The sequence below is a fragment of the Limanda limanda genome, chromosome 5 (genome assembly GCF_963576545.1).
Source record: "Limanda limanda chromosome 5, fLimLim1.1, whole genome shotgun sequence".
Taxonomy (NCBI): domain Eukaryota; kingdom Metazoa; phylum Chordata; class Actinopteri; order Pleuronectiformes; family Pleuronectidae; genus Limanda; species Limanda limanda.
In genome coordinates this window covers 3077648-3141223 of record NC_083640.1, presented here as the reverse complement: position 1 = coordinate 3141223, position 63576 = coordinate 3077648, and the positions used below count along the sequence as shown (strand labels likewise).

General features: G+C 43.5%; 3 protein-coding genes across 3 annotated transcripts; all 3 read right to left on the bottom strand.

The window, feature by feature from the left end:
- Positions 1-4125: 4125 nt before the first annotated feature.
- On the bottom strand, positions 4126-26648 carry prkg2 (protein kinase cGMP-dependent 2). The gene is given in 18 exon segments (XM_061072027.1): positions 4126-4221; positions 4335-4401; positions 4911-4973; positions 5166-5288; positions 5369-5532; positions 5640-5781; positions 5940-6029; positions 6916-7052; positions 7804-7951; positions 8285-8386; positions 9281-9349; positions 9531-9625; positions 11842-11919; positions 16442-16505; positions 17339-17444; positions 18857-18970; positions 21022-21188; positions 26137-26648. Coding segments are annotated over 18 exon segments (2337 nt in total).
- A 4870-nt stretch (positions 26649-31518) lies between these two features.
- On the bottom strand, positions 31519-55087 carry rasgef1ba (RasGEF domain family, member 1Ba). Its single transcript, XM_061071504.1, has 14 exons — positions 54844-55087; positions 47380-47562; positions 47073-47195; positions 46840-46977; positions 41648-41863; positions 41197-41271; positions 40233-40328; positions 39809-39911; positions 37566-37645; positions 36719-36814; positions 35110-35205; positions 34115-34238; positions 33662-33734; positions 31519-32193 (listed from the first exon to the last, which is right to left on the bottom strand). Exons 2-14 carry the CDS (start codon positions 47554-47556, stop codon positions 32169-32171), a joined length of 1422 nt encoding a protein of 473 aa, XP_060927487.1. The 5' UTR covers positions 47557-47562; positions 54844-55087; the 3' UTR covers positions 31519-32168.
- Positions 55088-58775: 3688 nt separating this feature from the next.
- LOC133002340 (proline-, glutamic acid- and leucine-rich protein 1-like) lies at positions 58776-61500 on the bottom strand. The gene is made up of 2 exons (XM_061072133.1): positions 61218-61500; positions 58776-59684 (listed from the first exon to the last, which is right to left on the bottom strand). Exons 1-2 carry the CDS (start codon positions 61492-61494, stop codon positions 59185-59187), a joined length of 777 nt encoding a protein of 258 aa, XP_060928116.1. The 5' UTR covers positions 61495-61500; the 3' UTR covers positions 58776-59184.
- Between the last annotated feature and the right edge of the window lie 2076 nt (positions 61501-63576).

Below are 63576 nucleotides of genomic sequence, written 5' to 3'. Positions count from 1 at the left end.
CTTAGCAAACCTCGAGGATTCAACCAACGAGCCTGACTTCCTTTATTCTTCTATTTTTTGGGGGCATCGTTTAAATGTTTAAAACTAGGTGTCATCTTTACAGCATCGAATGGCTATTGTAAACTCCCAGAATGCATCTGGAAACATGTTTATGTCTAATCTGGTCTCAAGAAACCTCAGCACCACAGCAATATTCAGCGCTGGTCTGGAATCAGTTTGGTTTTAACTATTTACATTTGAAAGTGCCTGGATTTTATTTTGAAAAGGTTAATGTTGGATTGAAAAAAGCTTCAAGTTTCCACAAAGTTCTCCCCAAACTCATTTGTTATGAGTCAAAAACCAAATGCAACAAACCTGACATGTGATATGATGAATGATCAGTGAGAGCTGGGTCACATGAGCCTTTACTGTTATTGTATAATGTGGATTTTATATACATTTTACAGGGGGGTGGGGGGTCGGGGGTGTTACATTTTCTTTCATCAACTTGGAACAACCAGCATCAGTGTTCAAGGAACCAAATATTTATTCAGAGCTAATTAAAAGTAAAAAAATATAGCAGCATCATGTTTTCTATACACTTGTACATTGTTTTTGTATATAGCTCTCTCTCTACGTGGATGACGCTCTGTTGTACCTCCGAGGTGGACGCTGAGGATTTTTTATTCACGGTACAGAACACGTCGTCTACGGCTCAGATCTCATTCTCGATGGTCGTCGGTGGAAATTTATTCTAAAATGTATTTCAAATAATTCACTATTTTGGTATTTTCAGAGACATTTATTCTGTGTCGATAGCTGAGGGCAGATTGTTTAACTTTATATATTTTGTACTGACACTTTCTTTGTGCTTCCTCACCTTCGTGCCGATGCAGGTTTTAGCTAAGCGTGGCTGTTGAAAGAGGCGTCCCCCCCCCCCCCCCGGTCGTGACAGTCATGACCAGAGGGGGGGAGGGAGGGCTGAACCCATGTAGTGCAGGTTTCAGACACACGCAAGTACACCAGCAGTTCATGAGAGGTTTTCTATTCCCTGTTCATTCCCTAACTTGTAAATGTTTTACTGTAGGTTAGAAAAAATGCTTGTACAATAAGCTTCATAAAATATATTTGTATATGGAAATGACCTTTAACATGCATCTATTTATTTTCTGTATGTTGCATATCATGTGGAGGTGTGGTCTGGGAAAACGGAGACTGGAGCCCTGACATGTTGATGCTCTTTATATCTGTGATGGACGTTAGTCGCTGCTGATGTGAAGGTGTGGTGAACTGTCCCCCCCCCCCTGCCCCCCCCCGAGCTCCGACCCTCAAAGCATTCAAAGAAATGAATAAAAGTATGCAATAGTAAACACAGTATTTTGTGTGTTTCACGGGAAATAGCCAATAATTCTGAGGTGACTTTCTGCTGCTACAACTGGAAACAAGATCAGTTTCTTCTATTTCTACATAACATCCTTTCAAAGACAAAAATAACTGAGCAACGTCAAACATATTAAATAAATAAACTATATATCAGACGAGACAAAAACGTGTCTTGTGTGCAAAAGACCTCAAACCGGAAAGTGGCACAAAACAAAAAACACAGAAACAAAGCAAAATATTCAAAGTTTATTTCTCTCTCCCTTGGTTTTCATTCTCCATATGTTACAAAATCAATATTTCTGAAATTTAATAGCAAAACGTGGACGCATTCGTCTATGTACATAACTGTTGGTCTGTAACTTTTGCTTACGCTCAAAAAGTCAACATTTACATCATGTATCTCGACAAACGCAGCATTTGTGTGGTAACAGCCTCAGATTTGATCATGAAATTATATAAACTAATGAATTTGACCATTTACTCTTTTAAAATAATTATTTGAACATCTGAACATCTTCAAGGGCTAAAAATATTCAGCACACAAGATTCTAAACACACGATGAGGCTTTAAACAGGTTGGCTACATGTCTGTGTTTGTAAAACTTTATTTAAAGTCAAAGGTTAACAGACACATTAAGCATGTGTGTGTGAATCTGACGCCAACGTTTTGACTAAACTGAAATGACATTGATGACGTTTTTTTTAATGAAAAACAGAAACACAGCTGTATCCAGAAATCTTTTGTCATTATAAGGCCACAGCGTGTCCACAGATTTCACACTGTACACACACACACACACACACACACACGCACACACACACACACACCAGTCGGTATATATAAATAAGCTATGTGTGATATTTACAGAATTCCCTCACCCAGTTCTGAAGGTTTACAGTAAGGAACACGTAGCCTGGATTGTATAAATTGTGTATTTTTGAAGATTGTGCTTTACAGTTTATTTACATATAGACACATGGGGACATTCCACTCAGTGTTTAAAAATGAAAAATACATTAATGTCCACCCCGGCTCCTGAGAATCTCCTCTTAGGAAACGCTGAACATGAGAACTTCTGGATGACGCTAACACTCTAACTGAGGAGGAGAAGGTGTTTGTGCTCTTTTGTGTGTGTGTGTGTGTGTGTGTGTGTGTGTGTGTGTGTGTGTGTGTGTGGAGGAGCTGTGAGGAAAACACTGTCCAAGCTTCTGAGACCAAATAAAAATCCTGTTTGTGTTGCAGTGTTTTGTGGTTTTGAAGCCGCCGTTTGTTCTCCAGCCGTTTTTTATCTGCTGCCCACACACCTCCAGTCCTCTGCAGCCGTAAACAACCTGCAAACATCTAATCACCAGCCCCCCCCCCCCCCCACCCCACCCCTCCTGCTCCTCAGCTGGGAGAAATAAAAGACTCTGCAGCTGCTTCCCAAGTTTCCCCCGGCAGCCACATCTGGAGCCGTCGTGAGGAGCCGGAGAACAATAAACAGCTCCAGGTTTCTCCGAGAGATTATTAAATGGGTGCAGATTGATTAAGGAATGTAAAAACATAATAGTGTGAAATGAGACACGGATCTGCTTCAAGAGTTTCTCCCTCCGCGGCGGCGATGAGATGAAGCTCACGCACACTTACACTCTCTGGCCTGGAGGCGGATTCACAAAGCTGAATCTGCGACTCGTGACTCCTCCCACTTGGAAACGACTGTTTCTGCGACGAGAAAAAAACGCTTCGACAAGTCGATGATGTTTGTTCATGTGTCGTTCACAACGTTGACATTAAACTTCAAATCTGTCCAAATTCCTTTTCAAGCTCACAGTGTAATAAGATGCTCGTTTCTGCTCGTTAACAATAAGATTTATAGAATATCGTTGGATTTTTATCTCCTAGATTGTTGAAAAACAACATTACATCAACAAAAGTATCTTTGCAAAGGACGGGACTCCGGATTGTTATCATCATAAATCTCGGTAGTTAGCCTGAGGCCTTGGTTAGGACTAGGCCTAACAAAGGATATTCAACCCAACCCATAGAGGGCGCCACAAATACCACATATATCCGGACCTGCTCTGGAGACCAGTGTGAACCAAAAACTAAAGTCCCATAATTTCTGCAACATGTTGTTTTCTGCAACCTCTCATAACTCAAGATGCCTTTGAGCAAAGCTGATTTAACCCACTGGCGACCTCTTGTGGCCTCTCCTGAACATACACGGCAAGTTTCCTTCATATCTGATAAACGGGAGACACATGATGGAACCATGAACCAAAGGCTCCATGATGAAATAAGTCTGCGATTAATCAAACTCAGACTTTAAACAGAACTTAACGAGCTGAAGAGACTTTGTTCATTTTAAGCCTGAAATCTGCTTATTGTTGGTCACAGATTGAATTAATGTTCGTTGAGCTGCTTCCTTCTGCTGAGCCTGCATCCCTCTCATGATTTTCAAGTTATAATAATTTCATCATTTTGGCAATAACCTGGGAATTAAGGTTTTAATTAAAGTAAAGTAGGTAAAGTTATTTTTAGACCAATTCTACGTTGATATAAATTATGAACCGGTTACGATGCAGAGTCTCGTTTCACACACATGTTCCTCAAACCCTCCACATCATTAATGATCGAAGGGATTTGAACCCTCAGTAGCTTCCACACACACACACACACACACCGGCTGTTAGACGAGTGTTCATCCAGTTCAAAGTGGACGTGAGGTCATTTCTAACTCCACTTCTCCCATCGAGGGTGAGACCTGAAGGACAAGACGGGTTCTAGAAGTCCATGTCCCAACCGGACAGCTCCTCGGGGGGGCTGTCCTCATCCGCAGGGTAACTGTCGAAGTAGCTGTGATCTGTCGGCCCGCTGACCTTCAGAGGACGAGGAGACAAGGAGGGAATTAGGCTGGAAAACCACTTGAATCTGGAATGATTTTAAATTCTTGTGTCTTCTTCTACAAGTTTGGACGGTTATCTCCACTCACCTCTCTCTTCAGTGGAGACAACAGAGTCCTCGCCTTCAGTCCTTCCCAGTTGAAACCATTAAACCACCTTCAGACACATTGAAGGTGGAAGAGCGAATCAAAACATCTGAATCTCTTTCTCTGCTCTTACCCAAACCAACAAGCCCCTGAGATTTTATACTTGGACTTATTCTGGGACAAGGAACATTTTACTGGATCTGCACATTAAAAAACAACAAATTATTTATTCCTCTATCACTCTATGAGTCTTCATCAAAGAAAATAATCACCTTACCCCCAAAAAACATGCAAATTAAGGTTATCAACTGCATCATTATAATATTAACTTTGATTTCATTAAACTAAATGCATTATATTTCCCAAAAGTCCTGTTTTAAGTTGCTCCAACACTGTTTTTTATTTAGTGTAAGACTGAAGCACTAATGTAATAAGTCTTCTGAACATGTCTCGCGGCCCACTGCTCATCTAATTGCCGAAGTCATAAACCAGTGGCCCACGTTCATAATGTTCACTTAGAGCTAATGAGTGAAGCTCGTCTCTCCACGGAGATGACAGACATCACGAGTCACTTCCTACCTGTGTTTCTTGATGTCTGTTATTCCATTCTTCAGGTTGCCCAGTCGCTCGGAGGGATTTCGCCTGTGAAGGTCACCAGAGTGGGAAATGAGGAAGTTAATGGTTTGGCCCGGAGACACTTTTTTAAAGAGTGCTTTAAGACATTTGATGACTTTGCCTCGTGTTGATTTAGTTCCACATCCTTATCAATCAACCATGTGTCGTAAACCTGGTTGATTTGAGGATGGACTTGTTACTTCCTGTGTGGTGTCGTACCTGCACAACTTGCGTATGAGGTCCTCAGGTCTCTTGCTGACCTTCTTGGGGAAGTCCATTTTCTCGATGCCTTTCAGGATGAACGTGTACGTCATCATCTGGTCGCTCCCGGAGAACGGAGGACTGTGGGAAGGTGAATAACAAACCTGCTTTAATTTCCTTCAGCAAAGTGAACAACATGGAGTCTGGCTGCAGACGCTCACCTGCCGGTCAGGAGCTCGAACACCAGGATGCCCAGAGACCAGAAGTCCACGCTAAAGTTGTGGCCCTTGTTGAGGATGATCTCCGGGGCCACGTACTCCGGGGTCCCACAGAACGTCCAGGTCTTCTGGCCACATCGGATCTTCTTGGCAAACCCAAAGTCAACCTGGAAACACAGAGTCGATCAGCACATTCTGAAAAGGTCCAACATGGAACCTTTAAAACCTCGGAGGTAGCTTGAAACCAGAACCAGGTGTTCTCTGTGAAACTCACCAGTTTGATGTATCCCTCCGTGTCCAGCATGAGGTTCTCTGGCTTCAGGTCTCGGTAGAGGACTCCTTTGCGGTGGAGGTAGTCGAAAGCCTCCGTGACGCAACCCACACAGAACTTGGCGATCGGCTCGTCAAAGCTCCCCCTGCAGGTGAGAGGTAAAAGTGTCAGAAGCAGCTGCTTGGTGAAAGAAGAGAAGTCCTCATACGAATCCACCTGAACCCTGAGCTCTAGATTTATGACATCAGGACCTGAGAGTCCTAAATTAGATAACAGAACACTAAGATGATCAGTGTCTCCCACCTGTCTCTGAGCAGACTCCAGATCTCTCCTCCCAGACAGGCCTCCAGCAGCATGTACACGTATCTGTTATCCTTGAACGTACGATACAATCTGAGAAGAGAAGCACAGGCGAGTTCAGTCAACGTGAAAAGTTATGATTCATTCAATAGAACAACATCAACGCTGCTCTATTGTTAATAATAGTTTTATATTTGTTCCAGAGCTTGACCGATTTATAGTTTGGTTTATAAACATCAGCAGATCTGCTTTTCCGGAAAATATTAATTTAACGTAAAAATTTGTTTGATAGCGATATTTTAGGGATCATTAGGGTTATATACGCTGATATATTGTTATCAGAAATGTTTTTATTCTCTAATATAAGTATCTGCATCAGCCTCCAAAAGATCCATAACTTTCAGGCTGTCATTTGTAAGATTTTTAAATATTCAGGCTTTAATCAAAACCCAAACCTGTACTTTCTGGTCTAGAATCTAAATATTTTCCTGATCGTAAAAGTATCCAGGATGTTTTCTCTGTTCTCTCTCTGTTTGATTTAAATATCAATAATAACTTTCCTCTCTAGAGCAATAGGATAAATATTCAGAAGCATATTCAGTATCAGTGTTTGACACTTGAGATAGTGGAGGTGATGTTAACACCACCACCCCCCCCCCCACCACCACCCACGACAATGTCCCATATGATAAATGTACAGTAAATACATTGCGGGTGTGAGGAGGAGGTCAGAGAGTGAAGAACGACTTTAATATCTGAGTCTATTCTGCTGCATCTGGTGAAACTGGATCAGCAGCAAAGAAAATCCTCGGCTGCAATACTTCAAAAAACAAATAACCACATCTTCATAGCCGACGTCTCAATATTTGCAGGAGACGTGATCTCATCAAAATCTTATAAGCTAAGCTTTAATAAACTAATGGAGCCGAGCTTGGTGGTCGTGTGGGACCAGGAAGGGAAACGTGTTCTGGGGACTGACTTGACGACGAAGGGCGAGCGCGCCTCGGCCAGGATCTTCCTCTCCGAGTGGATGTGCTCTTCCTGTCTGTTGTCCACCACGTGCTTCTTCTTGATGACCTTCAGGGCGAAGGTGATGTCTTTGCCCTTCACCTTCACCTGCAGATGGAAACAACAGGAGTTAGTTAGTTGGTTTATTGGTTAGTTAGTTGAATGGGTGAGGGTTATAGAATCTATGATGTATCCTCACTAAGGGTTGCAAAATTCCGGGAATATTCAAAGTTGGAAACTTTCCATGGGAATTAACAGGAATTAACAGGAATTAACGGGAATTAACGGGAAATGTTGTGGGTAATTTATACTAACTGTATTTACCTTGTCATTTACAGACATAAATATAAACATTAAGTATTATCATAGGCTGATTTGAGCCCTGAGGAAACTTTGGGCACTTGACTATATGCTTCTGCATCTTTTTCATTCTTAACATAGGTCTTTGCACAGTATTTGCAAATGTACACAGCCTTTCCTTCTACATTGGATGGGGTGAAATGTCTCCACACATGAGATAGTGCACGTGGCATTGTTCTGTAGAATAAGATGAGAAAAAAGTTTGTAAAAAAACACTAATGCAATGCCAGAGATATAAATAGTTAGCCAAACAATTGGAATCGTCTGTAAACATATTTTACAATTGATGGATAAATGGGCTAGATGAACAGATGAACAATCCTCAATAAGCATGCTAATATGTTTTCCCAAATAATATCAGCGAAATTTACCTGACTAGTATTTTATTTTATTTTTTAAAAATTCCCAAAATTCCCACTCAACTTCCCATGGAAAGTTTCCGGAAAGTTTCCGGAAATTTACCGGAGACTTTCTGCCCCTTTGCAACCCTAATCCCCACCAGTTCTACTCGTCCGAAGCCACCGACGCCGAGCGTGGCGATGGCGTCCAGGTGGTCGAAGGGCCTGGACGGAGGGAACAGCGACACCATGTCCCTCAGCTGGACGACATCAGGAGGCAGCGGCTGACTCTGGTGGCGTGACAGCGACCTGTTGGACGGACACGGACACGGAGAGAGGAGATTAATCCCTCGAATTCCAAACATGACGAAGCCAGGTGGGCTCTGTTTCTGTTTTTCACTTTTCACGCTCTCTCCTCCTCTGACCCGTTAATCCATCGGTTCTACGACGACATCCCTTTGTCCCACGTCTTCAAAAACCCTTAATAACCTGAATACTCGGTTGAAAGAAACGCTGGAAGTGCTTCACTGATGCAGAGTTTAAAGTTTTCTGTGCACTTCATTCTGCCAGCGAGTCTCACAGTAGCAGCTTTATGCTCAGACAGTTAACACAGCCTTCTCTTCATGTCCCTGGCAGCGCGGCTACCTGGCATGTCTCTTCTTGTCGTCGCGATCCAGCGTTGCCACGTAGCCTTGGAGGTACTTCTGCAGCTCGTTGAAGGTGCCCACCGTCTGATCAAATGTCCTGGAAAAACAAAAACAAAGTGTCAACGGCAAAACCGCTGGAACGGACGGATTTCACAAGCTCAACGTGACATAAACCCACTGGCCTTGTTTCCTGTGGACGATCACATTCTACAGACGTGGTAACTATTTCTACTAATCTTTATTATTTAGCAGAATTACACACAAAGCAACTATACGACTGATTTCAAATGACAGGTGGAGGAAGGATGTGGGAAGAACCCGTTAAAGATCCAGATCAGGGGTCGGATCTTTATTCTCTTTCTTTAAATTTGTGATTTAAGTTGTTGTTGAACATTTGAAAAATCACACATATTTAGAAAACTGATATTTATGATTTTGTGCAAGTTTGGACATTTGGGCCTTGGTGGAGGTTTGTGACATTCTTGTGTTTCATTGCTGTTTGTCTGTTAGCTTGTTTGTTAGCTTGTCTGTTAGCATGATAACACAAAACAGATGTTTGTAAAACTCGGTGGAAGAATCAGGATCAGTGGATCAGGACAAACAGGCGGATCCAGAATTAATAACATAATTAGTAAACTGATAGTTATTATTTTGTGCAAGTTTGGACATTTGGGCCTTGGTGGAGGTTTGTAACATTCTTGTGTTTCATTGCTATGTGTCTGTTAGCTTGTCTGTTAGCATGATAACACAAAACAGATGTTTGTAAAACTCGGTGGAAGAATGAGACACGAGAGAAGAAAGGAATCATTCAATAGTGGATCAGGACAAACGGGCGGATCCAGAATAACTAACGTAAATAGTAAACTGATATCTATACGTATCCTCCCCCTAAAAAACATCTGGATCTATCAGGTTTCCACATGGTCTCGGGGGGGGGGGGGGGGGGATGTTGTGTTGCAGGTAAACACACTGGGAACAAAGCTGCTCTCACTCTCTGTCGATGACGAGACATTCCACTCCGTTCTCTTCAGCCACGATATTCGCCGACCGGACGTCATCACTGAAACAGAGACACACACACACACACACGTGCACAAAAATAAACACATTTCCGACCCCCTGATTGTTTAGATAATGCTTTCGAGGGTTCAGTTTCTTTTAAAATGCACGTGAATGATATTAACTTAACATGCGATGGCTGTTATAACATTTCTCTCCCGGGTCAGGATCTGTTATTCTACCTGATGAGTGCTTTCTCTCCGAAGTACTCGCCCTTGTGCAGCGTGTTGATGGTCTGCGGCAGCTTGTGGGCCTCGGTGGTCTGGGTCACCTTCACCTGCACAACAACAACACACACACCCTGGCAATAAGACTTTGAAACTCCTCTGAACTGCAATAACTCCACCAAACCAGCACCCTGGCATATTTGCATAGTTGCACCAGCACCGTAATAAGCATATTTGAATATTTGCACTACTGCACAAATTGAACTATTGTTGTTTTATTTTTCTCTTCATCTTTCTGCCCACCCCCCCTGCACATAATTTATAATTTATAATTTATATATTATTGGCACTATCACCAACTCTGCACCTTAGCACAGCACTTGCCCATAACTCTGCTACTGTATATATTTTATTCTATTTTATTCTATTTTATTCTATTTTGTGATATATTGTTGTTTTTATATTGTTGTTTTATGTTCAGTGCACCAATGACACCAAGGCAATTTCCTGTATGTGCAAACATACCTGGCAAATAAAATAATTCTGATTCTGATTCTGATTTTTAAAGATATATATTTATATATATATATATATTTTTTTTTTTTTTTTCTATTTTAAATTTTTGATATTCTATTTTATGGATATTCTATTTTATTCTATTTTATACTATTTCTATTTTTTTTTTTTTTTTTTGGTTGAAATTATTCATTGCCAGCGACTGCTTCATGTTATCTCTGTGCATTTGACAATAAAAATCTTGAATCTTGAATCTTGAATCTTGAATCTTGAATCTTGAATCTTGAATCTTGAATCTTGGCTTCACGCTCCTGGTTCCAGTTCACCTCCTCCAGCTTTCACAGGTGCTCTCAATTTGCTCCCCGTGTTTTCACAGTGCGTCGGTAAAAGAGAACGAAGGGGATTCAAAAACAATCAACACATTGAGTTAGAGTAATTGGAACATGATGGGTTGTGATCAGGTGGCATCTCGCACACGGGAGGTTTCAACACAACCATAACAGCGACCTTGATGTTGGGAAACCGCGTCTGTAATTTGTGAGGCTTTTAAAACCAGTGGCCTCACCCCAGTCCGAGGTCAGGCCAGCGTGGCGTCCTCCATGACATCACAGCCGCGATGGTGTGTTTTAACTAAGTGTCCCATTTGACCTCGGTGACCTTCACTTCCCTTGTTTTTTCTGGTGGCAGGCGCTCTCAGAGTTTACTCCCTCACAGGGGTACACGGGTGGGGGGGGGGGGGTGTAGCGGAGCCATTTCCTGTATTAGCCCCCTTCCTCCCAAACAACATGTGTGTCTCTCTGGTTGTGGTTGAAGGAGCTGCTGTCTCACGTTGGCTCGTAATGGCGTTTCTGAGTCCCCGGTGGACGACCAGGGCCTCTCTCTCTCTCTCTCTCTCTCTCTCTCTCTCTCTTTCTCTCTCTCTCCAGGTCCCTCAGCTACAGAGTGTCAGGTTGCTGGGGGGGTTATGAGTACCACACCCCACACACTCACATGGAGTTTGACCTGACCTGCTGTTTAAACCTGGTTGGTTACTGGAAGGAAAACTCGTATTTTTTACTTGCTTTGGCGACAAATGGGATCTGAAATTAGTGTCAGATCAGAATCAGAATCAGAATCAGAAGGTATTTATTTCCAAGTAGGTTTACACCTACCTGGAATTTGCTCTGGTTATTGGTGCATACAGTAAACATAGAAACATTAAAAACACAATAAATACACCACACATAAGAAAAACAAATTAAAAAACAATATGTATTTACTCACCATTTACTCCTTATTTACTCACTTTTACTAATATTTATACAAAGTAACATTTATTTAGACATAAATATATCTATATAAAAGTATATAAAAAATGAAAGATATAAAAAGTGAAGTAAAAAGTGAAATGCAAAGAGCAGAATGCAAAACAGTGAACAGTGTCAAATTGCAAATTGCAAAATGCAATGTAATGCAGTATAATATAATATGCATGTATCCAAATGATCCAAAGTGAATTCACCTCCATTTTTTCCATTATTTACTTTTAACACTTTGACTTCAGACTGAAGCAACGTCCACACCAGTGCGTTAAAGACGTGTTGCATTATATTGTCTGACTCGGCACTGGAGGATTGTTGTGTTGTTGCTGTTGTTGAGACTTAAAATGTCTCAGAAACGTGCTACAGCTGCTACTATTCATTTATAATTAACAATAACTGATTTAATGCTTCTATTAAATAGGTGCTGAAGGTCACGTCCCTTTTTAAGAGTTGCTAACATGAGGACACAACAGGACTTTGTGGTGTTTGTGTGTTTTTGAGCAGGTTACCTTCCCCTGGGCGATGATGTAGAAGGTGCTTCCCTCCTCTCCCTCCCGGATCACGTACTCCCCCTTGTCATAGTACTCCTAATGTGCAGGGGGAGAAAGAGGGGAGAGGGGGGGGGGTGGTCAGAACTGAAGCGACACATTGATTTTAACCATCGAGCGGCTCGGGTTGATTCCTGGTAGCCGCCCCCCCGCCCCAGCGGGATCAGAGCTGCCGTCGATGACGTTCGTCACGAGGACTTTGGGGCTCGTGGAATGAAATGACACATAAAAAAAATATAGATCAGAACTATAATATTATTATACATATTAAAATGGACTGAGGTTATTCATTTCTTTATCATTTCATCGTTTTCTATAATTTTCTATCACTTTATTTCATTTAATCTAGAAAAAAACAAGTCGAAAATAATTCATTGAATGTTGTTCAACTAATCGATTATAAACTCATCAATTTATTATGAGTCAAGTCAGTTTTATTGACTTTCATCACACGTCCGGTTATTCTGTCCATTATTTGAAATTAATGTCGATGAAATGTCTGTTACCATGGTGACAAATGACACATCCAGATGTGACGAGCAAAGTGGAGCTGGAACTACATTAGAGGAGTTTATCTTCCTGCTCGTATCAGAACCACTTACAGCAGCGTCCTAATCTTTGAGGTTTAATACGATAATAATTCACTTTTACTAGACTGTCCCACAGGCTCCTTCAAATTCGACAGAAAATACCGATCCTGAGCAACGAAGGATCCAATGGGCTGGTCCCTCTGAGGCCGACCTATCCCAGGATGCATTGCAAACCAGTGACGGAGCTAACAAGCTAGCTTATAGTGCAGCTGCTATAAGGAGCTAATGATTAATCCTCTGTAGTCTAGACCATAGGTCTTCAACAGGGGGTCCGCGACCTCTAGGGGGTCCGCGGAGGTACTGCAGGGAGGTCGCAAGATCTTTGGTTGATTAGACAGTTTTTTATTTTTTTGTATTTATTTCGAACCAATTTTTTTCCACAAATTTAAATGTCTTAAAATACACATTAACATGCATCCAACATATTGTGAGGCTGATTTGAACCTCTGCCTGACAACCTCCATCCGTCCAAGATGAGATAAGTTGTGTGCTACCCATCAGGGTCCAACATTTCACTAATGTGGGAGCATTTATAGCTTAGTATTGAATGCACAATAACAGGGTAGCTATGTTTATACATGGCACTAGTTTAATATAAAACACAATTTTATACAATTTATTTAGAAGGGTTTGGGGGTCCTTGGCCTGAAAAACGTTGAAGACCCCTGGTCTCATATTCCGCCCCTGAGTCGAGAGGTTGCTTCAGTTTCATCTGAAAGAATCGGTTCACTGTGACTGCAGGTGGAATATACAGGACCGAGTTTTGAGCATGGATAATTAATCATAAACAACCGGTTCCTCTGGTACAAACCGACTCTCGGACGTGTGAAGGAGAGGAACCGATTGTGTCTGATTCCTGATCCCTGTCCAGCTGCTGCAGGAGGAAGCTCTCACTCGACTGAGACAGAGATCGTTTCAGGTGTTTAGCTCAAAGTTTACGAGCTCCATAAAAACCGAGCGACACTTTGTAATATTCCTGAATTAGACACAGAGGAACAGTTTGTTCCCTCCGTCTGTTCGCAGCTCTGCACTCTGTCCGTTTAAACCACCGACACGCCGGCCAGACTGCTGAGTCAGCGAGTCGAGCTAAAGCGTTTCGCGGGGGGGGGGGGGAGTGCAGAGAGTGAAGGTGACCCGGGCCGAGGCATTCCCTGGAACTAGGGTTTCCTGCAGCTGAGACAACCGCTCACGGCTGTGATCCGTTCGGCTGCAGAGGAAACAAATCAGAGCGACCACGCGTAAACATTCCCCGATGTGTTTACTGTCAGAACCCTCCACACGAGTGGCGTTTTCCTCGAGCGCCCGAAGCTTGTTTACGTCCCGTTTACGCTTCGGGAGAGACGCCAGTTTAACGCCCGTCCACGACAGCGGAGACAACACGCCACGGTTCTGTTTATAAAGACTGTCCCGGTGATAAAGAGATCGGACCTGGGGTCACAACGTTTCTCTTTTCAGGGAAAGACAGATGACGCTATTCGCTAAAAAAGCTTGAGAGAGAATCGCCTCTAAAAATATTTCAAGAGCCCTTACCCCCCCGACAACCACACACATCCCCTTCTTCTTATCTGAAGCATCAACCTGCTCTGAATTGGTTTGTGTGTGTGTGTGTGAGTGTGTGTGTGTGTCTGTCAGTTTCATTAAATCAAGAGGAAGGCCCGGACCTGTTTTTTACGACCAACTCAGTCTTCAGCTGCTCCTTGAAAGCATCGTGCTGCTTTCAAGGAGCAGTTTGGAAAATCACTTTGGACCTGAGCACGCGTGAGTGATTTTTTAAACAAGGTGTAAAATGTAGAAGTAACAGTTGGTGATTTCTCACTTTCTCACTTTACTGAGAATTTATATATTTATGGATCCAAGAAAGAGCAAAGAATCAAATATATGGTTTTAGGAGTTATCATATATATTGTTATATATAATTAGCACATTTCCAAACCAGAGATCAGACATAGTTCTCAGGGTTTTCTAATATTGCAGTAATCTTCCCCAAGTTGAACCTTTTAGTCTAAAACAAAGTGGTGACACGTTGAAAACACTTGGATCTCATTCAGCAAACTGACACAGGATCTGTCTTGTTTGTCAGTGTCTCATTTAAAGTGTCTAGTGTCAGAAAAGGTAAAAGTGTGAGTCTGCAGTTTGTTTCTCCAGCAGCGAGTCAGGTGCTGTTATCCTTCCTCCTGTTCTCCTGCTCATTAACAGATCTCTCTCTAAAGTGCCTCCGATGTTAGTTTAGGACGAAATCCACAGTCGTCTGTGAAAAACTACATTCCAACGTTAATCTGAGGTTCGTGTGAGGCTTCGGAACCTTCTACAGATTACAGCCTTTTACTATTAAGCTCCGTCTTTGTGTTGATGTCCGGTCACGACAGACAGAAACCAAACCGACTCACGAAGGTGCTTCTGTGACTTGATTCACTCGGACTCAGATGTTTTCTGCTTGGAACGAGGAAACACGTGGATTTCTCTCTCCCTTCTCGTCCGTGTGGAGCCACATTTGAAGAAGATCTTGTCTGACAGATTTAAAAATAAGTTTCTCTGAGGCGGCAGCACGAAGACAGAGGCTACTGCTCGTGAAGATTTAGATTCTTGGATTATACGACTCTTTACCAGCAGAGAACAAACACAAATCGTGCAACATTAATTGTGTGGAACCACTTTGTCGTTTCTAAGAATTAACTGGTTCCATTTGGCTTCATGGTGCGATTACAGTCGATGAATAAACATTAACACGGTCGCACAACACAAACCACTCATTGTCTAAAAAGACATTTAATGTCATTATTCAGGTTTGTCGTCTGTCAGAGTCACATTCTGCTCTCACAGACTGTGTGTGTCTGTTCTATCGTGCAGCGTCTTATACTCACAACACAACAAGTCCGAATACTCACATCCAAATACTCTGAACAAATCCAAATACTCCCAACCCAATCAAATACCCTGAACGGCAGCATTGTGTGAGTATTTCATTGTGTTGTGAGTATTTGCAGCATGTTTTCTATTCCTCACACAAGACTCTCACCTCCACCGTTCATCTTTCTAGTGTCAGTGACTTGTGTACTTGCAGTATGCGTGTGTTTCTTTTCCAGGGGATAACACAATGAAAATATCATTAACTCTGAGTTATCCCCCCCCCCCTCCAGCTCCTCGGGCTCGACATTTCAAAACGCTTCACGCCAGGATCACGAGTGAATGAAAAGATGAGACGTTATTTTTATCAGTTATTTTGCTTCCAACAGAGCTCGTTGTTTTTGGCTATTGAATCTTTCCAGTTTGAAAATAAAATCTCACACACCGACACAAACACACACATTCCATCCCCCCCACTGTTTGACAAGAAGCTTCAATATGATCTGGCCGGGTCTCAACGAACATCTGCACCACTATTAGGTTACAGCTCCACCCACCCAACCCCCCCCCCAGCTCCATTAGAAATGACTAAATAAGGAGCTGCTCCCCCTAGTGGAGGAAGTGAGCAGGACGAGTTTTCTCTCTCGCTGCTGAAACTCAACGCTCGCGCAGGAGAAGTGAAGCGAGTCCTTTCTCCTCCTGCTGCAGGTTCCAACACATGCACCCCCGCTCACACTCGTATGTTCTCACACCAGAAGCCTGTCACTCGCACATCTTTTACAAATCACTCCCCCCCCCCTCGACCCCCTTCTCCTCCACCATTTGAATAAACACTTTCTGGGGCCTTGGTCAAATAATTATGGTAACAATATACAGCGCCCGGCGATGACAGGAATAACACGGGCTCTGTTCATCAACAAGGTAATTTGTGAGGTCTCCCCCCCGACTGGAGGTGGACAGAATCCGCTGACATGCAGTAATGGTACACGGCCAAATGCTAATGATATTTTGACAGCAGCTATCTGCAGCGCGCGGGCGGCAGCTGCCAGCGAGTTGTGCGATACACAATGAGAAGTCAAATTGTCCCTGCAGGAGAATTAAGAGACAGGTCTGACAGAAGGACTTACCACCTCCAGGCAGTCCACCATTCTGCTGAGCTTGTCCTCCGGTAGATTGGCCAAGAGCGAAACGCTGACGGGAGAAAAAAAACACAGAAGGTGAACTTTCATTTTGGATTCTGTAGAAATGACCACAAATGTTTTACATAGAACTACAGCCGGTGTCCAAGAAGTCCGGTAAGTTTTAGAAAATATACCTGACCAAACTAATTCAATTACAGTGTTATAATCTTGACTTTATCTTATGATCTGGTTAAATGTTTTATAATATTACACATAATAACTAGAGTCTGAACAGTATAGACAGTTCATTTTGGATTCTGTGGAAATTACCACAAATGTTATACATAGAACTACAGCCGGTGTCCAAGAAGTTCGGTAAGTTGTAGAAAATATACCTGAGCAAACTAATTTAATTGAAAATGTTATAATCTTGACTTTATCATATGTTCTGGTTAAATGTTTTATAATATTACACATAATAACTAGAGTCTGAACAATATAGACAAACTGGGCTCCTAATGAAACCCAGTCTGCTCTGATTGGCCAGCTGAACCGCTCTGTTGTGATTGGTCGACATCTGCTCTCGCTTGACGCTGCTTTACAACTTTCCGCTAGGTGAACTGATCCTAATTAATTTGGCCGTTAGCTGGTTGGTTGTGTTTTATTCTGACTAAATGTCTACGAGCCGTATTTCTAACATTTCCTCTGAAAGATAATTGTTCTATATTGGTTGTCGAGTGTTTATAAAAGTCAGCGTACATCAAACAACACAAGTACACGTGTCATTCTCTTGTGTGTCACTTCCTTATATCAGGAAAGTTGTCGTACATCATCAATCAACGAGAATCATATCAGTAATGTGATGCTTTAGCTAAGTGGCGACAGCTAACTTGGCGCTCTGACCTTCGCAGGAAGTTGCGATGTTGCTCCTGTCGCGTCTCCGCCGTCCTCCTCATGATGTTCTGGAACACCTCCCGGTCCAAAGCCCACGTCCGCACTTTGTTCACGGCTGAAAAATAAAATTCACGTTACCAGAGACATTAACAGCAGAACTCGTGGACCGACGACCACGAAGGAGTGAGTCACTTTCTCTTTTCTTCCTCCTCATCTTTCTTCACACGTTCTCGTTTCACTCCATCACCACCGAGGAGGAATGTGTTGTTTTGTTTTATCGAATGAAGGAAATAGGTGAGAAAAGCAACACTGTAATCCGTCCCGTGTCCCGATGAGTCACAGCTACAGAACATGCAGGGGCGTGTCTCCGGCGGCGGCGGCGGCAGGAAGTGGCGGTGAGAACCCGACGGGAACAGGTAGCAGAGACAGAACCGTCCTGTATCCACTTCATCTGTTATCATGTAAAACTCTCAGAGAGACGAGAAGTGTCACCGTGTTTCCAGTTCACCCTGAATCTCAAGGTCAGGACACGGTGACCCTCCCCCCCCCCCAAGGGCCACCAGTCGGTAACTTGGTTAAATATACAAATCCCGGACAAAGAGCGCTCACATGGCGTTGGGCTGAGCGCTCTCCAAAACGCAGAGGAGGTGAGAACCAATCAGGATGCAGAGCTGTGGACATAAACCTTCTGTAAACAAACCACATGCTGATGCTTGTTTGTTTACTTCGGTCTAATGACTGATCGGATTCTCCAGCTCCGACAATCAGGTGAATCCTCGAGAAGTCGCTCCGACGCCATTGATGAAGGTCAGAGAACTTCAAGATTTGAGTCGAGAGAACGTTGAAGGTTTAGAGTAAAAAATACCATCAGCTGCAGTCTGAACTCTCTGGGCCGCTTCTGCTAAAAGAACTCTTTGAACACGGAGATATGAATGTTTCAGTTCACTGATTTGGAAAAAGGAGAACGGAGCCTCTCTCATTCTCACTCCTCACTTATTAACACCTGCTCTCACTTTGGGTGAAAATGTCTGAAAAATTTGACATTTTCCAGAGTTTGACTTTCACATATTCAGCAACAGGCAGGAAATCACATTTTCTGCTGTGGCTCAGTGCTTTTGTTTTACAGCTCGTCCTCATCTCTCCTCTTTCCAAGTCGACATCTTCGTCAGCATCAGGACGCTGCTGCTCAGTAAAATCCACATAGTGTTGCTTTAATTGACTTTTAAACTGAAGTTCAATAAAGGAAACTTCCCCCTCGATACAACATCGATAATCATGACACTTATCATCTTTTCCCACGAGTAAAACAGGGAATAATTCTACCTCTTTAATATATAATTGTGGTTTCTGCCTCTCTCTCTCTCCTCTACTTATGAAATCAACTGCAGCTTTGATTCGTCTTATTTGTACATTTGCATTCACACACACACACAGGAGTAATGTCTGTGAGTCGTGTGAAAGGTCCAGATTTGCAGAACATGTGTGAATCCAGAGAACTTTACGTGTTCACGGTGTTACCGTGGTTACCTCGCACTGAAGCCGTCCGGGTGCAGTTGTACAGGATGGCTAATTCCCCGAAAGTGGTCCACACGGCGATCGATGTGAGCAGCTTGCTGTGCTGAAACACGTCCAGCTTCCCGTCTGCAAACAGCAAACCAAGGACAATCAATAGCTGTTGTTTTTTTAACCTACATTTAGGACACAGACAAAAAACACACAAGAGACAAACAGATGTGTGTCGCAGACAGAATCTAATGATGTTTAAATGTCATTAGGTTCATTTCAGACCGGACGAGTCACTGGTTATTTACTCAACGTCTCAGAATTCCTCCTGTGCTGCTGCTCAATTCGGCGACTCAGCAGAAACTGAGCTGCAGGTTGTATTTCAGTAAATAATGATAATAATTCCTCTGCTACAATATATGTGGCCATTTAAAAAACTGGAAAACACTTGAATCATTTATATGAAAAATATCCTCCTCCTTCCTTCCATCTGTTTCCTCCTACAACACAAACACAACTTGTATTTTTAGGGTCCTGGTCAGAAGTAAAACAAATTAAAGACTTGAGGAAACGAGCGTCTGCATTATTATTTCATATCTGAATAATCCTCCGAGGTTTGTTTGAGCTTCTTTACATTTCTGTCTCTTCTGGTTTTCGTCACTTCTGTCCAGCACCTCCAGCTCATGTACGTTCTTTTGTTTAATTTCAGTTTAGTTTGTTCGCTGTCCAAGAAAACTCTATTAATTTATTCACCTAGATAAACAAGCAAATACATGAATAAAACAGTACAGAGTTAAATAAGAGAGTTATAGTTCCTTCAGTTCCATTTACGTCACGTGTCTGAGTGTATAATCACATCAGGATCCAAAATTTAACTTCTCTCTCTGACCGCATCCGTGATGGTGAACCAGAGGAATTCAAACTGTTTTGCCAACAAGACTCTCAACCGGCCAAAATCACTCAAATCTACTTTTCTGCAAAGAATAACATGAAGCTAGTTAACCTTTCAAAGGTTTACACACAATAACGTGTGTGGAGGAGTAGAACCAATCAAACGCTGGTTCGCTGTGATGTGATTGGCTCGCGGTCAGACCGGCTGCACAATAGGGCAAAGACTGAGAATCCAGAAATAGTCAGTTTGAAACACCACAGGCCGATGTGGCGACTTCCGAGGAGTTTTCTGCCAGTTTCCGATTTTTACCTCTCTAACCTCGCAGTCAGCAAACGCCGGTCACTCCCAGGGGAGACCAGTCGAACGCTGCACAGTTTGGAAAGAACGCTTAGACTGAAAATACAGTCGTCGGGTTAATCAGCAGTTTTTGTCGATATCAGCCAAATGCCTGGTTTCTGAGAATCCACTCGAAATCACAAATGGTCTAAATCTCACACAGGTGCCCGAACAAAGAACAGATGTTTGTCCACTTTGCATTTGCACAAACCTTCTCCACAGTTTCCTGCTCGCTCTGCTTCTGTTGTCAGTAAGCACCAGGAACCAGACATGATGTCAATGTCCTGATTTAATATCAAACTGCTTGAAGCTTGAATGGAATCACAACGTGCATCATGTCGATCATACTGTACAGAGTCCAGGTTCACAAAATGAAGCCAATGCAGAAGTGCCTGAACTGACCAGCAGAGGGCGACTATAGAAGTCCATGAGAAAATAATTCTTCTTCTCTGTTGATTTTTAAAGTCAGTAAACATTTTCCTCAGGTGTTCACGTCTCAATCTTTGGTTTCAATTCGTCTTCATACATCATGATGTTCATTTTTTAATTATGATCCATTTAGAGTCAAATAGACCATAAAGCACAGTATGCATGGGGGGCGTGGCTACTGTGTGATTGACATCTAGTATCATCAAATGGGTGCAGGTGGCAGGTGGAGGTGGGCGGGCTCTCAGTTAGGCTCCACCCACCACTCTTTCAAATATGGATACTTCTTTGTTTGAAAAAACCAAGATGGCAGACAGCAGCTCACAAACCAATGGCTGACGTCACGGTGGGTTGATACCCGCTGTCACTCCACACAAGACTCCGCCCACTAATTCATCCAGCAGGATTTAAATCACCGGCTCCGTCTGTTGGCTTCTCTAGTTCCCTTTAATTGGACATTAGGTGTCATATGATGCTTGACCACAATGTGTGTGTGTGTGTCGTGGTAATTGAATTGAAACCGGCGTGAACCAACCTGCCAGGACAAACAGATGGTTGCCGTGCTCTCCCTGCGTGATGACGGACTCCCCCTGCTGGTAGGTGCGCTCGTACATGCACTCCACCATGTCTTTGAGCTGCTGCAGCTCCAGCCGCTTCAGGTACTGGTTCTTGTTCAGGGCGTCTGTCAGAAGCTTCTTCACACTGTCGACACGGAGCACAAACAGTTAGACCACTTCACCAGAACTTAGAGTATTTTCATCATCTTCTTCTCCATTTATCTGATAGCTGTAAGATTCTTGTCATCTCTGCGTGAAGGAATGAAGTTTTATGTGTTAAGCAGAAATATTTATCGTCAAAACCAAGTATACAACTTTACAGGGCACATATTATGAAAATTCCACTTTTGTAGTGCTTCTATACGTTAATTTGGGTTTGGCATGTCAACTGTCCCAAAAACTCTGGAAAAAAACAACTCCCGCGATTTGTTGTGGTTCCTGTATGTCAGAAACGATACGCTAGATGGGGTCTAATGGGATTAGGACCCGAAAATACGTCATAGTCTCGCTACAGACCGGGTCCACTGGCCTGGTTAGCTCACAAGCTAACGCTAGCCCGGCTCCCCAATGAACCATATCAACTGCGGTAAAATGGGCATAATACGTCTCCTTTAACAGTTGTGTTGCCATCACGTAATCAGAGCTGTTCTCGCAAACATTAGCCTACAAAGTCAAAATGGCTGCGAACCATTAGATTCATTTAAATGTGGACAAACAAGTTAAACTTTGGCTCTTCTCCCTAAACCATCGCTGTGTCGTCTCCATCCGTCTGGCTCCAGCCACATCAGAGATATTTTGTACTTCCCTCAAAATGTTGTTTATTTGGCTCCATGACTCAAAATTGGGTCCTTATTGTTCTGCAACAGGGAAATGATTTGTTTTATAGAATGAATACGTGTCAAATGTGAATTATCTTCATGTGCTGTGTCATCCTGGGAAAGAGAAGCCTGAAGAAACAAACTGATGCTGAGTGAATGAAACCGAGTAAATAAGATGGATCTAAATCATAAAAACACACTATTTCAATGCTTAAATTCAATTATAAAGTAAATAAAGATGATTTCTTCCTTTCCTTTCGTCAATCTAATCCTGAAAACTGGTGAAAGTGAATAATTAATGGCTCTTGATGGAAAAGGCACCTTTATTAGAGGTGATGTCTACGAGTGTGTGTGTGATTTAGTGCAGTTTGATGAGTTTTAAGCGGACTGTGATTACTGATAGATTTCCTCAGGCGTTCCCGAGGACACCCACGTCCACGCCGCTCACCAGCGTTTCACCCTGGGTTAAATATTTCCTCTCCCATGTGAAACCATTGCACCCTCAGGTCTCCTTCCAGCAATGAATCTCCCAAAACAGCCCAAACATAAAATCCTCAGGAGCTGTCAGAGTTCACCGCTGTGCATTTTAACAGCTGCAGCGAGGTAGAAGAAGAAGACATCTCTTTCTTCAGGGAGCAGTAAACCAGAGAAGGTTCAGGACCCGGTTCAACGCTCACTATAGATCATGAGTCCTGGTGCCTGCTGGGAGCGGTGGGAACGTTTTGTTTATCCACCGTATCGTGTGTGATAAAGTGTCACACTAGGCTTCGTAAAAAAAAAACCCAGAGTAGCCGACGTTCGCTTCTTTATTATTCATCTCCACTCTCTCTCTCTCCTCCCACCTCGCCGTGTCATTAACTCGCCCGGCGTCGGCAGCGTTCAAAGGGCCGGTCGGCCGCTTCATCTCCATTCGTTTGGGTTTTGTCGTCCATTCTGTGCTTATTAGCGACATATGTTTAAAACATGAGGATTAGATTGAGTGTGTTCATGTCGTGAAGAACAATCACTGAGACAAAAGTTTGGCTGGAATATAGAACAAGACATATTAAATAACCGTCTGTCTGTCTGGTGCTCAGTAAATTATGTCACATGATGACAAAGATGAATAAAGATCCTCGAGCTGGATTTGATCTTAATGAAACTTTCTACGCTCTCACATCAGCAGAACAAATGTAAAACATGAGTGAGTATTTAAAGGTTGTGGTACGATGATGAATTGGCTCAGTGCTTATTGTGTTTTCTCATTTATCAACAAATGTGTCTGAATGTAGGACAGAGGAATCAGACGAGGACACGATGAGGAAACGATGAGGACAGGATGAGGACAGGATGAGGACAGGATGAGGACAGGATGAGGACAGGATGAGGACACAATGAGGACACAATGAGGACACGATGAGGAAACGATGAGGACACGATGAGGACGCGATGAGGACACAATGAGGACACGATGAGGACACAATGAGGACAGGATGAGGACACGATGAGGACACGATGAGGACACGATGAGGACACGATGAGAACACGATGAGGACACAATGAGGACACGATGAGGAAACGATGAGGACATGATGAGGACGCGATGAAGACGCGATGAGGACACAATGAGGACACAATGAGGACAGGATGAGGACACGATGGGGACACGATGAGGACGCGATGAGGACACAATTAGGAAGCGAGGAGGACACAATGAGGACAGGATGAGGACACGATTAGGACACAATGAGGACAGGATGAGGACATGATGAGGACAGGATGAGGACACGATGAGGACACAATGAGGACACAATGAGGACACAATGAGGACACGATGAGGACACAATGAGGACGCGATGAGGACACAATGAGGACACAATGAGGACACAATGAGGACACGATGAGGAAACGATGAGGACACGATGAGGACGCGATGAGGACACAATGAGGACACGATGAGGACACAATGAGGACAGGATGAGGACACGATGAGGACACGATGAGGACACGATGAGGACACGATGAGGACACGATGAGGACACAATGAGGACACGATGAGGAAACGATGAGGACATGATGAGGACGCGATGAAGACGCGATGAGGACACAATGAGGACACAATGAGGACAGGATGAGGACACGATGGGGACACGATGAGGACGCGATGAGGACACAATTAGGAAGCGAGGAGGACACAATGAGGACAGGATGAGGACACGATTAGGACACAATGAGGACAGGATGAGGACATGATGAGGACAGGATGAGGACACGATGAGGACACAATGAGGACACAATGAGGACACAATGAGGACACGATGAGGACACGATGAGGACACAATGAGGACACAATGAGGACACAATGAGGACACAATGAGGACGCGATGAGGACACAATGAGGACACGATGAGGAAACGATGAGGACACAATGAGGACACAATTAGGACACAATGAGGACACGATAAGGAAACGATGAGGACACAATGAGGACACGATGAGGACACGATGAGGAAACGATGAGGACACAATGAGGACACGATGAGGACACGATGAGGAAACGATGAGGACACAATGAGGACACGATGAGGACACGATGAGGAAACGTGGAGGACACAATGAGGACACAATGAGGACAGGATGAGGACACGATGAGGACACGATGAGGACACGATGAGGACACGATGAGGACACAATGAGGACACGATGAGGACACGATGAGGACACGATGAGGACACGATGAGGACACGATGAGGACACGATGAGGACACAATGAGGACACGATGAGGACACGATGAGGACACGATGAGAACACGATGAGGACACGATGAGAACACGATGAGGACACGATGAGGACGCGATGAGGACGCGATGAGGACGCGATGAGGACACGATGAGGACACGATGAGGACACGATGAGGAAACGATGAGGACACATTGAGGACACAATTAGGACACGATGAGGACACGATGAGGACACGATGAGGACACGATGAGGACACGATGAGGACACGATGAGGAAACGATGAGGACACAATGAGGACACGATGAGGACAGGATGAGGACAGGATGAGGACAGGATGAGGACAGGATGAGGACACGATGAGGACACGATAAGGACACGATAAGGACACGATGAGGACACGATGAGGAAACGATGAGGACTCAATGAGGACACGATGAGGAAACGATGAGGACACAATGAGGACACAATGAGGACACATTGGCAGAGAGTTGAAGGAGCAACGTTGTGTCTCCTTTATCATTTATCATTTATCTCTTATTATTCTCTATATATTATTGTCTTCTCTGTCGTAACCTTGTGAACACGATATCTCAAGAACTCATTTAGGGAATTTCTTCAAATTTGGAACAAACGTTTCAGGTGAACTCACAGATTAACTCAAAACCACAAAACAAAGCCCGAGTGTCCTGATAGATGTGCAGCGGCCTCCTGAGCCGGGGGTCGTGGGATAAAGTCCAATCTGAGCTAACTTCCAGTAGAGTGGTGCAGCAGAACTTAACATAACTTACAGGTTGATGGACCAAAAACCATAATTTAGCCAATTTCCAAGATGCTGAACTGATAAAGGAATATTTCATCTAACATCATTGTCGGGAGATCAACTAATCAGGAGATAAAAAACTTTAAAATGAGACTGAATTACAGAAATGTATGTAGACTGACCTGTACCGGCTGGTGGAGGCATACAACCAGCGGCCGGTTCCTCTAGCTACATCTAAATCTCCGACTTTCCTCAAATTAAAAAACTATCTTTGCATCAATGATAGCCTAATACTAACTCCTTACCTGTGACTATGAATTTTAAAGTCATCTATATTTATAGATTTGAAGCTCAGCTAATCGTGAGTTTTTCCTTAAGTTTAAGCTTATTAGCTACATTTCCAGGGGTCTGCTGTGGTGAAACTGCGACAGTGAGTTGCTTTAAATGTTGTGACTGCATGTAACTGTGTGTGTTTCCTAAAGGATGGTCCAGTGTTTCCTCTGCTAAAGGAGACAAGGTAGGAGACATTGAAGCCCTCAGCGTTTAGAGAATTCAATCAGCCAGGGTCATTTGACTCACTGAGGAACCTTCCATCTGGTTTAATGAACTATTTTCTTCCTAAGTCTTTGCTTCTGTCCCATCTGCTGCCGCTTGCAGCAGATGGGACATTCTCATCCACGAGGTTCTGATGAGCCTGAGGGAATCATGAACCTTTACCATCCTCCTGTCTGGTCTCCTTTCTACTTCTGCTTATCTTTTGAACTTTCCTAATGGAGAGAGAGTATACCCTCACCTTGCATCCTTGGGTACCCGGGCGTTCTCGAAGGAGAACTTGGGCAGGCTGCTGGAGTCGTAGGTCCTGGACGTGGGCTCGGCCGACACCCCGGCTTTGGCCCCTTTCCTCCTGTTGAGGGTCTCCTTGATGCGGACCCCGAGGTTGGGACTGTTCTTGGCGCAGGTTCTGATGGAGGGAGGCCGTGACGCCAGGCTCCCAGAGGGGCCGCCCGGACCCTTCAGCAGGTCCTGGAGCTTGTTGATCTGGAGGCTCTTGCTCTGCAGCTCCTCGCTCAGCTCGGCCAGCGCTCGGCTCTGCTTGGCCAGCTGCTCCTGCTGACCTCTGACCTGCTGCTCCCTGGCACAGAGCTCCTCATCCTTCCTCTTGCCCTCCCGCTCCAGCTCCTCCACCCGGGCCCTCAGGGACTCAAGGGACGAGATGGTGTAGCCGCCGCCGGGATCCTTGTGCGCTCGGCCGTTGGAGGCGTCCGCCTGTTTGTAACGTTTTGACTTCATGGAGCCGTTCCCCATGGTTCCACCTGAGGAGACGAGAGATGTGAGCGTCGGTGTTTGCTGAGAGGATGGAGTCATCAGCCGGGGGGGGGTGAGGTTTCAAACAAAAGAGCTGACGCCGGGAGGAGAGAGAGAGAGAGAGAGAGAGAGAGAGAGAGAGAGAGAGAGAGAGAGAGAGCCGGAGACAGAAAGAGAGAGAGAGCGGATCAGTATATAATGGTCAGAGAGTGTGTGTCCTCCATTTATTATTCAGGAGGCAGGAAGTATTACGTTACATCAACAGTCACTCCCTGTCTGGTGGGGGGGTTAGAGGAAATGAAATCACAATAATCACAGTTCATCGATATCAGAAGATGATGAAGAAACTTCAGCGTTCACACGTGATCGTCCGGAGCTCGACTCTCTGGTGGAGAGAGAGAGAGTGAGTGAGCGTGGGGACAAAATGTCAGAGAACAATCCGCTGTTTGTTGTGTGTGGGACAGTCCCCCCCCCCTCACACACAGACACACACTGTCCACTTCATCCAGGACATTCCTGCTGGGACACAGTCAGAAGGCAGGTCAATGCTGCAGCACTTTATTCTGAAAATCCAAACTCTACTGTCATCAAACACAAACATCTCCGAGCTGCTCCTCTAGTTTTTATTTTTAACTCTGTGACTTTAACCTACATGGATTAAAATATTGTTTTTAAAAAAATCACATTTCTATTCGCAGATATATCTATAAACATAATTTTTTGACTAGTAATATTTCTAACGTGTATTATTTTTATACATTTAAAAAGTCCAGTGACACAACGTGAAGCGTTGCACCTGCTTCGCGTTGAAAGATGAAATGATTCTCTCGGTTCTTACCTGATGTCGCAGTTTCCACCGGAGCTTTAAAGAGAAGAAGACGAAAGAATCAGTTTGAAGATCCGAGCATCAGCAGAGAGACGCTCCTTCCTCCTTCCTCCTCCTCATCCTCTCATCCTCTCCTCCTCTCCTCATCCTCTCCATCTCTCCTCCTCTACCTCCGCGCGCTCCCGCCGCCTCTCCTCCTCCTCCTCCTCCTCGGCTGATGCGCGCGACCGCGGCGACCCGGGGATGATTGACAGGTCAGGAGGTCTGAGCCACGTGTGTGTGTGTGTGTGTGTGTGTGTGTGTGTGTGTGTGTGTGTGTGTGTGTGTGTGTGTGTGTGTGTGTGTGTGTGTGTGTGTGTGTGTGTTTCTGTGTGTGTGTGTGTGTGTGTGTGTGTGTGTGTGTGTGTGTGTGTGTGTGTGTGTGTGTGTGTGTGTGTGTGTGTGTGTGATTGTTTAAAGGTGATGTCACCTCAAAAGACTTTTTAAATAGATAGTTCACCCCAAAACTAAAATTCACTCATCTACTTGCCACTAGTAGATGAGAGTTCTTTTTGAATCCAGTCGAATCCAGTAGAACTAGAGTAACTGATCAATTCTTCAAATGTATAAAAACAACAGAAACAACAACTTATTGCTCCTGTGGTTTCTTCAACGAGTCCAGAAGCACAGACTTTCACATTCGACTGGAAGCTTCTGCATTTACAGCTGGAAAATTATGGAAAATTTGTTGATAAACATTTCACACATTCATGTTGGGACCTCAGCTTTTTTGGGGACGAGTTGAATTCTGGATCTGACGCGTGAGTCCTTCACATCCACAAATGATTAATTGGTTTTCCCAGCGTGTGTCTGAGGCCCGAAGCAGATTCCATCGACTCGGAGCAGAGATGGCAGGTGTCCAGATCTGATTCCACTGCAGAGCAAAACCACTGACGCTCAAAACCACTGACGCTCAAACCACTGACACTCAAACCACTGACACTCAAACCTGAGTCAGAGGCGCTGACGACACGTTTTTTATGAGTAGACGTGGTTCGTACCTCCACCAGGGGGCGGAGTCACAGCCTCAGTCACTTGCTCGAGGGAACTGTGGCAGGAAACGTGTTCAGATTGGAATCATTTAATGTTTCGGTTGAAAAGTGGGTTTAAACCACAGACTGTAAATAAAGATGGACGACATTACAGCTGTTCAAAAGAGAAGCCAAATCATCTTGATCGCCCCCTGGTGGCTGGCTGCAGTTTAGGTCATTAACCTCCTTGTTAGTGGATGGGACACGAACCAAACTAAAGTCAGAACTCTTGTTTACCTGCCAACTTGAGACAGCGTTGTAGACCTGAATCAACACATGGACACAGACATACAGAAAAAAAACATGCATAATACATATATAAATAAATCTAGGAACAAAGACAAAGATAAAGAAATGAATGTAGGAATAAATAAACGTAGAAATACAGAAAAAATATATACACATAGTGTAAATAAATGAATGAACATAGGATTTCTTCAATTAATAAATCAACAAATGTAAAAATACATGAATAAATGGCTCAATGAATGAATATAGAAAATGAAGAAATGAATGCATAAATCAATGTAGAAATACATAAATAGATAGATACAAGTAGAAATGAATGAATGAATGTATGAATACAGAATTTGATAAGTTATCAACAACATAAATATATTGATCCAAATGCAGATATATAAAAACAAATAATTGTAGAAATACAAAAGATGCCTTTTTATAATCACAAACTGTAATAATTTTTTCATACATTTCGTTTATAAATTAGTTTTTGCTTGTGCCATTGTTAACCCTTCATAGTTTATAGGTATGAATTTATGTTTGTACATTTATTCATCTATTCCTAACCCTCAGTTTTCATTACTGCCTCCCACAGTTGTTTTAACTCCATCTGGCCACTAGGTGGAGCCACATATGTATTTTTATTACGTTTCTCCACGTGACCTCTGTCTCCTCTATGCTTCAAATATTAACTGAAGTTTTTGTACCTTATACAAAACTAAATTCATAACCACAAAGAAAGTGTTCAAGAGAAACTTAACTTCTACTGTTAGAGAAGTTTGGTTTAAATATGCAAGTTATACTGAAGTTTATTTTCATTTAGTTTCTGTGTTATTGTTCCACATTAGATTCAGAGTTTTAATCTTCTGTTTTATTATTTCTTTGCAGACACTTCCTGGAAGTTGTAAATTAATTGATCTGTGATGCTTCATGATTCAAAACGACCAACTGAGACAATGAAATGTATTGATGCACATTTTTTTAAGCTTAAACTTTAGGTTTTTAATCGTGGAATAAAAAGGTCTTAACCTTTGAAAACATTTTTCACTTTGCTGAAAAATGTTTTTCAATAACCTGGACGAACATAATGGTTCTATTGACCCACAGGGCACTCCAAATGTGGTAAAAAGTTTTTGGAGGTAAAATTCCCAAGATGAAAACTAAAATCACCTCCTATAAGATGATAAAAGAAACAATTGGATAACCCAACCCACCTCAGGTTAAAATGTCATATTTACATCCAATAATACTCAATTGGAAAGTGCTATTGTTGAAGTTTCTTTACCGTGGCTGTTTAAAAGCCAGATTGGTAAAGCTCCTGTCTTTTGTTCAGGTAACTCCTTGTTATATAAATACCCCAAGATGAAAATAAATTATAATTGAATCAACCATAAATACAAGTAATCATAGTTTTTATTTTAAAGGTTGTTGTTTTCTTGATATGATTTTCAGCTTCTAACAGTTTTATTCTTGACGATCGTCTCAACTCGGCTTCACTTAGGTTTTGTGACTTTCCGCTGAAGAAGTTTGAGAGAAGAAGTCTGAAGCTTGAAAAAGCTACTAAGTGATTCTTTGATGGTAACTTCAAATACAGAGAAGAAACACAAATAGTGACTTTGTAATTTTAAACATTATTTTATTAACTTTCTCTTTTCAACACAACTAATTCATTTATAAACGGTTCCTCTATTCAATTCAAACAGTCCAAATACAAATGGATGAACACATCGGGTGTGGGGGGGGGGGGGGAGTAGAACATTATGTACACAAACACGACAGCACTCTGTGGGAGGAGTAAAGGCGAAGCTCACGTCAGTCAAACACATTCAACTTCATACTCTGAGCTGCTACCTCCAAAAATAAAATCTCATACGAACGTGTAAAAAATACAAATAATGATAATAATAATTAAGCCAATATCTGAAGACTACTTCAGCTGGTTATGTACCTAGTACAAAATTAAATAAGATGATAGTATTGGCACAAGAACATAATGTGACTAAACAGAGTTATAAATAATACAGGTAGGAAACTAGACTCTGATGAAATGAGAAATAAAAACAAAGAAGGAATCCTCGGTTCACATTATTCAACCACACAAGTCCATTCACTGTTCTGACTGAACCACCAGGGGGCAGCACAACCACACTCATTGGCCTCGTTAGGCCCTGGACTCCTGTCCTCAGCAGCTGAGGGACATTTCACACCCACTCGATCAGGATCAGCAGGAAAACGCACAAGACAACGTTTCATTTATGTTCACTGACGAAGACGTCGGTACGTTTCAAACAAGGAGACTTCAATCCCCAGGTTTCCTCTGACCAGGAAGTGAAGGTTCCATCGAGGTTTGACCTAAACGTTTAGCAGGTTTACGCAAAAACTACTAGGATGATTCTCTTGAAACTTGAGGTTAGGAATCCGGGAACGTTTGGCACAGATGTGGATAAAAAGGCGGATCCAGGAATATTCTAATAACTTCCTTTAACATTGCAAGATGATGATTTTTCTGACATTCTCAAGAAATCCTGCAGAAATCCCTGAAGTAGAGACTTAAAATCTATAAACAGCTGAAATTTGGTGGAGAATGATCTCAGACAGATGTTTAATATGAGCAGTTTGTCCATATGCATCTAATTTAGATACATAGACCTGTAAATGCAAGCTAGTGATCAGAGAAACACTTTGTCTGGAACGTACTGAGGCTGAAATGGGTCAAAGACACAAGAAATGCTGCTCATGAATCACACAGTTTTATACAACACACACAAAACAACTCAGTTCTATCTTTTAAAAACGCAGCCAGTGCATTTTTTTTCTCGTACAACATCACATTTAACAAAAATCTTCAAGAACACGACGCGGGAAAGAAGCTCGTACAAAAGGAAAAGAGACGGAACGAGAGGCCGTGGCTTCGTGAGGAACTCGCGTGTTCAGGTTCGATCTCCGATCAGAGTGCTGGCGTGTGGAACCAGAGAGCGTTAGCCAACCAGCGGCTAACGTTCTAGCTTCAGTGGAAAACAACTGGCAGAGGAACGAGTCCGTTGACGCTCGTTTGTCGGCGTCCAAAGTCCCGGACGAGAACAAGCACCTTCCCGTGCTTTTATTCTGACAGTCTGTGGCGTTTCTCTTGTTGTTGTTGTTTTTTAAAAGACTCTACAAAGTCATACAAAGATGAAAAAACGAGCAGGAGCGTAAGGAAAAGCAGAGCTTGGTAGAAATCTGAAGCCGGAGGGAACACAAAACGTCCTCGCCAGCCAGAGTAGAGATTGTCTTTTCCCTTCCGATACGGGAATACTTGGTTTGGACAAGAGCGGCGCCGAGCGAGCGGCGGCGGCTTCCTTGTCGGGGGTTTGTCTTCCAACTGGTTTTCTTCAGCTCGGAGGTTTAGACCCTGCTTAGCAGAGTGGATCTGTGGAGAGGAGAAGGAGAACCGGGGTTAGAGTGATGACAAACTGGATCCTCTGGTGTTTGGAGTTTGTTTGCTGCTCCGTTAAAATGTTTAACACGTGACCTTTAAAACGCAGGATAAAACGCAAAGCTCGGGGGGGCAGAGCTGGCAGACAGTCGGGAAACGTGACATCACACACACACACACCCACACACACACACGACCACACACAGTTCTGAGCCAAAACCTGATTTCATGTGTGTGGGGATCACTTTTTGGCAGCGTTCAACATGTGATCCCCGTCGATGGATACTGGCTCGCATGAATCTGATAATTTTGGCCACTAGGGGGCAGACTTGTACATCAAGTTTACAGACATGTAAGTATCTTATTATGATTTTTTATTGAATAACAAACTGTTCTAAACAAATAAAAACAGAGCGCTTGTATGTTTTTCCCATTTTCATCCTGTTTTAGCTCAGTTTTGGTCTCCACCAACTACCTAGAGGAGAAAATCTAACAATTAACTATTAACTTTTAAAAATATCTTTAAATCACGAATTATTTGACCATGAATTGAAACAGCTACTGGTACAAACCCGAACTAAAGGTTTGTTCTTCTATCATTACAAAAACGTAAATGTAAATCTTAATTTGTGCAGCAAATTAGGTTTTCAGGGAGTCATGAGTCATGAATCAATATTTATTAATCAAATAGCAATTTATCAAATAAGATTAATAGAACATTTAACATTTAGTTAGTGAAAACGTGGGATTATTACTGAGCTTGACTGTTTTCTTGTTTTAATTGTGAACCAATGAAAATGATCTTTACCAATGTTAATACAAATTAAGGTTTGTGTGTTTGCTCGTTTATGAATCTTCATGCATTTTAAAGTTGAATCTTTGTTTAATGGCAGAGATTTGATCGTGATTCACTGAGATCTGCACTCGTGTCTCAGGAGAAACCCGACGACACTGATTCAGTTTGTGTTCATTTAACTTCAGAGTGTGATGCTGCAGCGAGGAAATATCCCTCGGTCAGCTCTCATGGGCTTTCATCAGCCGGGTGGAGTGAACAACACACACACACACACACACACACACACACACACACACACACACACCCAGTGGATGTGGAGGGTGTATGGTGCATTGTGTGTGTGTGTGTGAGCACAGGATATAATTGTGTGAAAATGACTGATGTCCTTTGCATTTGTCTACGCAAGCGATGGTGTGACCAGGAATAATGAGTGTTTGTGTGTGTGTGTGTGTGTGTGTGTTTTTTAATGTATTTATTGAACAGTGTGCAGGTCAGCATCAGTGTGTGACCTACATCCCTCTGGTGGAGCTGGTCAGTGCGGAGGCAGGAAGTGATGGAGGGTGACAGTCCAGACTGAAAGAATCAAAGACCCCTGAGGGTGTGTCTGTGTGTGTCTGTGTGTGTCTGTGTGTGTCTTTGCGTGTCTTTGTGTGTGTTCATACACACCTCAGAGACTTCCATCTGTCCTTCTCCATGTGGTTCTCAGGACCTTCGCTCTCGTATGACGCCAGATACAAAGCTGCCATCGGAAGAAAAGAAAATCAATAAGCATTACTCTAGAAAAAATGATTTATTGAAAATGTGAGAGATTCCTGACATGAGTTATTATGTGATTGTGATTTAGCACAAAGGTTTTCCATCATCATTCATTCATTGTCCTCCACAGATGAGGGTGTGACCTCTGCTGTGGAGGTTAGGTTTCCATCTGCGTTTGTTTGTTTGTTTGTATTTTAGCAAGATCACGTTAAAACTACTGAACAGATCTTCATGAAGATCTGGAGCAGATCAGAAACAACGGGCAGATCCTGGAATCTATTCTCTCTTTCTCTAACATGCTGATGGACCTGTTTCCTCTCTGAACCTGGTCTCTGACACTGATTCTCTGGTGAACCCACTCACCGTCCTCGGGCAGCACCGGAGCCGTCAGCAGGTACTGCAGGATCTTACGGTCCTTCTCAAACGGACACTCCACCTTCTTCCAGGCCATGAACTCACTCACTTGTTTGGCGAGTTCCCAGAATTTCTGAAATGAAACCGGACAAATGGACAAAGGTGAATAAGGAGCCAAAACTTTGCCAGAAGTTTGACTGTGGACTAAAGTGACATCTGATCTGGATGCTGGATCGTGATCCTGCTGCTGACCAGAGACTATGATGCAGCAGGACTGCTTGACATATAGTATTGAAGTTATCCTTCAAAATGTTTCCCCTCATCATTGCTGCTAAAACCTTTCTCCTGATGATGTTCTCCTCTACACATCTGTGTCACTTGTGTCTGTCCTGGGAGACGGATCCTCACATGTGTCTCTCTGAGGTTTCTACGTATCTTCACCTGTTAAAAGGTTTTTAGTAGTTTGTCCTGACTCTTGCTGAGGGTTAAGGACAGAGGATGTCACACCATGTTAAAGCCCTATGAGACGAATTGTGATTTGTGAATATGGGCTATACAAATAAAATTTGATTGATTGATTGATTGAAAAGTTCACTGTCACTACTTGACTCCATGTTCCGAACACAACACCCTGCCGCGCTGCCTTTGAGCAAGGCCTTTAACCTTGTCGGGCTCAGCTGCTCCGAGGTGTTAATCTGTTTGTGTGTTCGAAACGTCATCGACAGAAAAAGACTTCAGCAGAGTTTCCCAGGATAAAATTAAGATTTCAAAAATAGATTCTGAATCAGAGAAGCTGTGAGTGGAAACGCTCGGTGTGTTTCTGCTCCATGGAAACGCAGCTGAACTTTACACACTTTACTTCTTCTTTCTCAACCCTCTTTGGGGAAGTGGAAATAATCGAATCCGTCGCTTGACCTGGTGACGTTTTCTGACCCGAGACGTCGGGGGGGTGTGAACGGTTGCCCGGGGAAACTCCCAGAGGGGATTTCAAAACCTCCGCTCACCTCAAAGTTGATGCGGCCGTTCTGCAGCCGGTTGGCACATCCCTCGTTCAGGAAGTAGATGTCTTTAATGAGCAGGCTGAAGAAAGGGATGACGATCTGCAAGAAACAGAAAGTGAGAGAGAGATTTAATTTCACTGGGAAGACGTGAAGGGGATTTCCACCAAATAAATACTGTATGTGTGAGATCTTTGTAAATATCGATACAAAAGAGGATCCATGACAAAATGAAAATAAACCAGCGAGCAGACGTGTAGCAGCGAGTTTAGAAAGAAATTACCCAAAAAGTTTCCCGAGACAAATTCCTACGATCAACAATAGAGAAGTGAGACGTCAGGTCATTGTGAGTGTGTGTGTGTGTGTGTGTGTGTGTGTGTGTGTGTGTGTGTGTGTGTGTGTGTGTGTGTGTGTTGGGATTTTTACTTCTTTACTGGTAGAAAACTAAACATCGGGACCAGAGCTCTGGTTTTTACTTTGACTTGTTGACTGAAGGCTGAGAGAAGCCCTGGATCCAGAGTCTGGATTCATTAGATTGATTTCATGCTTGTTACTGTTTTTCAGATGTTTTTTGATTATTCTATGATTTCCTATTTTTATTCCTTCTTATTTTGGTAAAGAAATGTCTCAGTTATCATCCAGGTCTGATTGAAACAAACTTTAGGAGCAGAATATGGGATTTTACTGGATATACCATGAATTCTGCTTTAAATCATTCGGATCATTTCCATCTTTGATCAAAACAAACCACGAGCTTTGTCTTTGTTGACAAGTTGAACAGCCGAGTGGACGTCCACCCCCCCGCCTGAGAGCACAGAGGTCACAGGGGTCAAGAACATACCAGACTTCTTGGGAACTTTCCGTCTCACGACCCCGACCTCTTGTCTGTTTGCATTTCTGAGCTCCAGAAAACAAACCTCGGGGGGGGGCCAGACACTTACTGACGGGACGCTGTCTTTCCATAAAAACTCTGATTCAACATGTGATGACGTGAGGGGGGGAGAGCCGCTGACGCCCGGCGGCCCACGAGCTTGGCGCTGGCATGGACTCCGACAGGGCGGGGGGAACGCTATGTGATCTGGCGGGCGGCCATGTTTTCTCTTTCCTTCACAGCGTGTTTTGATGAGGAGGAAAATACTTAAGACCCTCGTCAGATCTTGACCTATTTATAACCGTCCCCTCGGAGCGCTGCACTGTTGCGTAACCTCTGTCCGGCGTCCAGGTCCACTGAGGACGCCGCTGACGTCGGGAACACGGCGTCCCGGCGCTAACGAGACACAACAAGCGGAAGCTCCGTGGTTTGTTTTTCTGCTTTGACTTCAACCAGTTCTCCTTCATGTTTGCTGTTGAACTTCACAGGAAGATAAACATCTCAACTCTTCACATAACTGTAATCAGCTTAAATCGCTCGGCTGCAAAGAACTTTCAAGACTCGTTCTTACAAATCATCCACGATTCTCTAATTTCCAACCTTAAGTGAACAAACTGGTCTTTAAATAGTAAGTTTAATTCTCCCACTTTGGTTCCTTCCAGCAGAGACAGTTCAGATCTGAGCTGAACCACAGATGAACCAGTTTAAAGAGTTGAGATTAGATCAGATCATCTCCGGCCTCACCTTCTCCCGGCTGCTGTTGGCGGTGATGGATCTCTGCGTGGCTCCTCTCAGAGACGTCCTGTAGTTGTAGAAATTGCTGGAAGGATCCATCTGATGCTGAGAGGAGGAAAGAAACCACAGAGTCGGTTTAGATGAAGTGAAGCTTCGGTCAGAACTCGATGAATGAACCCAGATGTGCAGAGCAGCTGAGAGACGAGTGGATGTGGAACAAAGACGTTTCTACAAGTCGTTCAAATTCAAATCAGATGTGATGGGATTGAAACAAATTTTAATACAGTTGATGTATTTCTGTGTTTGTTCTTTTGTAAAAAGATTTCAAGCTGCTTGTCCCACCACTGAGAACATTTCCTACATTTCTTCTTATTTTCCTATGATTGAATTTGACATGATACATGAAAAGCAAATGATGAATTACACTTTAAGTGAAACAAAGTTTAAATATCTAATATCTTAACCACTAAACCAGTAGGAGAAGTACAAGATCAAATAGCCAAAGCAGCAAATTATAAATTAAGTTGAACTTTAATATAAATATAATTATATAAGCTTCGGACTTTGCTTGTCACTATTTACACTTTGGTTTTTAGATTTTAATGCCAGTTTTAGTTTTTCATCTTTTTAGATTTCTATCCTTTTAGTGTTTTATCATTTGAGGGCAGATGCAATATTTTTAACTCACTTTTATTCTGCATTATTATTCTGGGTCTTACACGATGTGTCCTTGTGTTCTGATTTGTGTATTTTTTGTTGTTGTGCATTGTACTGTTGAAGGAGAATTTCCCCATGGACACAATAAAGTATATTTGATATGATTTGATTGATTTGAACCTGCTCGATGGAATCTCACCTCTAAGATGTCGAACTTTGCCGTCTTGACCTTGCTCCAGGTTTTCTTCAGTCGAGACACAGGACTCATGTTCATCCCGGCTGCAGGACACACACACACACACACAACAAACAACAACAATGAGACAGATATCACACATCACAGCCAACACCCAAACACCACAGCATTAACCACATGGCACTTTCCCATTGAGCCAGACAGACAGACACACACACACACACACCTCCCCCCCTTCCACTCTTTCTCCCATGACATGTCAGCCATCCCCCTTTTCTTTCTTTCTCTTGTTGTTTCTTCTGATGCACCGAGGCAAAAGGCTGAAGGAACAATGGAGTTAACACACGCCTCGTTTCCCCTGCCAGCCCTATGCTTCCCATATGGTAATCCCCTGTGTGTGTGTGTGTCTGTGTGTGTGTGTGTGTGTCGCCATCAGAGCAGAACCACAACACAAACCTGCAGTAAACAATGGAGCTCAGTTTTTTGTTCTGCAGACACAAGAAACATAAACCACTAAAACCAGCAGAGCCTCATTCTGTCCCCAGGAGACGCTTCCTTGGTTTCACATGAACCTTGAAACGCCGCCGGGACAAAACGAAAGCGGCGTCCCGACCGAGCTCGTCCTCTCCAGACGCACAAAGACACGAGTGTGTGTGTGTGAGGACAGGTGGGAGCCGTCCTCCTCTTCATAAACACACTGATCACAGTGTTTGTGTTGAAAAGGATCATTTCACCCGGACTACACAAACAGATGTGGAGTGATATCAGATTTCCACAAAAACAAGTTGGAAGACAAGGGACTAAAAAATAATCGTTTAACGTTGTTCAACATTGTGAGATTGTGAGTTTTAATATAGATATAGTAGAGATTTAAATTGTGCTTTCATTGAGCCATGTTTGAAAGCAGGGGGCTATTAATTCACTCAGACAAAATCCCACAGATACAGTCGATCACAACACTGATAAGTGGGTGTTTCCATAAAAAGTAGTTCCTCATTTTGACCATCAGTGCTTTATTCCCCCTGCCTGTACATTCCTTTCAATTTGTACCAATTCTAAATGTGTTCCAATGGGATTAATGTCATAAATGAATAACGCATCCTACATGAAGACGACATTCCGAGCTTAAATTGAAATTCCAGTTATTGTTTTTGTTCTCCTGAGTAGACTTGCACGGTCGCCATCTCACTGTGATGTCCGATTCTCCTTTGAATCAAGCCTTGTTTTAAAAATGTACATTTTAAGACTTTTACTCATTGTGCAAATAGATCCAGTGAAGTTTCTCTTTCTCGAACGTTTTTGCATTCCCCAGATTCTCAGGACACATTTGTCTCTTTTCACAAAACAAAAGCAGCAACTGTCCGCGTCTTTTAGATAATTAAGTCAAATTAGCTTTTCATTATTTTAAGTGAACTAACCCTTTAATCACATCACTACAGCTGGTTCCCTGGAGACGAGTCGGAGGGGGGGGGGGAGAGCTTTGCCTGCGGCTGTTTTCTCTCTCTCTCTCTCTCTCTCTCTCTCTCTCTCTCTCTCTCTCTCTCTCTCTCTCTCTCTCTCTCTCTGTCTCGGGGGAGAAAGACCAAGGACAGCTGGACACTCGAATATCCTCCACTCTCATCATCACTGTCCCACCCCCCCCCCCCCCGGTCTCTGGTCAGTGCTGACCATCTGCCTGGACGAGGTCGTTCTGTGTCCTCTGCCAGCTGCCCCCCCCCCCCGGACACAAGACCCCTCCTTCCCCCCTGAGGCCTGTGAAGATGACCAGATCCCTGACGATGCTCTAGGCCTCTGACATTCGTATCTAACCTGGCTCGAGCTTTAACAAACTTCCCATGATCCTCTGCAGCTTCTGTACAAACGCACAAACGTGGAAAACATAAAGTTCTTCTTTCCCACATCGGAACGAGATTCTATCGAGTCAATTATCTGCATCACCGACGCTCCGTCGCCTCAGCCGACGAGTCTCACTCACATCATGAGGCCGGAGGAAGTTACACAAGCTGGAAATGAACCGAGACCGAAGTCGTGAGAGGTTCGTGCTGCAGGAGGAGAGATTACATCTGCACCGAACTCCCACTGAACAGCCACGTGATTCACTACGCTGATCGGACTCAGTAATGAGTTTAAGAAACTGCAGGACAGTGTGGATCAGAGGGAACCAGGGAGAAATGTGACGCCCATCAGTGTTTATCTCACAAATCAGTGAAATTTTGTTCTTAACTGATATGGAAACACAAACTCACAGATGATGGCCATGAGGGAGTTGAAGTTGCCGATGTTGAAACATTCCCGCGCCACGTCGATGAAGAACTCGATGACTCGAGCTCGGTGCTTCTTCTTCACGGGCTGTTAAAAAAATAAAAAATGTTTGTTAATTACATGACTGATTCCATCAAGTCTGGACTCATTGTGTCTCTTTATTGACAAGAAGAACTTATTTAAAACTATTTAAGAACCAAATTGAGTTTCCAGGCTTTCAAATGTAAGATCTAACAGGTTTTCCTCGTTTTAAACTGAAGATCTTTGAGTTTTAACTGTTGATCACATTGTTAGAATCTTCCTTGACCTTTGTGACCTTTTCCCACCATTTTCTCACATTTCCTAAACTAAACAATCTGCAGTTGGAAACCTCTTCACCTCCAGAAGCAGTGAACCCTCATGACTCACCATGCAGATTTCTGTGGCCACCAGGTAGCTGAGTCTGTTGAACCACTCCACGTACGCCTCCAGGTTGCTGGCCTTCTTGTGATCGCTGAAGCAGCTCTGCAAAAACAACAACAGGATCTTAATGAGACAACAGCAAAACAAGAATAGAGTTGAACTGGAGAATTAACGCAGATCTTTGCAGTCGATGCATCGATAAAGAAATAAACTCCAGGCTTCATGGAGCCAATGGTCAGTGTCCGTCTCATTATTCATGCAGCTCCTTTGTTTGGGTTCTTCTGGATCTAATTCCTCACATTCCTCTGGCCTTACGCCACGCTCCCCCATGTCGTGCCTCCCGCCAGTGGACACGTCGGACACACACACACACACACACACACACACACACACACTCGTCGGGGTAAGCGAGAGGCGAGCCTGAGGCACAAAGGCCGTCTTAACCCCCCCATCACCTGGCTTCCAAAAAATGAGCTGTTGCCTAGCAGCCGAACGCCAGACAAAAGGACCCACTGCCAGACACACACACACACACACACACACACACACACACACACCCCTTCCCAAAACAAACCCTGGGCACCAGCGGTTGCTAGGCGATAAGGTGCATGCATGCCCATCTAATCCAGACATTGGGATGATTTGAGGAAGATTGTCAGTGAGGTGCGGCCGGGTGTATCTTTCTGAATGTGTGTGTCTGCCTGGTGTGTGTGTGTGTGTGTGTGTGTGTGTGTGTGTAGCGGCAGACTAAATACCCGCTACACACACAGTCTGGAGATCACCTGCCCTCCCTGTGACCCGTGCAGCTCGTGTTGTGTAAACCTAACTAGGCCGTCTCGTTTCTAACCCACAGACACAGAAGGATCAAGTCTGCCTCTGGATTCCAGCCAGGAGAAATTGTTGCATAATCACTGTGTGTGTGTGTGTGTGTGTGTGTGTTATTTTTGTGTCTGCGGATGCTAGACGTTACCTTATCATTGTCGAGCGGGTCTTTCTGGACGAAGGCCTGGACGAATTCTTCAGGTCCGATGTAGCTCAGTCGCTCCTGAAAAGGAAAATGAACAGTGAGCAATTGGGTTCGAATCTCTTTAAAGAACAAGAACCTTTGAAGCCTCTGAACTGTTCAGTGACACATAATGAGAACAAAGCTGTGGTCAAACACCACAGTTTAAAATCAATGCTGGGTTGTGTCAGCAGCTTCTAATCCATCACATGTTCTCTCCTCTGCAGATCGATCGGCTCGTTCTCTCCGTAACGAGTTCGACTCCCTGACAGGATTCCACATTGTTCTTCAGAAGAACAACATTTACATCTTAATCCGGTTTGATGCGTCACCACGAATGATGGATACGGTGAAACGGTTTTAAAGCAGATGATCGATGGGAACCGTCCTGGAGTGGAAAGCTGTAAGTGGTTCTCACCAGTTCTATGTGTGTGAGCTGCTGGGCCACGGTGAAGGGGTCGTTGCAGATGGACAGCATGTCTCTCTGGATGGACGCCTGCGGCTTCGCCTTCAGAGCCGTGAGGCGCTCGGCCGCCGTGGCGTTGATCTTCACCAGCGCCTCCTCGTACTGGCTGAGCACCGTCAACCTCCGGATCAGACCCTGGCTCATCTGGCCGACCGCCTTCCGGTACACCTGAGGGAGGGAGGAGAGAAGAGGGTTAGATCAAAACACAAGGTTCAGCAGCTTTTAAGTCGTTTTTGATATAAATGATTCAAATATACCGGCTGCTATGACAACTTAATTTCCCTTCGGAGATGAATAAAGTACTCTATCTATCTATCTATCTATATCTATCTATATCTCAGAATCAACTGGAAACCAAACATAGTTCATTGATGAACTCCTGCTCATATTTCAAAAGAACATCACCAGTTTTGTTCACGACAAAACCTGGACGACCTGGATCATTGAAAACCTCAATGGAAACTACAACAGCCACATTATCCCCGTGTCAGCAGAAATAACTGAAGCCAGAAACTAGAACGAGCCTCAGAATGAGTTTATTCTGCAGAGCAGCTTCCTCTCGGTCACTCGCTGTGTCTCGGCTCAACAGGGGCTGACGAGGCCGGACTCTTGACTTCCTGGCCTCAGGGGTCGAGAGGTCAAGAGGTTGAGAGTTTGGAACATTCCTCCGACTCAGACCAGGCCACGATTAGATAATTGCTCCCTTGCCGACACAGTTTAGCTCAGAAGTTGCATAAGACGGGTCTCCAGAGGCAAGGAGGACAGACATGTGTGTTTGACTCTGTGTACGTGCAGCAGACTGTGTGTTGTTGTGTAACTGCCGAGGATCCAGCGGCTCGGATTCTTTGGAACCGCCGCTACGAGCAATCCAAGAAACCGGGGGGGGAGCCGAGGCCCCCCCCTCTCCTTGTGACCACATCCCTTCTCTCTGGACTTTCTGCCAGTTCAGCCTCCAGAATCTGGGTTTTGAAAAACAGGAATCAGGTTCAACGGGTTGAAAAGAAACACAACCAGCATTGTAATGGAGGTGGAGGCCCCGAGCCGAGGAAATCAGATGTGAGTTCTCGGAGTTCTCATCACTCAGATGGAAACGGCCGGGGCGGCAACTTTTCAGAAATTCACTTCCAGGCGCGTGACTAATGCGTCTGCCTGTCGGTGATGTGGCTGTTACAAGTGTGATGACACACACGCACACAAACACACACACACACACACACACACACATGAAAGTCAGCCAATCAATTGCAGCTCTGTGGATATTGCACTTCTGGGTGAGGGATGATTGCAGGAGCACAGGACAGAGGCAGAGAAAATGAAGTTGTGGAGAGAAATGAGGTTTTCATTTTGCAGTTTCAAGTGGAGACGGACCGACAACAAGGGAGGAAATAATATATTCAAATGATCAATGCTCCTTTAGGAAGGTGGCGACGCTGCTAAAGCCGACAACTAATCATATTTTTCATTATCGGTTATTTTCTGCAGTTTAACAAGTCATTGGTGAAATGTCACAAACAGGCTGGAAATGACGATTAAAAGATGATAAATTAAAAACACTCGTCTGTTGAACCGAAAGTCAAGAGCCCAAAGATATTGAATAAAAAAAAACACCTCACTTCATCATATTGTATTGATATTTGTTGCTTTATAAATAAATTATTAAAATTGTTCATTACTTTTATGGAAATGAACCAGCTCTTGATCCCATGGCTGCTGGACTCAAACATTTTGTAGAGTTGCACGAACACGTATAGAACTTTTCTCCCTTTAAATCTACCTGTCTGTGGTCAAATTACATTATTATTTATATTACTTTTAAAGTGTTAATAAAAAGAAAAGCATTAAATCTGATCATTGGCTGCAGCGCTTCATGAAATACCTCCACCCAGTCCCAGTGATGTCAGTGATGTCAGCCACCAGTGAAAATCCCTTCACTTGCCACCTCAGATTCAACCATCTGCCTCGGCGTCTGTCCACACAGAGGACAGGCCGGGGTCGAGACAAATATAGTCTCAGATCTGGGAGACGACATTTCTCCTCATAACTATCTGCGTTACGAATGATGGCGCCTGGCGGGGGGGGCGTGCTGGAGAACCTGGCGGTGATCCTGAGGTGGCAGCCGGCCGCTCAGTACAAGTCACGGCATCGAACCACCGGAGGACCTGTTCTCCTTGGCCGAGTCGTGTCTCTTCCTGTGGAGAACCACCTGACCCACGTGAGAGCCGGACTGGTTTTAGCAGCTCGGCCGAGCAGCACTAATGAACAGATAGTAGAAGGTTCAGTGGGCGGGAATGATTGTATCTGCAGGCGGGTCCAAGCTGCCAAGTCAGGAAGGGACAGAAATAAACTTCCACCCGTAAGACGTCACATCCAGGTCACGTTCTCCAGAAGAGTCAAGAGTTCAGTCGAGCTTTTTAAAGACTTATTTCAACAGTTAGGGTATCAGCTCCTCTGGAATCAACTGACGTACACATTGATAAACGTACAGTGGCCCTTCGTTATAAAAGACTTGTCTCATTATGTGTAGTTTAGTAGTGTACATATTGTGATCTTTTTTATTGTGCTTCGGCACTGTTACTTAAATTCAGTTTTCTCTTATTTGCTGTAACAAGTGAATTTCTCCGTGTCGATAAAATAAAGAAATCTAATCTAATGAAGCCTGAAGTCATGGAACCTACGACCAACAGAAATTATGAACGTGACACGTAAATGTATGTTCAAAAAGCAAATAATGAAACACTTGGGTACAGCATACTTGTGACTCTAGATGGTGATGTACTGTACATAAATGTGCAGTATTCTCTTACATGGTTTGCAGTTTTCGCTTCTATGGAATTGTAATTGGATTGGATTTGATATCTGTAATATAAAATTGTACGATCATCATTTTAATGTATTTTAACTTTTGATATTTGTAATTTAACGTATGTTTTAAATGTTTGATATTGGTATTGTAATGCATGTTTTAAATGTTTGATATCTGTATGTATGTCTAAAATGTGGACCCCACTAAAAGTACCTCTGTCTTAGGGTAGAGCTAATGGGGATCCTTCTAAATAAACAAATAAAAAAATCTGGTCTGAGAACGTCTGTCTTTTACTTTATGAACCATCTGCATCTACTGCACAAATCTGAAGAGAAGCCAGAGCTCTGTGCTGCTCTCTGAGGTCAGATGAAGATCAGTTGCTTGTTTTCTTCTCCGCTGCCGCTTCCCTATATATCCAACCACATCCATAATGACAGTCCTACTCCACAGATCAAGGGCCCTGGAATGTTTTCAGTGTGGTTTTGGACACGTCTCTGCCCAGATGTTTTGGGGGGGGACATCTATTTTGAACTGGAACCCGTTTTCCCAGAGAGCTGCGGTTCAAACGCTCCGAGGAACCAGCAGCTCAACTCTCTGACTCCAGAGTCGCTCGGGGTTTTTTAAAAGCGTTTTGTTTTCAAATCTGTGATAAACACAAATGTAAATCACTTCTTAGAGAAACCAACATTTGTGCAAATTTAATCTATGAGAATAAACCTCGTCCAGTCGGGCTCAACGTGGTCTCACATGTATGAACAAACAACCTCCAGCGTCCCTGAGAACTATTCATCTGAAAGACTGATTCTTGGTCACGCTGTGCTAATCATGAGCACGGCGGTTTCCACGGTAACGCAGCACATCTGGAGGGCGTCCAATCACGGCAAAGGGTTTCTTTGTCCACACAGGACAAACTCGACATTAAGTTTTTATCACATTTGTCTATTCACTGAAAGAGACCTTTTGTGTAACTGCCATAGATCAAAATGTGCTAATACGAGTTGGAGCACGTTACACAAACGATAGAAGGACAAAGGGGAAGTCGTGATATTCCATCATCATAACGGCTGAGACGGGACAAGCAGAACAAGGGGAATTATAAGAAATTGAAAGCAAAAGTTAAAGTGGTTACACAATCTGACCGCAGTTCAGTTTCTCTTGCAATCACATTCTCTATGTCAAGACACTTTTATTATAATCTGATCTGATTCCCAGTGAGAACCTTTACTGGAATCCCCAACACTTTAATCACTTTACCTGATAGTGTAGACGTTTATTACCTAGAAGAATTAATATCTGTTGTTTTCTAATCTCAGATTAACTCATTAAATCATGATCATTATCAACGTGCAGTGGAAAGTACCTGAGATTCAGTTAAACAGGTTTTTGTTTGCTTCAGTTCAACCGCAAACTTTGGACGTTAATGCCAACTGCAGCTATTTAAGGGGGAAATCCTGAGATGTTTGTGTGTGTGTGTGTGTGTGTGTAGGGGGGGGGGGGTTAGCAGATGTTGGGAGCTGTAAATGTGTCCAAGTGAGAAACGTATTGATTTCTAGATTAACTCAGGATCAATACTCGTGCTCGTCCCTTTGATGAGTCATGAACAACCTATAAAACAGTGGGGGGGGGTTGTGTTTATTCTTGTCTTTAGAGGTGTGTGTGTGTGTGTGTGTGTGTGTTCATTAACACTAACCAAAGACAAATAAACAGCATACAACTCAGCAGACAGAAACACGTGGAAACATCAGGATTCGTGATGACTGACCAGATCATTTGTCAGGGGACCAAAGAAAAGAGTCTTTCATCTGGAAAGATAATTTTATAAAACACCAACCTAACTTAATTAGAGCAAGAAAACAGGAAGATAAACTTTTTCTACCGTCCAACTTCTCTTTTGACGTCTTTATCAGCCAAATGCATCACGCTCTGCTAGAGGAGCAACATAGAGCTACAGGAATTGTAAAAAAGAAAACCCTGTATTTGTTCGAGCAGCGACACACCAACAGATTCACCCTGATAAAACAACTCTGTTATCCAAACAGAGCAAAGACTCTAAGCCGGTGACGTGCAGCTCGGCAGCAGGAGAACAATCTAAACTGCAGCCGCGGACGCAGCACCGGAGGGATTCACAGGAAAAGCCACCGATCCCTCCAACAATGGGTCTTTTCTCTCGGCTTCAGAGCGGCTTTGTTGCCAGAGAAATCCCGTCCACCTCCCTCTGCCGCTATCGGCAAAAATCGGCCTGAGTCCGTAGCTTTGCAGCACGTGCAGGTTCACACAACATGGACTCCACGGACTTCCTGTGACATTGATTTAGAGGGAAGAAATAACCGAGTGAACCGACCTCCTCTCCGTTGGCCAGGCGGTGGGTCAGCTCCTTCAGGCTGCGCATCATCCTCTCGTCCCTGAAGTCATACGGGAAGGTCTCCGTCCACTCGGTCAGGAGCTGGAGGATCTTCGGGGCGTTCTTCCTCACTCTCATCTGAAAAAAATGCAAGATAAACACAACATGAAAAACCCAGGAAGAACCAAATGTAGCTGGGAGAACAAGGAAGTAGAAGAACGAATCCTGCATACCTTGTCCGCCTGGGGGTCGCCGGGTCGCTGCTGCTCCATACACAGGTGACACACCCGGGACATGAGCTCGTACGGGTGGAGGAAGAGGCGAGAGCTGAGCAGGAAGGTGAAGATGTACGTCCTCTGTAGAGAGAAGAGATTATAAGTGGCCGCAAAGGTGCAAAAGCAAAGCTACAGGTTCGTGTGGAGAGAAACACGGACGCAAAAAGCAGCGTCTCAATGCACCAGAGCTTCTCAGACAGAATCAACACATTGATGAGGCTGCAAAGGAAAAGATATGAACAGGTAGAATGTTAAATCCACTCACATCTGGATAGTAGTCCCCAGCTGGGACCAGGTGGCGGATGAGGGCCTCCAGGGACCCGGACACCAGGTTGTTGTCATGGTAGTAGAGGCCCGGGTAGCCTTCCTCCTTGGTCTGGTACAGGTTCTTGTTGTAGCTGCCTGTGTTCAGCTGCCCGGTGAACGGTGGAGTCTGAGGCATGTTGTCCTGCAAGACAGAAACAAAAAAAAAACACAGGAAGAGTCAGTCAGGAAAACACACAGGAGAGATATTCCACCACAGACGCTGATGCAGGACGGTCAAAACAAATCCGAAATAGCTCAGACACACAAACACCAGACGGCACAGGTTTGGTTTGAACCCAGTCGACACCCTTCCTCCTCTGGAGCTGCTGGTTTCACAGTGTGGGTTTGGTTTATTTGGACAAATGGGAAACTGAAGAAAACGAGCTGTGGTTGAGGCAGAAAAAAGGAAAGAAAAGGATGGAGTCATACGAGTCGTCTGTAAAGAAGAGACTCAGGAAACTGAACTCCTGACCCTGGTGGGATTAGTGGGTTTCACTGGACAGACGACAATTAAACTGTGGAGGATGATGAGCGTCACAGTCCAGTTACATAAACCTGCAGCCTTCATCCAACAAGACGAGTCGGAGGAACACGTGTCTTCTGCTCCGTGAAAACCTCGATGGACACGTTGCCTGAGAAGCTTTTCAAACTTCTCCTGCAGCAGAATCCACTCGACCTTGTCCCTTTGATTTCAATCTGTCGTAGGATTTGTAAGAAAAATTCTCGTTTGTGTCTCGATTAGGGTTGCAAAGGGGTGGAAACTTTCCGGAAACTTTCCATGGGAAGTTTAGCTCGGGAATTTTGGGAATTTTGCACAAAAAAAAAAGACATAATATTTCACCCCATCCAATGTAGAAGGAAAGGCTGTGTACATTTGCAAATACTGTGCAAAGACCTATGTTAAGAATGACACAACGATGCAGAAGCATATAGTCAAGTGCCCAAAGTTTCCTCAGGGCTCAAATCAGCCTATGACAAAACAAAATGTTTATATTTATGTCTGTATATGACAAGGTAAATACAGTTAGTATAAATTACCCACAACATTTCCCGTTTATTCCTGTTAATTTTTGCAACCCTAGTCTTGATTATATACTTCTTGCACGGCTGCTTCTGTTCAGGCTTTTTACGAATGTGTGGTAGAAGGAAGTGATCGTATGAAGGTAAATATGATGCAGACATCTAACGCTTTAGACGTCATTTGGAGTCAGAAGTGATTGAGGGTGGAGCCTCAGTTATCAGCTGTGTGATTGACAGCTGTCAATCACAAGGCTCCACCCTGTTTTTACACTGAAACAAACCAGACTGATTATCAGACTGCTGTGTGTGAGTAAAGGAGCATTTATCAGTGTGTGAATCCACCTCTTCTGTTGTAGGACTTTGTTATTTCTACTCTAAATCTCTGGTGCTCACAAAGATAGCTCAACCCCCCCCACCACTCTCTCCATCCCCTGGCAGCCTCCTGACCTCTGAACCCGGCTTTTAGGTTCTGTCCCCGGCCCGGCAGACTTATGGCTGAGGAAACACAAAAGGTCTTTTCACACCAGGGGTGGGTTTGGTTGGGGGGGGTCGGCACAGGGTGTAAAAGCAACCCCGCCCCCACACACACACCGTCCCACCCCCACCTCCAGGACAATGTGCCGGCCCGTGGCTGGATGCCGAGGCAGGAAGCCGGCTGATGCAACGCGGCGCTGCCAGGACGAATAAACTGCACCTGCCCACACGCTGGCTCCCAGAGTTCACATAAACTCAGGGTTCCATCGTCCCGTGACAGAACCGGGAGAGAAACAACCACGACACACGCACCAGGGACGAGCATCATGTGATCAGAGCGGAGAGGGAAATCAAGAGAGAGGATTCAGTTAAATCTAAAAGACATTAACCTTTAAAAAAAAACAGAATCACAAGACGCTGAGCAGGAGACAGAAACCAAAACAGAACCCTGTGTATTCATAAGATCACATTAAACCTCCACCCACACGAGGAGGCCGACGCCCACTCCTCCACGTTCACATGCATGCCATAAAGCACGCGTCCACACACACACGCTGTTATTCACTGAGACAGCCGTGGACATTTCCATGAGAAAGGCGAGCGTGAGGAGTCAGAGCAGCCGGAGCATCTGCTGCAGCATGTGGCTTCTGCACCGAGGAAGAGATCCTCTCTGTTTGTTTACTCCAGACTACAGGGGGGGGGGGGTGCTAAACTTAAATGCTCTTTTCTTAGAAGTATAATTATTTATTTGAGTCCTGTTGCTCAGCAGCAGTAGCATCCAAGTCCGACCACAGACATCTGGTGTCCAGCACCGAGGTTCAGACCAGCAGCTCCTCCACAGCAGCAGGTGATCCAGGGCTGAGAACACCACTGGTGCTGGTTTCCCACCCGGGTGGGATCTGAACCACCAACCCCCCGGAGCCACGCCCTCTTTTCTAACCCCTGAACCGGGTGGATGGAATATTTATATCTCCATATTATCTTCAGTAAACACGAGGAGGTTCTGTGCACATGTAGGACACCGAGGGGAACTTGTCGTGAACATGTCATCTTTTTTTGTGGACCTAGAAAAACATCATCCAGATGTGACCTGTCTCCTTTAAATACATTTATCAACATCAGTTAAAAGACAGTGTTTCGTCAAGAGTGCTCTCACTCACAGTAACACTAAACAGTTAACTTGTTATATCAACTTTAGATTCATGTAAACGCTGCCTCTTATTCAAATGTTGAGCTGTTTTTATTTATAGTTATATTAGAGTCTGACGATATATTGTTTGGACAATAAGAAGCTTTCACATATCTGTATCAGCGTTTGTTTGCCAATATGAAAACTGCTATTCTACAGTTTAAACAACATATGATCGTTTATGCTTATTTTCTTAATTCAAGTTCTATAGATATCTGGATGCGTTTGTGTTTAAAGTTTATAGTTATATCGTATTTTCTTTGTCATAAGAGTATATAATATACTTTATTCTATTTTATTTTATTCCGTTTCTTATATATTGTTGTTTTTTATATTGTTGTTTAATGTTCAGTGCACCAATGACACCATGATCCTCACTCACCAGCTGCAAACTTTAATAATCCTTAAAACAAAGAGCAGCCACTGAGACACACTTATTGACATTTGTCTTCCAGGTGTCGTGGTATCATGGTGGTAGAAGGTGGGGGGGGCACATGTCGGGACCCTCAGCACAGAGCTGTTGGTTTAGCGTGGCCGCTGGGTGGGTGGGAGGCGGCTGAGGGTAAACAAACAAAATGCCACAGCTCGCATGTAGAGGGGGGGTGGATTTAATTATAGTGGGACAGGTTGTGTACGAGGAACCATCTGCCTCAGTGTGGGAAAGTAGTTAAATGGATTTTAAAAAGAAAAGGGACATTTACATTTCTGGGTGTAAAGATGGTTGAAGGACACAGATTGTATCTTTAAACCGTATATGATATTCTCTAAATATTCAATAAGTTCCTTTGTTTTCACTTCTTCTGTTATTGGAAGGAAACTGGAGCAGTGATCATCACAATCTTAAGGTCGAGGACTTTCTCCACGACAATTAACCAAAGACAGACGAAGTAAACTGGTCTGAAACAAGCGACTTCAGATGAATCACTGATGATTTCTCAGTGAATATTGCAATTGGCCTAAAAATCAGCTCTAAACCTCCTCAGGAAAACGTCCCATTAGGATTTAAAAGCCCCTGGAATCAGCTCCAGGCCGCGGCGCCATCGACGACACGCGTTTACAGGTCATTTGTTCTCCAAACGTTTGGGCGGCGCTGCTTCCCCAGACAGAAGACGATGGGACTCTGGTTTCCCGCTCGTCCAAAACACCGGCTATCAAACCGCCGGGGTGTTAACGACGGCTCGTGATGAGCGGCCATCGGCAGTTCAGAGGCCGTAAAGGAACCGGAAACACCCTGAACACACAGGGAAATATTCCCTCGGTCCAGGAGTCGCACGCAATCAGCCAGACGCTCAAGTGAGCTGCTTTTTATTTTTATTCTCCTGAGAAATGTTCCTCTCACGACCAAGCAGGAAGATTTGTGACGTCATAAAACTTCCTTAAATGAAAAACAGCGATTGCGGTCGAGGAGAAGGAGGCTGTAGCAGCAGTGAGAGAATGTGATTCTGGCAGAGACACTTTGAAAAGGGACCTGTAGTAAATCAATACTACAGCCCCCCCCCCACCCACCCACCCACCCTTCCACTGAGTAAACACTGGGAGGCATGAGGAATCTCACTCATGCACGGCTTGAGGAAACGAGGGTGAGAGATAGCTGAGTGGGGGGGTGAGGAGGCCACGGTGGAGGAGTGGAAGTCGTCTAAATAAAGACGGCCGGTGTTTGAAGCTGGTTTGTGGTCGGGAGTACCAGAGGCACCAAGAACTGGGCCGGGGAGATTTCAGCAGAAAACAGGACTCTAACTATTCCAGAAGAAATCACAACAAACCACAAAGAGCTGAAAACTGACTCGGACATTCTCAGACCAGAGGAGAAGATAAATCATCTTCTCACTTGACCTTTTCAACCCCAGGGTCCCGGCTAGAGGGGCGATCACGCTCAATTTCAGCTGCTTCCAGACACAAACTGAGGCAAACGTGCAGGAAACTGGGTCTGGAGCTTTTCCAGAGTTTGTCCTTAACAGACGAAGAACGCAGCAGCAGCAGATTATCCGGGTCAGACGTGATCACAACTTCAGGAACATTGAGGCAGGAAATGATTCAGAGGTTTAACCGTGGAAAACACATCCACACCCACGTTGGCTCCTATTAACTGAAACCTTCCCAAGTTGGCCTCCTCTTGATCATCCTGCAGATATTTGGACTTCTGACATTTGTTCAAACCCCCAAAAACTTTATTTTAAAAGGAGAGCAGAGGATCTAAAGTTCAAATAGATGCCAAAAGATCAGGAACTATGCATACATGAAGAGATTAAACCAGCTGATGAATATAATATGTGTTCCAAACCTCTCATTAACCGAAACCTTCCCAAGTTGGCCTCCTCTTTTTCATCCCGCAGATATTTGGACATTTGACATGCATTCGTTCAAACCCCAAAAAACGTTATATTTAAAGGAGAGCAGAGAATCTAAAGTTCACCGAGATGTCAAAAGATCAGCAAATCAGGCATATTAGCATCTAGCCTTATAGCACCTATTATAAAGAACCCCAATGCCCCTTGTGCATCTATTGGCTGAGAAATAATATAAGATACAACCAGACTAAAAAACCCTTTGACGCTTTCCACCAACTCATTCAACCTCCAGAGATGAGTGAGTGATGTGTGCAGCCCGACAGTGTTTTGACGCAGGTTCCTGTTTGCAGCTGCTGCACCGAGTGATAAACATCACAGCTTCCACCCAGGACCCCCGTCAGCTGGTGTCATCAGTCCTTGACAGCGATATGACCACCCCGATCCCCCTTACCTCCCCCCTGCAGACACTTAACACCCTGCACAGAGGAACAACACCCCCGAGGCTCCACCCGTCCTGTATCCAACCCGGTGATGGAAAACATCAACCAGCTGAGTTTCAGCTCAGGTGTCTGCAGGTCTCAGGTCTCGACTCTGGGCTGGATCTGGAGACAGCTGCATTGGAAGGATGCATTTAAACTCAGTGCCTGTGTTCCAGGTTGTAGTCTGGACCCACTTTGCAGGCGTTTTCACATTCTGCATCACCGCTTTCCCAGCAAATGAAGCCGAGAATGTGACCTTAAAAATGGTAATTTGAACAAATTCAATTCAACTGTAGCCAAGGATGTGAGTGACAGCGACTTAACAGACTCTGCTGCAGTCAGTCAGTTTGTTTAAGCAGGTTTAGCTCTTGTTCAATAAAAGCTCAGACGTCTCGTGACCTGCAGGAATCTGTAAATCAGCCGGGCCAGGGTTTTTTAACGTGACAGATTTGAAGACAGCTCGGCTGCAGCTGTGGGAACACGTCTCGTAATCCTCACGGCTCGGCAGCCTGCAGCACACCTTGTTATCTACAGTTCCATTACAGTTCCACCGCTGGCTGCACCGAGTCTCAGGCTCCTGGCACAGACCCTGACTTCCTGATTGGCGACTTCCCATATTCCCCAAAGTCCTTCATTTGTGAGCATCGGTACAAACAAACAAACAAACAAACAAACCCCACCACAACCACAACCCTGCACCAGAGAACAGTAGCAACCCTCAGCAGCTACAACCCACGTGTTTCCAGAGACCAGAGTTCTGCCAAATCACCAATAAACAGATTGAACGTGTCAGCACATTAAGGGGAAACCCGGAGCTCGCCTGTAACACAGAGCAGCGACACACGGAGAAGCCAAGGAGGAGCACAGGCCGGAGTCATTCAGGAGGGAGGTGGGATTAACTCCACTGATCCCTGGCTGTCTTACAGGGGAGAGGAGACAGGGGGGGGTGGGGGGGAATCCTCTTAGCCACAGGGCGGTGGGGTAAAAATAGCGACTGGTATCAGAGATCCTGTTATCGGGGGTTATGGTTTGTGGGGAAACACCTCGACTCGTTGGGGAAGACTCGGTGCATCATCATCATCATTAAGGAGGAAGATGTTGTGATTTAGACAAAGCCAATAAATGCAGAGTCACACTGAACATGAGGTCGAATCAAAACAACATGAAACTGAGGCTGCAGCCTTCAGATCTGCAGGTCCAGTCACAGCCTGAGTGTCATTTTCATCTGTAGCAATACAACAAAATTCATATATAACATGAATATATTGCTTCTACACTGTTGAACACAGTGAGGAGATATAACACATAACTGATCCACCTCAGATTTGTAAAAATGTTTTGCTGTAAAAAATGTTTCTGCTCATAACCAAGATTCTTCGCTCAGGAGCAAGAATCTGTCTTTAAATCCGAAAAAAAATATTAATGTGACATTTATCGTGATAATGATCAGAATCAGCTGATATCAAATATCGCTCCTTTGGTCTGTGTCACATTCAAATCCTCAATAGTAATAATTACCACAATGTGATCCTGATCATCAATGTTAAAAACATCAAATAAATATGGATACGTTCTATTGGGTGAATGAAGTATAAGATGCTATAACACAGCAAAACCTGCTATCGGTATCGGTCAATATTAAATATCGCCCAGCCCTAATTAGTCTGTGTCACATTCACATAAGTTAAATATATATCAATATATATTGTGCATAAACAGTGAAGATGTATAACAGATAATTGATCAAGTGTTTGTGTCCATGAAGAAGAGTTTAGGATCAGAACCTTCACTCAGGAGCAGAGTCTCTAAATGACACGAACTATAAAGTATCTTGATGTTTATGGATGTTTCACCCGCTGTCTCCCTCTGGAACCTGAATGAAACCCAGAATGAACCCTTACCATAACCATAACCATAACCCAGGATGAACCCTAACCCGGGATATAAAGCAGCAGAGTAATAAATCCTCTCACCTCGACGAGCAGGGATCCAGATGCAGATTCAAACCTCTGAGGAACTCGATCAAACAACAGAGACTTTCTGCTTCTTTCACATGAGAATAGAACCCGAGGGGGTGAAACCACAATAGTTCCTCTGGAGGTCAGAGCCGCATCATCCAGGTGGAAGACCGGCAGAGAGGAGCGTGTATTCCGGGCTGAGCCTCAGCAGAGAGACGGAGGAGCAGATGGAGGATGAAGAGGAGGAGGAGGAGGAGGAGAGAAGCTGCTGCTGCTCCGCTTCCTTCACATGAATCTGAGCTGCGGAGAGAAAACCTCCAGACTCCAGGGTGAGGGGGGGGGAGGAAGCAGCCAATCACAGCACTGCACTCCTCCCTCCCTCCTCATCGTCCCGCCTCCTCCTCCCGTCTCTTCCTCCCCCTTTTCTCCCGTTTTCAATTTCATTTCTCCTTTACTCTCTCTTTCCCACGAGGAGGGTTTTTCCATCAGTTTCTGTCTCACGCTGCATTTCTCAATTTCTAGTGAAATGAAAGACTTCTGCAGAAAATATGATATAATAATTTTCAAGTGTCTGCTATGAATAATGATAGTTTCTAACATAAATACTAATTAACACATAAACAGTGAAATAATAGTACTACAAAAACTAACAAACTAATACTTCTAATTATTATTATTTATATAACAAAATACATTGACTTATACCAAGTTTCAGATATGAATAATTGTATAATATAATAACAACATTAGCAATGACAATAGTGCTACTACTACAACTAATGCCAACTAAAGCTATTATTTATATTATTTATATAATAAAATATTTTGTGTTGTATACCAAGTGTCAGATATGAATAATTGTATAATATAATAACATTGACGATGATAACAGTACTACTACTACAACTGATGCTCACAAAAGCTATTATTATTTATATAATAAAATATATTGACTATACTGAGTGTCTGATATGAATAATGTTAGTAGAATAATATAAATAATAATAAAAATAATTATAACATTAATAATGATAATTGGACTGCTACTACAAACAAAGGCAAATAATATAAACACGTTATTATTATTGTGGGGACGGTGGATGACTGTGGGCTGTCAGATTTTAATGGCAGTTCTTCTAATAGTTAATTAAGTCTTCACCCATGGGACTGAATGAATTACGAAAACTATAATGTCGTCAGGACAATAAAATCATACCGCAATAAAAATGCTCATTACTATGCAGTTATGTTTCCTGAGCTGTATGTTTAATGTTGCACGTTTTAATTGACCTGCCACATGTATATATTCACATTATTCTCTTGCCCCCCCTCCCCCCTTTGTCTTGTTATCTCCATACCTCCCTCCACCCTTTTTCCATGTTGTGTATCTAAAGGCCTCTTTGTCATTTCAATTAATTGAAGCGCTTCGTAAACAACAAAAGAAACAGATCATAATTATATTGATGGAAGAGTCGTCGCAGCAAATGAACAAAAACATCCTGGTTTATTTCTTCAAACCAAAACCGATGTTCCTTGTTTGTCCAAAATTAATTCATAGCAACAAACTGTTTGATTTGGGCAGAAGTTGTTGTTTGTAGTGAAATGAAAAAAACGTCGTCTCACATGATGAATCATTGGATTTCTATTTTTAAAAATGTGGATGGATTAGATGAAACAACCATGCGAACCACAATCATATTTACACGACAACTGTATTAAATCCTCTGATGCACCAGACTGCTGTGTGATTATTAATTTAGTCGTCTTTAGGTATTTAATTACAAGCCAGATGAGATAAGAACAAATAAGGACTACTACAAGATGCTGTAAATCGTATTTTATGTCTGATTTAATTTGAACAAACGTTACCTGACAGTTCCTGATGGACGAGATTCTATTTATCTGCTGGTTTAATCTCTTCATTTACACATATTTCCTGATCTTTTGACATCTGTGTGAACTTTAGATCCTCTGCTTTCCTTGTTAAAATACAGTTTTGTGGGGTATTCACAGTATTAACGCTTGTTCAGACAATAAAGAAATGTGACTTGTCCTCAGACTCGATCCTGCTCGTCTGTTCGGCCGGTGATTTCTTTGCGCTTGGTGGATTTTCCTCCTGGTTTCTGAGCAGAGTAATAAGCCTCCGTGAAATAACAGTGATTCATTGCAACTCTTGTGGACCTCCAGTGGACGTTACGTAACATGGGATTAACGCAGATTTACGTATACATGCAGTAATCCTGCTTTTCTCTCTCGCTTAAACGACCGCACGACCGCAGAGATCAGGATGAACACAACAAACACAACAAACACAACAAACACAACAAAAGTCTGCAGACACAACAACAGGAAGCTTCGGTCGACTTCACTTTGTTTCTCTTGTTCTGCAACAAAAACGATTTCAAAAAATACAAACTGCGATCAGAGCGGATCAGGAATCAGAGAATTTCTATATTGGGACTTTAACCAAATATTAAAATCAATGTCAATTTGGGTCTTTAGCTGTTTTTGTTCAACTTGTATTTACACTGACTGGGCCAGAGGAGCACGTTCATCACAAGGAGGCAAATAAAAACATTCCCTTCCTGTGGCGAGGCCAAATTACAGCGCGGCTTCTGAGTGGAGTTTAACTTTAGTGACCGTGTCCTTACACAATTATTCTGCCATCAGATTCAAAGAGGCTCAGTCAGAAGTCACAGAGCAGAAGGTCTCTGCATGAAACTGGAGAGACGACAACAACCAGAGCAACGAAATGCGAATCAACAAACGCTATAAAGTTAGTTAAATACTTTCTCAGTAGAATATTCAACAGACCTGTCAACATGAGAAGCAACAATCTTTGTTTTTAACTGAAATGCTTTAGCAGCACAATGAGTGACGGCTGTCAGGCATCATAGATAAATAGCCGTGATTGGCCGAACCCGTCTCAGGACGAATGGAACTCTGTCTGAATGGGGAGCAGGCGGGGGGGTGGGGAGAGAGAGAGTGAATAAACATGAGTTTGCTGACTGGTCTGGTTTCCAGGCTTAAAGCACAATACCACCCTGACCAGTGGAGATAACAATCTGGTTTCAGCATTTCCAAAAGTTAATGGAAGTGGGTCTGTTCCATTTCAGCTCGTTCACACTCGGCACCTCGGGGGGGTGGGGTGTGAGGGGGGGGACAGGACTCGTGTGTTGAATAGTCGAGTGAGAGATTCCAGTTTGTCTGTTCAGGGAACAATCAGCACGGAGCAGCTAAAGCCCGGAGTGTTTATAACCACATTTTGACCAATGGATTTCCACGACTTTTCAATAACTTTAAACCAAATTTCCATGAACGAACATTTTGTGAAATCTCGGTGTGTATACGCGAAAAAGTGACAAGATGTAGTATTCAAACTAACAATGAGAATTCCAAGGCATACAGTATACCTTAAATGACACAAACCCAAGTATGCCTGCTTATATTTTGAGCGCATTTCTTTAAAAGCATATGAATTATCGACATGAAAATATGAATATAACAAATTTCCATGACTTTTCCAGGCCTGGAAAAACACATTTTTAAAATTCCATGACTTTTCCAGGTTTTCCATGACCGTACGAACCCTGTGTTTACATCATTGAAGCCTTAACAGCTAAAAACAATCACAGATCAGTCCTGTAATGTGGATTCATCAACATGAGACGGGACTTGAAGCATCAGCTGTTCACTGGTATGAAAACAGAGCCCGACTGGAATGTGAGGAGTGAGTTTAAGATCTCTTACGTAACCGTGACATGGATTTGAAATGTTTCTGCACCGGACATAAACAAACACACACTTCAGGTTTGTGCTATATTCCCCAAAATAGCACCTGCAATGCTGTAATGCTGCATGTGTGCCACCAGGGTCACGGCCCAGTGTCGTGTTCCCGTTGAAGAGCAAAGAAACAATCAAACAAACGCCACTGGATAAGCAAACAGTTGAAAAATATCGAGGTTTTAATTTCTCTTAAAGTGCATTGAAAGGATTAAATTACATTTGGTTCAATCAACACGGATGAATCTCAGGACACGTGTGGTTCCAGGGACCAGAGAGACAAACCAACCACCTGCTGTCAGCTGGTGTGAGGGTCAACTTCCTGTTTCTGGTTCGGTGTAAATCTCACTCCAAACAACACAGAGAGAGTTCATCTGATCAGGAGTCTTTCCTTCGTTGTGAGTTCTGTGCAGATTTGGGTTTTTTTGCTAAAACTATTCGGCGACTGGCAGATCAGGTGGAACTTCTTGAATCTGTCATCATCGTGGTGGTTTACATGATCAGAGCCGTTATTTGGTTCTTCCTGATTCCACCTGATTCCACACTTTGGGTCAAACATTAATCCTCAACAACCTAGTTCCTCTTCCTGTCCGTGTTGACACTGGGACCCGTCGCTGCCTCTGGTGCCGTCTGGCCGCCTCCACATCTAAACCCAGGTTCTCGGCCCAGACTGGTGAGGAGCTCCAGGACCCGGAACTCGTGCTCCATGCGAGCCTTCTCCCTCCTCTCCTCCCGCTCCGCCGTCTCCCTCTGCCGACGCTCCTCCCGCTCCAGCCACTGGGTGAGGAGCTCCTGGTGCCACCGGGCCTGCTCCTGCCGCTGGCTCTCCAGCTGCACCAGCAGGCCCCGGGTGTCCGACACCAGCCGCTGGAAGCTCTCCAGCAGGTGCTTGAGGACGGGTTCCAGGCCGGGGGAGTCCAGGTGATGGCGGAGAGAAGAGGGGAGGGCGTTAGGGTCGGGTGGAGCAGGGAGTGGAGAGGCGGCGGGCTGGATGAGAGGAGGAGGGGGAGGAGATGGTGGAGGGAGCACCACAGGTGGGGAGGGAGGGCTGAAGCTGGTTTCCACTGGAGAACCTGACACAGGGAAATAAAAACCAGAGCCGGGTGTGAGACTTGTAATGAGAAGAAAATCTGTCAATAACTGACGCTCATCTTGTATATTTCTGACCTGTTTATGTTTGGGTCTCCAGTTTAAAGCTATGCTGAGCTGGGTTAAAGTAAAATATAAATTGCTTTAAAAACATCTACTGGAAAGATTCCTGATTATTTCGGTGAAATATTTAACTTTACTCACAATTAATAACATTTGGTGTTTAACTGTAACATACACTTCCTTGCATATAATAATATTTATAGTAGAAATTAATACTTTATCATGAGTAAGCAAACAATTCTACCAACCTGATAAAATGGGTGTTGATATACTTAATATGATAATCACTACATACCACATATTGCAGGTTGAACTGGTGATTCCAGATAAACTTGTACAATTTCTGAACTGTATATGTTTGGGACTCCAGTAAAAAGCTATGCTGAGATATGTTAAGGTAAAATATAAATTGCTATAAAACATCTACTGGAAAGATTCCTGATTATTTCTGTGAAATATTTAACTTTACTAACAATGAATGACATTTGGTGCAAAGAACTGAATTTAAATAGTGTAAAATACACTTCCTTGCATATAATAATATAAATAGTAGAAATTAATACTTTATCATGAGTAGGGTTGCAAAGGGGCGGAAGGTTTCAGGTAAATTTCCGGAAACTTTCCATGGGAAGTTAAGCTCGGGAATTATGGGAGTTTTAAAAAAAAAAGAAAAAAAAAAGCAAATTAAACGCTGAGCAATAAAAACATCATTCAAAACTCTATTTTAAAGATGTATGGAACGTTGAGTTTCAACCCTCCACTGTGCATTCTTCCATCACATGCACAGATAACTCCCAGCATGCTTCACTCTACAGCAGGGCTACTGAGGCCTGCTGTAGAGTGAAGGACTAGTCAGGTAAGTTTCAATGATATTACTGGGAAAATATATTATCATGCTGATTGAGGATTGTTCATCTGTTCATCTAGCCTATTTCCATTCATTTATCCATCAATTGTAAAATATTTTTACAGACTATTCCAATTGTTTGGCTAACTATTTATATCTCTGGCATTGCATTAGCGTTTTTTTACAAACTTTTTTCTCATCTTATTCTACAGAACAATGCCACGTGCACTCTCTCATGTGTGGAGACATTTCACCTCATCCAATGTAGAAGGAAAGGCTGTGTACATTTGCAAATACTGTGCAAAGACCTATGTTAAGAATGACACAACGATGCAGAAGCATATAGTCAAGTGCCCAAAGTTTCCTCAGGGCTCAAATCAGCCTATGACACAACAAAATGTTTATATTTATGTCTGTATATGACAAGGTAAATACAGTTAGTATAAATTACCCACAACATTTCCAGTTTATTCCTGTTAATTCCCATGGAAAGTTTCCAACTTTGAATATTCCCGGAATTTTGCAACCCTAATCATGAATAAGGAAACAATTCTAACAACGTGATAAAATGGGTGTTGATATAATGAATATGATAATCACTACATACCACCTATTGCAGGATGAACAGGTGATTCCAGATAAACGTGTTGGGCTCTGTCTCTCGGACACTGTGAGAATCCTGCGTCTATGAACTCAAAGTCGTCGGCGGACTCTTCTCTCTCCTCCAGCTTCACGTCGGAGTCGAGCTGCCAGGACGGACGAGCCGCCCTCAGCTCCAAGGAGCTCGAGCGCTGTCGACCCGTTCGCCCCAAAGGACCAAAATGGTGACCACCCATCTCAGTACTAGAGTTAAAATCATGTGGGAGACTTCCTGTCCTGTCCATGCCGTCCCCCATCTGTTCCGAAGAGGCAAAAAACGCCCCCCCCTCTCCTCCCGCCGACCTCCGTCCCAACACGGCGTCCATCTCGGCAAAGTATTTAAAGGAGCACTGCTGCGGGCTGTTGACGCTCCTCTGGAGTTTGGCCTTCACGTAGTTGGCCTTGAGAGTCTTCACCCGCAGCCGGCACTGGTGCGGACTCCGGGCGAACGCCATCTCGCTCATGCGGGCCGAGAGGTGTTTGAAGACCACGCGGTTGCGGAGGTTCTCGGCCAGGCTCTTCTGGACGCGCTCGTCGCTCCAGGCGCAGAGCAGCACCTGGGTCTCCTCCACCGTCCAGTTCACTGAGCGCTCCGCCTCTCGCTTCCCTGCACACAGAGAGGATTCAACGGGTCCTTTAAATGCTCTGAACACTTAAACACATGTTTACAGCAAGAGAGTGGATACACAGTAAGTCCTGACTCAGGGTTCAGGGTTCATACACATTTTGACCAATGTATTTCCATGACTTTTCCATGACTTTTCAACAACTTTAAACCAAATTTCCATGTCCAAACATTTTGTGAAATCTCGGTGTATACATGAGAACGTGACAAAATGTAGTATTTAAACTAGCAATGAGAATTCCAAGGCATACAGCATACCTTACGTAAAAGCTCTCATACTAACTCAGTTAGTTTGAGAGCGTACGCCTGCTTATATTTTGAGCGTATTTCTTTAAAAGCATATGGATTATTTAAAACTCAGCGTAAATGAACGACATGAAAATATGAATATAACAAATTTCCATGACTTTTCCAAAACTTTTGGGATTTTACTTTTTTCCAGGACTTTTCCAGGCCTGGAAATACACATTTTACAATTCCATGACTATTCCAGGTTTTTCATGACCGTAGGAACCCTGAGGGTTAGAGTTTTTTATATTCATTCAAGTCTGAGGTGTTGATTCTAATTTAAGACGTCATACAACATTAAAACGATTAATCTGAAATGTTCAAGAGGAAATGGTTCACTGCAGAATTGATGTATTATGCACAACTTTGTATAGCTTCAGTTATTTATCTTTAAATATGTCTTTCAATCACCTTATACACAAAATATTTGTACTGTCAGTATCTCTGTTAGCAGATACTTCTTCAGTCACAGCTTTGTAGTAGTTCTGGGGGTCAGACTTTCACCACACTTTTATTAGTGTCTGACTGTTTTATGTGATACTTGATGCCTAAATCAGAATCAAAAGGTATTTATTGCCAAGTAGGTTCACACCTATTTGGAATTTACTCAGGTTATTGGTGCATACAATGAACATAGAAACATAAAAACACAATAAATACAACAAACATAAGAAAAACTATTAAAAAAAAAACAATATACTCACTATTTACTTATTATTTACTCACTTTTCCTAATATTTATACAAAGCAACATTTATTTAGACATAAACATATCTATATATAAAAGTAAAAAAGTGAACAGTAGAACAGTAGAACAGTGTCCCTGGGGGTCCATTAAGTATCTATTAGATTGTATTAACTTAAGCCAGGTGTACTTAATAAACTGGTGTGTTTAGAAGTGTCTGAACTGTGATAAACAGAAACAGGCATCTGCAGTATTACATTACTTAACTGTCTATTAATGACAGTTCTGCAGACTCTGACTCCAGAGCTGTTCTGCAGGTTTGTGGGTTCACAGTTTGAATTTATGTCAAATAATTAACACACATTAACCAATCAGAGAGAGAGTGTTAGCTCACATAAGAAGCAGACATGCTAGCTAACATGCTAACTCAGACACAGCCAGTATAACACTAGCATCACATCACAACAAGGGGCTCATGTGTTACTGGGAAGTTAATATTCATGTGAAATAGAATTATACACAACAATAAATTAATCAACGGCTGTAAAAGCAACGGAACATGAGGCATTTCCGCCTTCTGCAAACAACATCCGGTAGCTACCGTTAGCAGCTAGCAGCTAGCAGCCCTAGCTACACGACCCCCTGCTGTGTGTGTGTGTGTGTGTGTGTGTGTGTGTGTGTGTGTGTGTGTCTTACTTCTGGTGGTGGACACGGAGTTTGTGGAGTTGA

Coding starts and splice junctions, on each gene's coding strand:
- rasgef1ba (XM_061071504.1), bottom strand. CDS start 47,556: ATGCCTCAGACTCCACCGTTCACCGGGCAGCTGAACACAGGCAGCTAC. Junction 35,206..36,718: donor CCAACAGCAGCCGGGAGAAG/GTGAGGCCGGAG, acceptor TGTTTCTTGCAG/ATCGTCATCCCTTTCTTCAG. Junction 33,735..34,114: donor TCCGGTGCTGCCCGAGGACG/GTGAGTGGGTTC, acceptor TTCCGATGGCAG/CTTTGTATCTGGCGTCATAC.
- LOC133002340 (XM_061072133.1), bottom strand. CDS start 61,494: ATGGACAGGACAGGAAGTCTCCCACATGATTTTAACTCTAGTACTGAG. Junction 59,685..61,217: donor TGTTCATCCTGCAATAGGTG/GTATGTAGTGAT, acceptor TCCCTGTGTCAG/GTTCTCCAGTGGAAACCAGC.